The sequence below is a fragment of the Megalobrama amblycephala genome, linkage group LG22, assembly GCF_018812025.1.
Source record: "Megalobrama amblycephala isolate DHTTF-2021 linkage group LG22, ASM1881202v1, whole genome shotgun sequence".
NCBI lineage: Eukaryota > Metazoa > Chordata > Actinopteri > Cypriniformes > Xenocyprididae > Megalobrama > Megalobrama amblycephala.
Window position 1 is genome coordinate 2,252,609 of NC_063065.1, and position 71,752 is coordinate 2,324,360.

At 41.5% G+C, this 71,752-nt stretch overlaps 3 protein-coding genes and 1 long non-coding RNA gene across 12 annotated transcripts in view; 1 reads left to right on the plus strand and 3 right to left on the minus strand.

The window, feature by feature from the left end:
* Positions 1–7,939: 7,939 nt before the first annotated feature.
* LOC125258071 (paramyosin-like) lies at positions 7,940–52,812 on the plus strand. 2 transcript variants are annotated; one of them, XM_048174893.1, is made up of 7 exons: positions 7,940–8,296; positions 13,813–13,866; positions 50,866–51,080; positions 51,186–51,340; positions 51,460–51,917; positions 52,000–52,196; positions 52,289–52,812. In XM_048174893.1, exons 2-7 carry the CDS (start codon positions 13,851–13,853, stop codon positions 52,484–52,486), a joined length of 1,239 nt encoding a protein of 412 aa, XP_048030850.1. In that variant the 5' UTR covers positions 7,940–8,296; positions 13,813–13,850; the 3' UTR covers positions 52,487–52,812. The 2 variants fall into 2 exon arrangements, with proteins under 2 accessions (XP_048030850.1, XP_048030851.1); XM_048174894.1 differs by having other exon boundaries at positions 8,081–8,296; positions 50,887–51,080.
* LOC125258088 lies at positions 15,675–16,841 on the minus strand. The gene is made up of 2 exons (XR_007182529.1): positions 16,220–16,841; positions 15,675–16,092 (listed from the first exon to the last, which is right to left on the minus strand). It is a non-coding gene; the product is annotated as an uncharacterized LOC125258088 (long non-coding RNA).
* Positions 28,082–43,177, minus strand: LOC125258063. Of its 8 annotated transcripts, none has more exons than XM_048174879.1 (8): positions 43,058–43,171; positions 31,640–31,716; positions 31,425–31,484; positions 30,278–31,225; positions 29,628–29,879; positions 29,168–29,373; positions 28,563–29,016; positions 28,082–28,227 (listed from the first exon to the last, which is right to left on the minus strand). In XM_048174879.1, the coding sequence occupies exons 4-8, from the start codon at positions 31,109–31,111 to the stop codon at positions 28,114–28,116; spliced, it is 1,860 nt and encodes a 619-aa protein (XP_048030836.1). In that variant the 5' UTR covers positions 31,112–31,225; positions 31,425–31,484; positions 31,640–31,716; positions 43,058–43,171; the 3' UTR covers positions 28,082–28,113. The 8 variants fall into 8 exon arrangements, 5 of the variants coding, with proteins under 5 accessions (XP_048030836.1, XP_048030837.1, XP_048030838.1 ...); XM_048174880.1 differs by lacking the exon at positions 43,058–43,171 and adding an exon at positions 37,232–37,365; XM_048174881.1 differs by lacking the exon at positions 43,058–43,171 and adding an exon at positions 31,806–31,975.
* Positions 52,813–69,079: 16,267 nt separating the features above from the next.
* The window catches only part of LOC125258068, an 8,718-nt gene continuing 6,045 nt past the window's right edge, over positions 69,080–71,752 (minus strand). The window contains exon 7 of the mRNA XM_048174889.1: positions 69,080–69,417. Coding sequence (XP_048030846.1) covers positions 69,220–69,417 — 198 coding nt within the window. The 3' untranslated portion in view covers positions 69,080–69,219. The remainder of the gene's footprint in view (positions 69,418–71,752) is intronic.

The window sequence follows — 71,752 nt, forward strand, 5'->3', positions numbered from 1 at the left end:
TCAAAATAGACAATTCTTGATTTTTTTTATGCTTATCATAATTAATATTATATTATATTATACCATGCATATCATTATTTTATTTTTATTTTTTAAATGTGCCCTTGTAATTTTTAATCAAACCAACTTAAAAATAACGTTTTAGTCTTATAATTGACTTAATATGTCATAATTATGACCAGTGTTGGGGAGTAGTTAACTACATGTAGCGGCGCTACTAGTTTAACTACATTTTTCAGTAGCTTGTATGTAGTTCAGCTACTTTTAAAACAGTGTAGCTTTTCCAGTAGTTCACTACATCTTCCAGCAAGTAGCGGTGTAGCACAACCAAAAGCTACAAGCTACATTCCCTTTTCCCTCCTGACGAGCCTGCGATGCATTGAAGCAGCACAGCGTCTTCAGATAATGAACTAAAATCGTGCATTACTGCCATCTATTGTTATATCACGCATCTTGCGGCTTTATCAGTTCATCAGCAGTTCATCGAGAAGAGATCGTCTGGTGATTATGTAAAGGACAGGAGTGGGTTCACACCGCACGAATTGATTAGTAAAGGTTATGCTTAATTTATAAACAAATGATTAAAAGGCTGTCTGTCTGTGTCGAAGACGTCATGCACATACAGGTGGATAATAGCCTTTTTAAGTTGATTGTCCTGCTTTATTGCAGTCTATATCAAATGCATGCGAACAATTTTTTTACAGTGGTGACCCGCCATAGTCTGCCCTGCCAGTTTTATAATGAACATTATGTTCATTATAAAACTGGCAGGACATATTAGACTATGGTGGGTCACCACTGTAATAAAATAGTTAGCATGCAATATATATAAATGTATACGCAGACTGTATGTAAATAAACATGAACAGATGTACTAATGTTTAAGGCTACATGTTAACTTCTGTTGTCATACATGTGTAAGTTGATCTTTATGATTTCAGAAACACGTTCTTCTGTCTTTTGCGTCTTCACAGTGATTGTTTGGGGTCATATAACACCCCTGCAGTACAGCGAGTCAGTGAATCAGATATGATCAAGTTTTCAGATGCATTTTCAGCTTCATAATTCTCATGTGCATCAACTGGTTCTGAAGCACATTTCATGGAGCTTCAGGGCTGTTCTTGTGTTGTTGTCTGTGTTTAAGTCTGCTCCAGCACGTCCTGCTGGCAGCCTGCCGAGTTCAGGAAATCTCTCTCTACAGGAGAGAAAACACACACACACACAGTGAGCGCAAGAAACGAGGCGGTATCCACATGGACAGGACATGAGGTGGGGAAGAAAAATAAACATGCATAAAAGCACTAAATAAATAAGGGAAAAATAAAATAAAATGAAAAAATGACTAATGAAATCTAATTTAATGCTTTTTAATGCCTTATAATATTTTCTACAACTAGCACCATCATTGCAAATATAGCAACACTTGATCCCATCATGGGCGTGTCTGCGTCATCGTTTCTTCCTTTGAGCTGGTGAAGCTACTAATCAATGTTTACATCTCAGCATTTTTCTCGGAGTCTTCTATCTATGAGTACAATTTACAAAACTGTGAGAACAGGTGATGTGTAATATTCAGTTCCTGTAAGAAAAGTGGCTGGTGTATTCTGGAATTGAATATTACACAACACCTGTGTATACTTCATCACCTGGAACAGTTATTCACAAGAACTGAATATTAGACCTATATCTGAATATTAATCCGGACCACTTTCATGATCCGTTGTTGTGTAATATTCAGTTCCTGCTAAAAAAACCTCTACCTACTGAAATGGTTCTCATTCAGTCGGTCACGTTCGACGTACATCGGACAGACCGACGAATAGGAATCTCGCTAGGGAGGCCAATCTACCTCGAGTGTAACTAAAATGAGACAATGCACATTGGCATGCAATCACATGCATCAGCTGCTCGCCTCGCAGCGCGGGTATTTAATGAGCAGCAGGTGCGTTGCATCTTCAGTTTTTCGCTTCGGAGCCGAACGGTGTTTTTTCCTGTTCTCTGCAAGCAAATGTCTGCTAGAAGACGAGTCAAGCTTTTTGGTTGAACTTCTCTTTTTTTCAAAGTGCGGGCAAACAGCACAGCAGCGGGGTCGAAGTCCTCTCTTTATTTTCTGTTTTTTGTTTTGAAAAGCCGTTTTTACGGCTGGTAAGAATCTTCAAAGAGAGAGAGAGCACACGACAGGCTGGACACAATCCCTGTCTGTGTTGCGGCGGCCGTTCTCCTGCGTGCTTCTGCACATTTTAAAGAGTAAAGTCCCAAAAAGAGCTTTCACAAGTAGAGCTTGCGTCTTTTTAAAGATGACATTCTACTTGTGTGTTTCTGGATGCGGTCATTTCCTGTCCTCACTGACGGCCACTGTTTCACATGTCTGGGCGCTTGCTGAAACAATGCTCGTGGGTGGTTCATGTTTTCATATAAGAACATGATCACGTTGACACGCTGGTCGTGACTCTTCTTTCTCCGGGAAGCTTGAGTCCCCTCTGTTGTTGGCCAGCTGCCGCTTGTGTGTAAAAGCACAGCGAACCTCTCGCTCCTCTGCGTGTCGTGTGCCATCGAGCTGTTGGGCTGCAGCGCGGGTTGTCACGGCAACCCAGCGCTCGCTCGGCGCTCTAGATGCACGGTCTCCTTGCCTAATCTCCATTGTAGTGCCCTCTCTGGTGCACCAGAAGAGGTCTACTTTGCTGATATGGCTTGGGTGACCTGAGGTTGAGGGGTTCCTTCAGGGAACCAACCCCCTAGGGCCCCTCCCTCTCTAGCGCATTGCAAGCTGTGCAGTTTCTGGATTGGATTGCTGGTTCTTCTCATAGGGGAACCTAGCATTTCATTCAGAGCTCCAGTTGAGGGTCAGACGCCGATTGCAGTATCGGAGAGAGTGCTGTTATGCTCTGGAAATGAGGGTGACACTGCCCACTGTAATGGTGTGTGCTTATGCTGACTCAGATTCAGAGTTTACAGCCATGCTTTCCCAGGTGTTCTGGATGTGCATGGAAAACTTCACAGTATGGAGCTATTTTGGTGGCATAAATATGGAACGCCAAAATTGTCAAAATCTGCATAAAAGTTTTTCCTCTCTCACTACCCTCTTGGATGGGGTGGCTGTACACAGACCACACCCACCCTGCATGTGAGGCCAAGGCACTCTTTATGCATGAGGGTAGTTCTGAGCCGGGGTTGAGCTCTGCTTGTTGACTAACCGTGATCAAAGTCACAGCGCAGGCCCTCGGCCAGACGATGTCCACCTCAGTGGTCCAGAAGCACCCCCTGGCTTACCTTGTGAGGTGCGAGAGGTTGTCAAGCTAAATGCTTTCTCAACGCTCCCATCTCACGAGGTGGTCTTTTCGGTGACACTGTCGAGGACTGAGCCCAGCGGTTCTCCTCAGTTAGTAGCAGACCGGGGAGCTTCCAATGACAAACCATTGAGTTCCTCTTTGGCCGCCCCTCAGTCTGCTTATCACCAAAGGTGTCGTCCCCTGCAAAAAAACTCTGGCCCAGCCTGCTCTACTGTGTCCGCTGCGGGGAGATGACACCTCCCATCTCTGCTGCTGTGTAAGTGGTTGGTGAGAAAATCACCCATGAGACGGGCGACCCAGAGGAGGGCCAGGTGGTAAGTCCTTTTGTCAGGTTTGTTTCTGTTCCGCCCAAATTATAAAAAAAAAAGAAAAAAAAAAAAGAGCAGTTCCTCCATCTCCAGGTCTGAAGAGGGCTTGGAGAGCAGTGGGAGGAGGAAAACCTCCCCACTTTCATCCCCCTCTTCCTTCGCCAGAGGGCAGCAGCGTGCAGTTTGAGAAGGCAGCCAAAGCCTCTCCTGTGCCCTGTAAGTGTTGCACAGCACACTCAGACCCCGCCAAGGGCCACCTCGCTAAGAGAGCCTCCCGAGCTGCGTCCCTGTGTTCCACCTCGCTGCCTTACTGCGGGTATGCCTACGGTCCCTTTGAACCCGCTTGAACGGTCTCTGCGAGCCTGGTTAGCGCTCCCCAGTCTGTCTTGCTGGCTCATTCAGACCATCAGGCTCGGCTATGCGATTCAGTTCGCCCGGCGTCCCCCCAAGTTCAGGGGCGTCCACTTCACTGCAGTGAAAGCTGTCGATGCCCATGTCTTGCATGCGGAGATCGCGGTCCTACTGGCGAAGGACGCAATAGAGCCGGTCCCTCCAGCCGATATGAGGTCAGGGTTCTACAGTCCCTACTTCATTGTACCCAAGAAACGCGGCACGTTCCAGGTGCCAATCACTCAGGAGTGCCGCCAAACCTTCAGCCCGTGGTTGGACCCTTTGTTTCTTCGGCCAGGAGTGCCCCTTGAGCAAGTGTCCCAGCATGCTGTGGTATTCAGTACGCCTTGCCCTGAGCCGCCTCAAAGGCCGCTACGAGACAAGCATGTACTGGTCCGTACGGACAACACTGCAACCGTTGCGTACATAAACCCTCAAGGTGGTCTACGCTCCTGTCGCATGTCGCAACTCGCCCGCCATCTCCTCCTTTGGAGTCAGAAGCATCTGAGGTCGCTTCATGCCATTCATGTCCCCGGTGTGCTCAACCGTGTGGCCGACGAACTATCACAAGCTGTGCTGCCAGGAAAATGGCGACTCCACCACCAGGTGGTCCAGCTGATCTGGAGAGAGTTCGGGGAGGCTCAGGTAGACCTATTTGCCTCACCAGAAACCTCCCACTGCCAGTTGTTTTACTCCCTGTCCAAGGGAACAATCGGGACAGATGCACTGGCACGAAGCTGGCCCCGGGGCCTTCGCAAATATGCGTTTCCCCCAGTGAGCCTACTTGCACAGACCCTGTGCAAAGTCAGGGAGAATGAGGAGCAGATCCTTTTAGTTGCGCCCTATTGGCCCAACAGGACCTGGTTCCCAGAACTCTCACTCCTCGCGACAGCCCCTCCCTGGCCCATTCCTCTCGCCGAGAAGACCCCCGAAGATGCTTGATCAGAGTCGTGCTTTCCTTCTTGCTTATCTATCTATCTATCTATCAAGACGGTTAAATCCTCCTCGATCCCCCTCCATATCCTCTTGGGACCTTGCTCTGGTGCTAAGAGCACTCCAGATTGCTCCCTTTGAGCCCTTGCAATCAGCAGACTTAAAGATTCTGTCTATGAAGACTTTGCTGCTGGTTGCATTGGCCTTCATCAAGAGGGTAGGGGACCTGCAGTCATTTTCGGTCGATGAATCGTGCCTGGAGTTCAGGCCGGGTGACAGCCACGTGGTACTGACTATGTACCCAAGGTTCCTACCACTCCCTTCAGGGACCAGGTAGTGAGCCTGCAAGCGCTGCCCTCGGAGGAGGCAGACCCAGCCCTGGCTTTGCTCTGTCCAGTTCGCGCTTTGCGACTGTACATAGACAGAACTCAAAGCTTCAGGACCTCAGACCAGCTCTTTGTCTGTTACGGAGGCCAGCAGAAGGGAAAGGCTGTCTCCAAGCAGAGGATGGCCCACTGGATAGTGGATGCCATTACCCCGGCTTACCAAGCTCAGGGCGTGCACTGCCCGCTCAGGTTGCATGCGCACTCCACGAGAGGTGTCGCATCCTCATGGGCGCTGGCTCATGGCGCCTCGCTGACAGACATTTGTAGAGCTGCGGGCTGGGCGACACCTAACACGTTCGCTAGACACTATAGCCTTCGTGTCGAGCCGGTCTCCTCCCATGTCGAGCCTCAGGTCAGAGGCACGGAGAGGCCCCGGCTTAGTGTTGGCTTGCTGCGCTACATGCGTTTTTTTTCTCCAGAGAGTCCCTACAAGGCAGACCCTGTTGAGTCCTCCGATCTCCCTCCGGCAGCCAACGTGGCGGAGCGTTTGGCGCCAGGCCTATACTCCATTGCATCCTTGAGAACTGGGTTTAGGCTAGGTTCCATATGTGTGACCCTACGGGGATCCCATATGGTTGGTTTCACGGTTGCTCCTAAACGAAGCCCGTGTCTTTCCCTCTGGGAGAACCTGTCTCTCATCGGGTTGGAGTCACCCCAGTTATTCCATATGTAGTACAGCCCTACAAGGTTAGTCCATATGTACTTCTCCACATAACTCCTTCAGGGAAGGATGTGGCTTCCGCAGCGTTCCTTTCCCAGCGAAAGGGTACGCTTTCCCAGGTTTATCCAATAGTCTCACTGAATGGGTTTTGGGGAACAGCAGTGATCGACACTCTCTGTGTTAGCCCTGTCCCACCGTCCTTAGGCAAGGGGGTTCAGGTGGCTTACAACAGAGCGCTGGAAGGGGGCAGCTCCTGTGGCGCTTTGGTAGGGATTCCTATTCGTTGGTCTGCCCGACGTACGTCGAACGTCTCGGTTACAAAGGTAACCCTAGTTCCCTGAAGGAGGGAATGGAGACGTATGTCCCGTCGCCACAGTCGCTGTACCCTGCTGATGCTGCCGCCTAACCTGTTCGGCTCCTCAGTGAAAACCTGAAGATGCAACGCACCCTCTATCAGGGAACGAGGGTTACCTTTGTAACCGAGACGTTTTTCACAATTATTTACAAGAACTGAATATTAGTTCACAAAAACAGATTGTGAAAGCGTGCACGGATTATGAATTTGTGGGTGTGGTTTACAAATCTGGGCGTATCTGACCTTTTCCCTTGTATTTGCATAGGCTATTTAATTCCGCTCCAGTTATCAGCTCCATCAAGGTCATGCTGCAATGTCAGTTGTATTTCCAGGAACAAGCGATGCACTTTCTGCTTTTTAATGTTTTATTAAATAAGTAACACAACTCACATTTTCTCACGTGTACCTGCTGTTGGTATTTATCATGGATTGGTGTGTATGACTGTAACATGATTCTTCTCTGCCAGTGTCAACTTATTAAACATATTATTTTGACCTGAATCACAATTACAATAGCCAATGTACGCATGTATTTAAAAATGTCAAAAATGGTCTTTAACACATTAGTCATTCATTTAAATATATGAAATATATTTTATATACACTTCCATAATGTTCTTAAAGTGCTCTATTTTCACGCAATAATTTTGGTACTTAATATACACTAAAAATTCTGTGAGAAGTGTACTACAAATGGTAACTAAATGTATGTTACAAGCTCATTTTAGTTCATATCATAGCACAGTTGAGTACACTTAGATGTTCTTAAGATTATCTTAAGAAGTACTGTAACACAGTTCGTAAATACGGGAAGAAGGAGGCGGGAACCGGCGAACATTCAACAAAACTTTAATTCAAAATAAATAAACAAACAAAACGAAAGTAATGCCAGCAGACCCTCGCGGACGTCTGCCGGCCACACAAACATTATAAAAAAGGGTCCTCTCTCGTCCTTCACGGTCGTCGCTCCTCCTTTTATGCTCCCGGAGCTCCTCCGTGAGAGACTCAAGGCCGGTGCGCCTCACAGGTGAAGATCATTAACACTTGCGTCACCGGCCTCGCGCCGTTCCCTCACGGCTCTCGCCCGCCCTGGTCGCCACAAGTACTAAAGAAGAATAGTTAGTATATTAAGTACAAAATTAGTGTGTGAAAATAGAGCACTTTAAGTACATTATGGAAGTGTATTTTTTCACCTAGGAATGTTCAAATAAGAACACTAAAAATTACACAAGTTTCAATTTACGTATATATATTTTTACAATTTAAAAAACAATTTTAAAGTGTGTTTAAAGTCATATTGTGAAAATAGGTAAAAGCATAATGCTAATATACTTTTTATTTATTTAAAGATGGTAAAAAAAATTGTTTGTATATTTGCGATGTACTACTGAAAAGGAAATGTATTTGAAATATAATAAAGAATTTTCATTCAGAAAACCCATCAACAGTGTAAACAAATGTCTATTTATGCTTGAATATATGTGTTTAATAGCATAAACAAGGCCTCTTAAACAAGGCTCTCGGCTCTGTTACTGTTTGAAGGCCCCAAAACCTCTTATGAAACTATTGTCCCATCCTGTTTTATTTATTTGAACCACTTTTTGTGCTTCAGTCTTTGTGTGACAAGTATTGGAAAAATAACACAATGTTAAAGACCTCTTTTGTTACGAAGTTGGAAAATATTTTCATCTTGTTATGAATCTATATTAAGAGATTTGAGAAAGGTTTGAATATACATCATCATCATTTTTTTATTTTTTCATCATCATTTTTTTCTCTATTACTGTGAATGCGCAGTTACGGGAAAGAATGTGCAGGGGAGGGGCCCTTACAGGTAATTGGCCCCAGGACCTTGGCAAGTCATAATTCATCCTTGATTCCCCATCATCACGTGATATCTGATTTGAGGCATAAATACTGCTGTCTGTAAGCGTAAGACAGCTGAAGTTTTTCAGGAGAACACAGAATATACCGTAAGTGTATTAAACTTTCTATTCACAATTTACTTAAATTATACTTTGTAGTGGCTATCCTAAGTAGGTTAAACCAACTAGCATTACGAAAATTAACTATGGTTTTATTATAGCAAAAAATGTAGTAACTTTTTTTTTTTTTTTTTTTTTTTTGCAGATTTGTAAAATCACAGTTTACTACAAATACCATGGTTACACTTAAAAAAAAATACTTATTTTAAACTAAAAATAAAGTGTACTCTCAGTCTACTTTTTATGTACTTCTCAGATATATGCTTAAAATTACACTTAAGTATACTTGACTTAAAACTCTATACTCAATCTAAGTCTATACTCAATCTATATACTAAAAGTATACTTGGCTTGTAGTTGTGTTTACTCTTTTGATTGAGTAAAGAAAACAGATACTGTATGTTTCTAAAAGTTTCATTCCTTGTTTTATAGGCAACCTCTCTCATGCTAATTCAGATTTGCACATTTGGTTTTAAATTAATCTGGTTTATTTAAAATCAGTACTCCATAGTCCAGGTTTTAGTAATCTGTACTTAATCTGTGTTTCAGAAAGCCATTTTTTAAACCACAATTAACTATGCTGGATTAAGGCCTATCCTGGCTTAATTTAAACCCTGTCCGGGAAACCGCCCCTATATCTTATAAAAACTTTCCTGTAACGTCAAGAAAATGCTTTTTCAGTGTGTTTAGCAGCAACTGCGTGATGTGCCTGTGCCCCACCTGTACCTATACCCAAAAAAATCTTCTTTGTAATCAGGTGATTTATAATGTGAGAGACTCTCAGAAAACACCCACTAAACAGAAGTCTTATTCTGAGATGACGTTCTTTCACCAAGTTATTCATCACATTGCGCTGGTCTCTGTCAGGTAAAAGTTCGTAGTCCGGCAGTTAAGGATATCTGATTTGAGCATCTCTGTGATCACTGCTCACTGTACCCCGTCGAAGATTGCATTCAGGAAAACACAGAATATACTGTAAATGTGTTAATCCTTCTATTTAATTTACTTTAAAATGACTATCCAATGTACACTTGCTAAACCAAGACACATGGGGACTTTGCATAGACAATGATTTGTGTAAACTGTAGCCTGTATTATAAACACTAAACCCATCACAGAAAACTTTCTAAATTTTGTATTTTTTCAAAAAATATAATTAAGTCTGATTTATATGCTGTTTTTCAAAAAAATGTCCCTGCAAGATCAAACGCATCTGTTAATATTATCCTTGTGGGGACATTTCTCTCTCTCTCTCTCTCTATCTCGCAATTCTGACATTTTATTCTCGCAATTGAGAGTTTATATTTCACAATGTTTACTTCATATCATGCAATAAAAAAACAAATCTGAATCATGAGATGAAAATTCGCAATTATCTTTCTTTTTTTTATGCAGTGGCAGAAACATGCTTCTATAGCTTTGCCTAACCTTGTATTGTCGTATTGCTTGTATAAACTTGTATAAACCTAGAAGGCGATGTTCTCAGAAACTTGCGCAACATTCCCTAAAGGTGACGAAGATTCCGAACATTTACAGAACATTAGGAACATTCCTAAAACGTCCTCTTTTGGAAAGGCAAGGCAAGTTTATTTATATAGCACATTTCATATGGTAATTCAAAGTGCTTTACATGAAAAGGAAACACACAGTTAAAAATGAAAAATATAATAGAAACAAGAAAAATTATTTAAAGAATACATATAAAATAAAGTGCTTTACATGAAGAGAAAACAGATACATAAGAATAAAAATGAATGAGCAGGAAACAAATATATCAGCCCTAATTGCCTGAATCACTAGGTTTGGGGTTCCTCTATCTGATGTTGAAGAGACAGAGTCCGGTTCACGGTGTGACCTTGATCTGAGCTTATCCAGTGCTAAGATCGGATAGGTTGATCACCCCCTGGCTCTGTTGTAAAGTCTCACTTTTACTCTCGGAAAGGTCTTGACCGTGCCCTTACATGATTGCAATTTCTCCCCAGGGTACTCTTGATCAGTCTGCGTTTGCCTACCCACAGTTTCAATTTCTGAGCAGAAATATTTTAACTGCGTTGTATCCACCCACTTGATCTCAGTCTGCCCAGAAACTTCTTAATCGCGCCCACAGAGTCAGCCAGACTTACGTCTGAATGAAGCTCTCTATTTCTTCCACTCAGACAGCTCTAACAAAATAAAACAACTTAATAAAAATGGAATGCAAAGAAAGTAATAAAAGAGTATGCATAAAAGATGGATATAAAATCCATTAAAAGCAGTTAAAAATGAAAAAGAATTAAAAGAGTAGGCCTACATATGAAATAAAGTGCATTCAGTTTGGACGTAGCACAGTGCTCATTCAGTAAATGCATAGCTAAAAAGACATGTTTTGGGTCTGGATTTGAATGTGACTACTGAGCACATCTGATCTCTTCAGGAAGCTGGTTCCAGCAGCTGGCACTATAGCTAAAAGCAGACTTCCCTTGTTTAGAGCGAACCCTTGGTATTTCTAAGTGATATGATCCAAGCTAGAAATTTTACGTTCCCAGAACATTCTCAGAATGTCCTCACTAGGTGTTCAGTACGTTGCCTTGTAATGTTCCCAGTACGCTCAGAGACGGTCACGATGTGGAGTTCTTTTAAGGTTTGGTGGATGTTATTTGGTGGACCTTCAGGGAACATTCAGGACGTTCTCTGAACGTTTACGGAACCACATTTTATTTGGAAATGTTCTCAGAACGTCCCTGCTGCCCTTGTCAAAAAATTTAATTGGAAATTAACAAAAGTGGCTGTTCAAACAAAAACTATTTTTTCTTAAATGTCTTACAAAAAAAAACAAGCTCTTCACAGGTAATTCCTGGATTATTATTAAACCTTTTCTTTTAAAAGCAAATCTCTTGCAGCAAGTTATTAGCTGACATCAGCACATGAACTAATGTAATTGCTGTATCTACACAGTTACTGTCTTTAAATAAAGCAACAAGCAGCAGAACATCAGTGTTTCTGGATCAACATGACTGAAGCACAGGCTCTACTCTCCAGCACAATGATAGTAACAGAAACACAACATTAAACACTAACAGATCTCTCTCACTTATCACAAACCACTCTGACTTTATTTCTTTCATACAAAACATCTTAATAAGAATTTTCACTGGAAAATATAATCTAAAGAAGTAAGTAACATTTCTGCCACTTTTGTTCTGACCAACTGAGGAAAAAAGCATTAGGCCTACAATAAATCACGCTGGCAATGGTGATTAAATCTAATGATCGCTTAGCTCGGTTCACGCCAAACCGTGCAAATTATTATTATTGTTATATTTTGTTCTCAAATTGTTAATGTTAACAACATCAGCATTGTGTGACTATGTGTATTTAGTGTGTATTAGCGTTACCTGTAGATTTCAATTACTGTAGCCACTCCACAGTCCAAAGTCTTTTGCTTTTTAACTACGGGTGAATCTCCAGTTTTCGTGATGATTGTCATTTGGACCTTTCTGGATTTCAATCCGCCATCTAAACTAGTTTAATTATTTCAGCTGCTGTGAGAAGAACACAGAACAAGCAGCATCCTCAGAGCCTGTGCTTCAGTCATGAAGATCCAGAAACACTGATGTTTTACTGCATATTGCTTTATATGAAGACAGTAACTGTAGTTGTTGATACAGAGATACAGCAGTTACATTAGCTGTGCATGTGCTGCTGTCAGCTAATGATTTACTGCAAGAGATTTGCAGATTTAAGATTTCATAATAATAATCCAAGAAATACCTGTGAAGAGGATTTTTTTCATTAGACATTTAAAGAAAAAAATAGTTTTTGTTTGATTAGTTTGATTTTTTTTTTTTTTGACAAGGGCAGCAGGGACATTCTGGGAACATCACAAATAAAATATGGTTCCCTAAATGTTCAGAGAACGTCCTGAATGTTCTGTGAAGGTTCGAAAAATAACAAGCCCCAAACCTTAAAAGAACTCCACGTCGTGACCGTCTGTGAACGTACTGGGAACGTTACTAGGCAACGCCCTTAACACCAGTGGGGACGTTCTGAGAATGTTCTGAGAATGTACAAACCCGATTCCAAAAAAGTTGGGACACTGTACAAATTGTGAATAAAAAAGGAATGCAATAATTTACAAATCTCATAAACTTATATTTTATTCACAATAGAATATAGATAACATATCAAATGTTGAAAGTGAGACATTTTGAAATATTGGCTCATTTCATGAGAGCTACACATTCCAAAAAAGTTGGGACAGGTAGCAATAAGAGGCCAGAAAAGTTAAATGTACATATAAGGAACAGCTGGAGGACCAGTTTGCAACTTATTATGTCAATTGGCAACATGATTGGGTATAAAAAGAGCCTCTCAGAGTGGCAGTGTCTCTCAGAAGTCAAGATGGGCAGAGGATCACCAATTCCCCCAATGCTGCGGCCAAAAATAGTGGAGCAATATCAGAAAGGAGTTTCTCAGAGAAAAATTGCAAAGAGTTTGAAGTTATCATCATCTACAGTGCATAATATCATCCAAAGATTCAGAGAATCAGCCATATCTAAACATGATCCAGAAGCGCAGGTGTTTTCTCTGGGCCAAGGCTCATTTAAAATGGACTGTGGCAAAGTGGAAAACTGTTCTGTGGTCAGACGAATCAAAATTTGAAGTTCTTTTTGGAAAACTGGGACGCCATGTCATCCGGACTAAAGAGGACAAGGACAACCCAAGTTGTTATCAGAAGCCTGCATCTCTGATGGTATGGGGTTGCATGAGTGCGTGTGGCATGGGCAGCTTACACATCTGGAAAGGCACCATCAATGCTGAAAGGTATATCCAAGTTCTAGAACAACATATGCTCCCATCCAGACGTCGTCTCTTTCAGGGAAGACCTTGCATTATCCAACATGACAATGCCAGACCACATACTGCATCAATTACAACATCATGGCTGCGTAGAAGAAGGATCCGGGTACTGAAATGGCCAGCCTGCAGTCCAGATCTTTCACCCATAGAAAACATTTGGCGCATCATAAAGAGGAAGATGTGACAAAGAAGACCTAAGAGAGTTGAGCAACTAGAAGCCTGTATTAGACAAGAATGGGACAACATTCCTATTCCTAAACTTGAGCAACTTGTCTCCTCAGTCCCCAGACATTTGCAGACTGTTAAAAAAAAGAAGAGGGGATGCCACACAGTGGTAAACATGGCCTTGTCCCAACTTTTTTGAGATGTGTTGATGCCATGGAATTTAAAATCAACTTATTTTTCCTTTAAAATGATTAAAATTTGAAACTTCCACATCATTGCATTCTGTTTTTATTCACAATTTGTACAGTGTCGGGTTTGTAAATGTATAGCAGGGTAGGCCATTCAATGACTCTCAGTCTTCGTGCCATGCCTTCGATGGATGCAGCCTCTGAATTGGGACGCAGTTTTGGTCTCCACTGGACCTCTAAGACCACTGCATGTGCTGTAACACATCTTGTGATCATCATAAGCAATATGTTGTCTATCTTTTGTTCTTCTAGAAACTCTTGGAGGCTTCACCAGTGTACACAGTAAAAACATGGCTGATGGCAAAGGTGAGAGTTTAAATTTCTAACTCCTTATAAAATGTATTAATAACAGATTTTGCTTGAAATAACAATTCTTGCAAGCAGCGATGGGGGGCCCAAGCCGGTGGCACTGCCAACCCGGTGGCTTCAGGGCAACTGTGCACAGTGGGCAATAGGCATTTAAAAGGGGTAAACATAAAAGGACTATGTCAAAGTTATTTGAATACACCACATTTACTGCAGCAGCTGGTGCCCATTTGATCACAAACCACAACAACCACATCCATAAGATTTTGATGAATTTAGATGAATTTCATGTCATAGAATGTCATAGGTCAATTCCAAATAAGTGCAGAATATCATCCTAATCTCCCATCTCTGTTTTTCTCAGACAACCCCTATAAAAATTCCAGAGCAAATTATGTACTGTTATTTGCTCAAACTCCACAGTGGTCTGAGAAATCTAATCCAGTGAATGTATGTGAATGTCTGTGATTCCTCCCTGAACTATCATTTGTGCACCAGTCTTATGCACCAAAAGCATGCTTTCATTAAATTTAAATAAATGAGAGTGGTATAAAAAAATAAAATGATAAAATTAATAAATAGAGCCAAATCACAGAACCTGCAAAGACAATTTTAACATCAGTCCCATGTAATAATAAGGTACATGTCTACATTTTTCTGCTCACTTATGCAAGTTTATTTTAAACACACTTTCACAAGTTCGTTTCCTCATAAAATCTTTGAGCTAATGAGGTTAAGCGTATTTGGCTTGCTGTCTGCTGTGGAGGGGCTCGAGGAAGCAGCTTCAACTCGAGCTTGTATATACCCCCCAGGGACTACTAGTGCCTGGAAGAGGAGTATGATAGATGAGATGCCTAATTTATGTGGTGGAGTTGGGGAGGTGGAGGGATATCGAAACAACTGATGCCAGAGCAGGGTGAGTAGCTGCTTATATGCTCTGGATGTAATTGAAAGATTAGGGTTCCCTCCTCTTGAGATTATGTTTGAGTTTCACTAATTGAAAAATTAGATGGGTTCACTCCTCCCGAAATTATGTTGTGAACTTCACTTTATAAAATCAAGTGAACTTTACTTAAATGGTGATTTTTAATAAATTTGAATTATATCAATAAATAATTAATTTAAAGACATGCGTTGTACATGATGTTTGCAAACACAGCAAATGACTTTCTATAACACCCATGTCTAGAAAACACACACTCTCTTCTGTAAAAACAAAAACAAAACAAAGATTTAAGTCTTATATGAATCAGACCATGACATCACAGGTGTTGGTAATAATAATTGTAACTCAAATGAAATTTGAAAAGTAGTCCTGTCCAAATAGTGATATAATGTCATGGTTCAATTTCAAATGAATGTGAAGTTATCATGAGTTATCTGTGAACATCGCGTTCATCTGTGCCACATATTGACGGAAACGAACCATGACGTATGTGGAGCTCGCGGAGGCGCTAATAGCTCTAATTAGCATATGAATGGCAGTGCCCGCGCCTTGCCAGAGAATGACTTGAATTTCCTCACTCAGTATTGGTTGAAACTACTACATTTAAATAAGAAAAATCACTCGTGATTGGTTGGCAGATCTGTTACTATTGGTCACCCTGGGTCATTATAAATTTAAACCCCAAAATTATAATAATAATTATATATATATATAAAATGATTTACATATAATTATTTAATTTTATATATTCATATGCTATTATGTTGTATATTCATGTCATTGTTATCCTATGGACTACACTATTATTACCATCAAGGACATGAATTTATTGAGGAAAGGAAAATTTGCCAGGGACGTGCTGTTTATTCAAAGAAAGAGCTTTATTAGCACAAACACAAACACACAACCATGTACAAAACGTAGGAGATCTGCCCACACAACAAATGGGAAGCTCACGAGAAGCCCAAAATCCTACTGCACCATGAAATGTCTGTTTTCCGCTTCGGAGCTGTAGTAACTAGCGGCATTCTGTCTGAATTCAGTCCATTTTGCAGACGTCTGTGGTGCGTTGCCCTGTACTTTGGAATCGCCTCTAATCTCAACTGCAGCGTGGCACAGAGCTCGGTGGGCTCCTGGCTGCGAAAGAATGGAGGTCGCACAATCCATCCAGACACCCCATCAACAATGCCGTGTTCCTCATCAGACATCAGGTCTATGGTAGCGCACTACCAAAGGCCCGCCTCATCCTCAGCTAGCACACTCTGTCTTGCTTCTAGCAGCTGTAAAAACAACCAATAAAGACAATCAGTATTTCGCGATGCACTGCGTATGGACTCAACACATCTATTAATGTGGCTGAAAAATAGTCACATTGACCAAAAACGGATCTAATCTAATAAATCTTACCCTCTTTCTTCTCGCTCGACTCCGAGCTGAACGCTTCACAGCTTCCGCCTGCGATGCAAGATCTGGATGTTTGTACCTGAAGCTCCTGTGTACTGTCTCATAATATGTCTTACAGGCAGCTGGAAAACAATTAAATGAGAGTGATATGAATAAAAAACAACGTGTAAAAGAGCTTAAACAATAAAAACAATAAAGGAGAAAATAGTAAAAGTGGTAACACTTTAGAATACTGTATCGTACTTACTGCATAACTAATAAGGAATTACTGCAGAATTAATCTGTAGTTCTTCATTAACACTCAAGTAACTACTATTAACTACTAAGGAATATGTGTTAACTAATCAGTATGTCATAGCGTTTTTTAATTGTGTTAAGTAACTATTAGTTAATCAGTAACTAATCAATTCAGTCATGCCTCCTGAAGAACTACGATTTAGTAACTACTAATTCAGCTTCAGGAGGAATAACTATTAAGTAACTATTAATGAACTGTGAAACTCAGTATCAGGTTATGGCCCTTTCTTCTTTACTACTAATGTTAGTTGATTTACTTAGATTTATGCCTACTGTACTGATATATATATATATATATATATATATGCTCTGCAAATATTGTTAAACATTCGTTCATTTGCGCCACTGTATGTTTCTGTCGGTGGGTGCTATAATGTTGCACGTCTTGCATCGCATGCAGGTCAAAGTTTGAGCGCACACATGTAATATCTGTGAGTTTTGTAATATCTCCTGTTTTGCAAGAGAAAAGGGACTGGGATTCCAACTGTCAGCGGAGAGGTACATCGCTCTCGCATTATAACAATGCGCTGGCGACACTTAAACTAAACACTGTAGATACCACATTAATGAACTGTAGAATTAGAAGAAAGTTGTTTATTCATTTATGTTTTTTAAACGAATGGTGAATTCTTCGTGTTTTTCCTCGTGCTCGACCATTTCCGTGGATGGCGCTTGAGAGTGTTAATTTTTTTATTCAAGTGTTGTCTGCAACCAGAAAATCAGGATGGATCCGTGACCTGCCAATACCTCAGGTATGTTTATGGCCTTATATATATTTTGTGTCTGTTTTTACTCAAGATATTTCACATTACTATTATAAAGTGATGCCAAATGAGTTCTGTATTTAAGGCAATGATCATTACCACATCATGCTCAAAGAATTACTTCAAACCCACTGATAATTAATAAAGAATTACCACATCATTCTCAAGGAATTACTAAGAACCTGGAACAGTATTCTAAAGTGAAAACAATGGGAACCCATTGATAATTAATGAAGAATTACCACATCATTCTCAAGGAATTACTAAGAACCTGGAACAGTATTCTAAAGTGAAAACAATGGGAACCCATTGATAATTAATGAAGAATTACCACATCATTCTCAAGGAATTACTAAGAACCTGGAACAGTATTCTAAAGTGAAAACAATGGGAACCCATTGATAAGTAATAAATAATTACCACATCATTCTCAAGGAATTACTAAGAACCTGGAACAGTATTCTAAAGTGAAAATATCCTTGTGCATAAGTAATAAAGCCTAAAGTAGTACTAACATAAAAAATGTAATTTTACTTTAAAAGATGACACATTTTAAGAACATTTACATTTATTGCAGTGTTAATAACATTAAAAAACAAACAAACATCTATTTCCATACAACAAAACAATGAAAAAAGTGAACACTAAAACAAGAAAACAATACCAAAATTTTACATCAGATTACTAGGAACTTACCAAATATAACAACAGAAGACAGCAAATATGTGTATGCCTAAACTTCAGCTTTCAGCCAATGGTTTTCTAATACATCTAATTCATGTTATTTTTTTCTGGCAAAGGTCAATAAGCATGCCATTCTTCTTTTTTTCCTCGATGATGCTTCGAAGTGGCTCCCTTGTGCACATTTCTTTGCAATGTTTGGCAAACTCTGACACTTTCTGGCCTCTGTGGAACTTTTCACGCAATGTCTTGTAGGCTTCAGCATCACAATACTCCAGCTCTGCTATCGCTGCCGTATCCACAACCGTTTTTCGAGCCACCCCACACTTGTGGTATGACACATTGATGTCCTAAGACACGAAACGATCAGTTTTTGTGAGAAACCGAACGGTATTTATATCATTTTTTAACTCTAATACACCACTATGTCCAACTGCCTTCATCCTCCATGTTAATAAGGTCAAATTGCATTCTGGACGGAAGTGATGTCGCGCGCGTAGACTTCAACGTGTGCTAGAGATCACTTCCGTCATGGAAGGATGAAGGCAGTTGGACATAGTGGTGTATTAGAGTTAAAAAATGATATAAATACCGTTCGGTTTCTCACAAAAACCGATCGTTTCGTGTCTTAGGACATCAATGTGTCATACCACAAGTGTGGGGTGGATCGAAAAATGGTTGTGGATACGGCAGCGATAGCAGAGCTGGAGTATTGTGATGCTGAAGCCTACAAGACATTGCGTGAAAAGTTCCAGAAACTGTCAGAGTTTGCCAAACAGTGCAAAGAAATGTGCACAAGGGAGCCACTTCGAAGCATCATCGAGGAAAAAAAGAAGAATGGCATGCTTATTGACCTTTGCCAGAAAAAAATAACATGAATTAGATGTATTAGAGAACCATTGGCTGAAAGCTGAAGTTTAGGCATACACATATTTGCTGTCTTCTGTTGTTATATTTGGTAAGTTCCTAGTAATCTGATGTAAAATTTTGGTATTGTTTTCTTGTTTTAGTGTTCACTTTTTTCATTGTTTTGCTTATGTTAGTACTACTTTAGGCTTTATTACTTATGCACAAGGATATTTTCACTTTAGAATACTGTTCCAGGTTCTTAGTAGTTCCTTGAGAATGTTGTGGTAATTATGTATTAATTATCAATGGGTTCCCATTGTTTTCACTTTAGAATACTGTTCCAGGTTCTTAGTAATTCCTTGAGAATGATGTGGTAATTCTTCATTAATTATCAATGGGTTCCCATTGTTTTCACTTTAGAATACTGTTCCAGGTTCTTAGTAATTCCTTGAGAATGATGTGGTAATTCTTCATTAATTATCAATGGGTTCCCATTGTTTTCACTTTAGAATACTGTTCCAGGTTCTTAGTAATTCCTTGAGAATGATGTGGTAATTCTTTATTAATTATCAGTGGGTTTGAAGTAATTCTTTGAGCATGATGTGGTAATGATCATTGCCTTAAATACAGAACTCATTTGGCATCACTTTATAATAGTAATGTGAAATATCTTGAGTAAAAACAGACACAAAATATATATAAGGCCATAAACATACCTGAGGTATTGGCAGGTCACGGATCCATCCTGATTTTCTGGTTGCAGACAACACTTGAATAAAAAAATTAACACTCTCAAGCGCCATCCACGGAAATGGTCGAGCACGAGGAAAAACACGAAGAATTCACCATTCGTTTAAAAAACATAAATGAATAAACAACTTTCTTCTAATTCTACAGTTCATTAATGTGGTATCTACAGTGTTTAGTTTAAGTGTCGCCAGCGCATTGTTATAATGCGAGAGCGATGTACCTCTCCGCTGACAGTTGGAATCCCAGTCCCTTTTCTCTTGCAAAACAGGAGATATTACAAAACTCACAGATATTACATGTGTGCGCTCAAACTTTGACCTGCATGCGATGCAAGACGTGCAACATTATAGCACCCACCGACAGAAACATACAGTGGCGCAAATGAACGAATGTTTAACAATATTTGCAGAGCATATATATATATATATATATATATATATCAGTACAGTAGGCATAAATCTAAGTAAATCAACTAACATTAGTAGTAAAGAAGAAAGGGCCATAACCTGATACTGAGTTTCACAGTTCATTAATAGTTACTTAATAGTTATTCCTCCTGAAGCTGAATTAGTAGTTACTAAATCGTAGTTCTTCAGGAGGCATGACTGAATTGATTAGTTACTGATTAGCTAATAGTTACTTAACACAATTAAAAAACGCTATGACATACTGATTAGTTAACACATATTCCTTAGTAGTTAATAGTAGTTACTTGAGTGTTAATGAAGAACTACCGATTAATTCTGCAGTAATTCCTTATTAGTTATGCAGTAAGTACGATACAGTATTCTAAAGTGTTACCGTAAAAGTTACTTACACTTGTGCTACTTAAAAAAGCTTTGCTTTTAGGCTACTTTTAGCTTAGATAGCAGTCTTACCGCAATCTTAGGATTGTGCACCCGTCTTCTCTTCTTAGAGTTAGTATCTTCCACACAGTTTTTCAACTCCAAAGCAGCCAACCTATCTTCTATGGACAGCAACCTGGAGTTTACTAAAGTGAACTGCTCATTTACATCGGCAGTAAGCTGACGAGAGAGCCCACTGATAGCATTCAGCAGTTTCTTCTCGCCAGTGTTACGGATCAACTGGGGATCATGTTAACTGGGGGCGCGCGCGAGTACGCAGATAGTTTTACCTGGATTTCCAGCAGATGTTAGACTGCGACAGATTCGTCACATGCGATATTCCACGGATTATAGATTTAAAAACGTATGTTTCACCAGTTGTATGCATTGTGATGCGTAATAAAGCGCCTCGATTTCGCAGTGTTCGTTCCTGCGTTTTTGGAGCAGTTTTAAGGAAGTTTATCATGCTCTCACGACACGCTCACAAACCACCCCCACGTTAACATGGGACACTAGTTTCAATGAATGTCAATCTTGTCAACGAAATTAAGTAAAGTATAAAGATTTATTTTCAACAATAGTGTATCATATTTTGTCTGTAGTGTGCTGCCATGTTTTCTAAACACAAATTACAACAGACAGATTAAGCTAAAATTAGCAGTAGGCTACTAAAAGCAAACATGAATTGCAAAGTCCTTAATGTTTTTATTAACAAGTCTTGTTAATTGATATGTTGCTTACTATTGTTCATAATCAAATTATTTATTTTATGAGCGATTACATATATTAAGGGGAAAAAACAGACACTTTGGCTTGTGTTTGTTCTAGGTGATTTTACTGATTTTGTTGATTTTATTTTTCTGAGATCTCTTGCTTAGGTTTCAAGTACACTCTGTATCCTAAAACAACCATGTTTCATTCTGGATTCATGACTGATTTAAACTTACTTAGGAATTAAAAAAAACTTCACTTTGTGCAGGCTTGTATCATACTCTGCTCCAGAGTCATATCCATCAATAGACTGGAAGTAGCAGATGGATACCTGCAGACATTTCTCTCAAAATTAGTCGATTTTGAGAGAATTTGCATCTGTATAGCTCACAGCGTTTTCATTTACATGTTAAAGCCTCCCCTGGAATTAGAGGAAGGGGGGTCATGGGGGGACAACTGCCAAGCAAGGTCCACGTCAATTTCTGACAATTCACGGCAGTTTTCGGTGTTGCCTGCAAATTGCCATGTGCAGTCGTAAACCTTAACTTCCACGACAATCTACAGTGCCGCTTACTGACGAAAATCCCACTTTTCATGCAGTGACACACACAGGTTTGTATTTCTGTCTTAGTGAGGATATTGCATAGACTTCCATTGATTTTAAATTGGGTCAATGATATTTTCTATTACCTAAGCCAACCCCTACTCCTAAACCTACCCATCACAGAAACATGTAACCATCACTAGATTAAAATAAAAACATATTTTGGCTGATTTATAAGCCTTTTAAAATAGTGAGGACCAGTCAAATGTCCTCACTAGTGGGTTGTGAAAGTATTCCACAAAATAAGTGAGGACATTTGTTCCTCACAAGTATAGTCAAAACAAGTACAGAGAGAGACACAGACACACACACACACACACACACAGAAAGAATCAGACTGAGGGAGTGAGGAGGCAGTGAGGGGGGAGGTGGGGGTACCAAGGCAAGGCAAGGCAATTTTATTTGTATAGCACATTTCATACACAATGGTAATTCAAAGTGCTTTACATAAAGAAGAAGAATAAAAATAGAACATAAGGAATAGAAATAACAGTAAAAACAGAGAATTTTGCTATCTGGATGGATGAGCTAGGAAGTCTTAGGGAGGTTTTTTTTTGTTATTGTTGTTCTTGTTGTTGTTGTCCGTCAGAGCAGATCTAAATGGATCTTCCTCACATGACAGGACTGCTACCTGTTAAGGCACTTCAAACTGATAAACAAAGTTTCAATCTCCCCTTTTGCCAATACACTTCAAACTGCGCCACACAGCCCTAATCCCCCTTCCGGAGATATCTTATCTGTGCAACGCAGTTCAAATTTCCCCTTTGGAAAGTGTCCTGACTGTAATCCAGAGATATCTTAACCATGCACCACAGCTCAAATTTCCCCATGGTTTGTCCCCCAAATTTTAACCTAATCACTTTCTTCCTAATTCTCCCAGCTCTTTCAACCAGACAGCAATATTTAAAATGCATTAAAAGTCAGAAATAACAAGATGATACATAAAAGATATAAAATACATTAAAAATGAAATAAAAACAGGAAAAGGAATTAAAAGAATAAAAAGAATATGTATAAAATAAAATGCAAACAGTTCGGACATAGCACAGTGCTCAATCAGTAAATGCATAGATAAAGAGATGTGTTTTGAGTCTGGATTTGAATGTGGCTACTGTTGGAGCACACCTGATCTCTTCTGGAAGCTGGTTCCAGCTGCGGCTGGCGTAACAGCTAAAAGCAGACTCTCCTTGCTTTGAGTGAACCCTTGGTATTTCTAACTGATGTGCAGAGGTGTAAAGTACTTGAGTAATTTTACTTGATTACTGTACTTAAGTATTATTTTTGGGGATTTTTACTTTACTTGAGTACATTTAAAAATCAATACTTTTACTTTTACTTGATTACATTTTTTGAGAAAAAAGAGTACTTTTTACTCCTTACAATTTTATTTACAGTCAAAAAGTACTTATTTTTTGGAGATCACTTCATTCTATTTTCTTTTGCTATTACCAAACCAATTGAATTGCGCTGATGACCAGTTTAATTTAAAGGTTATTTATTCAATGAGATTCATTTTCACATTCCATGGAATTGGTCAGACATGTTCATTGGTACTTTGGAAGTGACGTCATGTTGCATCAATTACCACAATGCACAGCACCTTGACCTCAAAGAATATACACTAACAAGAAGCGACACTCAACAGAATGTTCCATTGCAACACCTGCGCCAGCAGCGGCCTTGCATTTCCGCCATTTTGGGGTGAAGGCGACTTGGCAGTCCACTAGTTTCTATGGCAATATCAGCTGCTTTGTTTAAAAAAAAAAAAAACTTTTTTGCTCTCAGTCAGTTTGGGTTAAAACTCTTTAAAAGATCTAGTATTAGTATTAGACTTATAAACACTGAATTAATACCAACATATGAAATTGAAATTATGACATGCATCAGAAAAATTGGGAATGTTGGACAATAAATATATGAATATAACAGCTTGATTTTGCAGTGTTGTCTAATGTCCATTGAAGCAAAAGTGTCCAAAAGTGGGAATTATGCGATAATGGACACAGCAGATCATAAGATCATTATGTTTGTAGCGTGATCCATTAAAACGTACAATATAGCTTATTTCAGTTCAGATCTAGATATTATTATTATTACTCCACTAGGTCTGAAATATATTGTTCGCTGCAAACATGATGATCTTAAATTAATTAATTATTAATTTACTATTAATAAATGTGTAAAGTTTCATAAAATGAAAATGCTCAATAAAGTAGGCTAACTGCGTTACCTCAGATGGATGAATGGTTGGATTCCACAACTGGTAAAATAAAACATATATAAGACAATACAACATTTACTGTAGGAGCCATACAATTTACTGGTGACTTAATTTAAAAAACTGTTCTACTGTGCTTCTGATTTGGCAGTGAAATTCACCGATTTTGGGTGTGAAGGATTCAATGGTCCAGTTAGTATTTTCACCCCATAATGGTGGCCGCGCTACCGGAGCGCCATCTAGTGACTGTTGCCTAAAAAGTATCAGAGTGTCACCTCTTGGGTTCTAAGCTCTTTGTTGACCAGGAAATTACAGTGGGTACGGAAAGTATTCAGACCCCCTTAAATTTTTCACTCTTTGTTATATTGCAGCCATTTGCTAAAATCATTTAAGTTCATTTTTTTCCTCATTAATGTACACACAGCACCCCATGTTGACAGAAAAACACAGAATTGTTGACATTTTTGCAGATTTATTAAAAAAGAAAAACTGAAATATCACATGGTCTTTCAGTATTCAGACCCTTTGCTGTGATACTCTTATATTTAACTCAGGTGCTGTCCATTTCTTCTGATCATCCTTGAGATGGTTCTACACCTTCATTTGAGTCCAGCTGTGTTTGATTATACTGATTGGACTTGATTAGGAAAGCCACACACCTGTCTATGTAAGACCTTACAGCTCACAGTGCATGTCAGAGCAAATGAGAATCATGAGGTCAAAGGAACTGCCTGAAGAGCTCAGAGACAGAATTGTGGCAAGGCACAGATCTGGCCAAGGTTACAAAAAAAATTCTGCTGCACTTAAGGTTCCTAAGAGCACAGTGGCCTCCATAATCCTTAAATGGAAGATGTTTGGGACGACCAGAACCCTTCCTAGAGCTGGCCGTCCGGCCAAACTGAGCTATCGGGGGAGAAGAGCCTTGGTGAGAGAGGTAAAGAAGAACCCAAAGATCAATGTGGCTGAGCTCCAGAGATGCAGTCGGGAGATGGGAGAAAGTTGTAGAAAGTCAACCATCACTGCAGCCCTCCACCAGTCGGGGCTTTATGGCAGAGTGGCCCAACGGAAGCCTCTCCTCAGTGCAAGACACATGAAAGCCTGCATGGAGTTTGCACCTGAAAAAAACACCTGAAGGACTCAAAGATGGTGAGAAATAAGATTCTCTGGTCTGATGAGACCAAGATAGAACTTTTTGGCCTTAATTCTAAGCGGTATGTGTGGAGAAAACCAGGCACTGCTCATCACCTGTCCAATACAGTCCCAACAGTGAAGCATGGTGGTGGCAGCATCATGCTGTGGGGGTGTTTTTCAGCTGCAGGGACAGGATGACTGGTTGCAATCGAGGGAAAGATGAATGCGGCCAAGTACAGGGATATCCTGGATGAAAACCTTCTCCAGAGTGCTCAGGACCTCAGACTGGGCCGAAGGTTTACCTTCCAACAAGACAATGACCCTAAGCACACAGCTAAAATAACGAAGGAGTGGCTTCACAACAACTCCGTGACTGTTCTTGAATGGCCCAGCCAGAGTCCTGACTTAAACCCAATTGAGCATCTCTGGAGAGACCTAAAAATGGCTGTCCACCAACGTTTACCATCCAACCTGACAGAACTGGAGAGGATCTGCAAGAAGGAATGGCAGAGGATCCCCAAATCCAGGTGTGAAAAACTTGTTGCATCTTTCCCAAAAAGACTCATGGCTGTATTAGATCAAAAGGGTGCTTCTACTAAATACTGAGCAAAGGGTCTGAATACTTAGGACCATGTGATATTTCAGTTTTTCTTTTTTAATAAATCAAAATTTTTGCAAAAATGTCAACAATTCTGTGTTTTTCTGTCAATATGGGGTGCTGTGTGTATATTAATGAGGAAAAAAATTAACTTAAATAATTTTAGTAAATGGCTGCAATATAACAAAGAGTGAAAAATTTAAGGGGGTCTGAATACTTTCCCTACCCACTGTATAACAGTCAGTGGAAGAAAATGGAGGAAGTCAAAAATCAGCCACAGAATCAAGAGCACCCATGGCCAACAGTTCATCTGATGATGAAGATTTTTTCGCTTCTTTGAAACAGACAACACATGAAGCCAGCAAAGAGTTGGATGGATATCTGGCCTGTGTTTCAGACAGCAGTGTTTCAGGCACTGCAGGATTGATTTTTAGCCCCAAAAGAGCTAGGCTTGACACTCACAATTTTGACAATCAGCTTCTGCTTAAGTTAAATACGAGGTTTTGCAACTTTCAGTAGCATGTTGCATACTGGCATTAGGTAGTAGTCTTATAGTTTGATAATTGAATACAATTAAACACAAACAGTTCTAAAGGAGGATAAAACTTTGTATGTGGTTCATTGACTTCATGTTTTTAGAGATTAAAAGCTTAAACAAGAATCTCTAGTTTTCATTCTTGCTGTTACTTTTACTTTTTTAATACTCAAGTACAATTTTAATGTAGTACTTTTTTACTTTTACTCGAGTATGATCCTGGACAGATACTTTTACTTTTAATTGAGTAAAATTTTCACTCAGTACTTGTACTTTCACTTGAGTAACATTTTTGAGTACTTTTTACACCTCTGCTGATGTGATGCTATTGATCTGAGTGATCTGTTAGGTTTATATTCTATGAGCATATCTGCAATGTATTGAGGTCCTAGGCCATTGAGTGATTTATAAACAAGTAACAGTACTTTAAAATCAATTCTAAATGCAACTGGAAGCCAGTGCAAGGACCTGAGGACTGGTGTGATGTGTTTTCTGGTTCTGCTCAGAATCCTGGCAGAAGCATTCTGTACAAGCTGCAGCTGTCTTATGGTCTTTTTGGGAAGACCAGTGAGGAGCCCATTACAATAATCCACCCTGCTGGTGATGAAAGCATGAACAAGTTTCTCTAAGTCTTGACTGGAGACAAAGCATCTAATTCTTGCAATATTTTTGAGATGATAATATGCTGATTTAGTTACTGTCTTTACATGGCTACTGAAACTCAGGTCTGACTCCAAAATCACACCAAGATTTCTGACTTGATTTTTAGTTGTTTGACCTCTAGAGTGAAGGTACATGTTCACTTTGAGAACTTCATCTTTGTTTCCAAACGCAATGACTTCAGTTTTGTCTTTGTTTAACTGAAGGAAGTTTAGGCACATCCAGTTTTTAATTTCATCAATGCATTGGCACAGGGAGTCAATGGGGCTGTAGTCGTTAGGTGATAGGGCTAGGTAAATCTGGGTGTCATCTGCATAGCTGTGATATGCAATTTGGTTCTTTCTCATTATTTGGCTCAGTGGCAGCATATATAGGTTGAACAGGAGGGGTGCGAGTATTGAACCTTGAGGGACTCCGCATGTCATGGATGTCCACTTATGGGGCCCTATTTTAACGATCTAAACGCAAAGTGTAAAGCGCACGGCGCAGGTGCACTCAGGGCGTGTCCAAATCCACTTTTGCTATTTTAACTTTGGAAAAACGGTCCGTGCGCCGGGGCGCATTTTTGAAATGGGTTGTCCCTATTCTCTTAATGAGTAATGGGCATTACGTTCAATAAACCAATCAGAGTGTCATCTCCCATTCCCTTTAAGAGCGAGATGCGCTCGCGCCATGGCGGATTGCTATTTACATGGCGGAATTTGTTGTCGGAAAAGCTGAACGCTTTTCAAGCGAAGAAACCGATCTGCTCGTGCGCGAAGTTAAAGCATTTGGCTGAACAATACGAAAATACGTAACATTATAAAAGGTAACACTTTAGATTACAGCCCGGAAAGTACTGCGTAATTACAACAAATTTACAGCGTAACTTTCAATAATTATAGTGTAACTATACAGTAAGTATGTGTAAGTATAGGGGAACAATATGTGAAGTATTGGGAATAAAGGGGTAACAACCAGGAAAAATAACAAATTATTTATACTTTAAATATTTTATAACCAAGGGGTACGTATGACATAACTAAGGGGTAAATATGACATTACGGGCCGTAAATTAAAGTGTAGTTTGTTACCCTCTTATTTCATGTAGTTACAGGGTAAGTATGACATTACGGGCCGTAAATTAAAGTGGAGCTTGTTACACTCTTGTTTCATGTAGTTACAGGGTAAGTAATTAATAAAAATAAATAAATAAACAAATAAATAAAAACGCAAACAGTCATATCACTTGGAAAACTTTATTTGAAAAACAACTTATTTCAAAACAGATTTAAAGTTAAAACACTTCTTATTCGTTTCTCTTGCTTGGCTTCCTCCTCCTCTTGAATCCTCTTTTTCTTTCTTTCCACTGATCAGGCATGTGATTGGCTAAGGACAAAAAAGCAGGAAAATATACTGAGACCAAATACCACTGGTGGCGGATCAATATGGACAGTAAAGCAGGACCCATAACAACTTATTTGAACAAAAAAATACATTTTATTTTATAGCTAGATGTGCAACGTGCAACTTTTTTTGTACAGTATGAAAAATAACAAATTATTTGGTGGATGCATTTTTACCCAACTTTAACAGCTAAATGTGCAACATGCACATTTTCATGTCAAAAGAAGGCCTCAATTTTTGTACGACTCTTTAGCCTTTGTAGCAAGCTGTTTTAGAGCCTCTACACGTTTCTTTTGGAATTTGCGCCTGGCACTCACAGCTGCTGCCACGATGGCATTTTTTGCCATTTTCTTGCCGGCCGTGGGCTTCTCAGAGTGATAAGGCCTTTTGTTCAGTTCTTCTTTATCTCTGAGCAGAGCTCTGTACCTTTGGCTCGATCGTTTTACATTTCTGCACAGCTGTACATTAACAGGACTCTCCTTTGTCTTCCGGGAGTAGTGCTGAATGGCCGACACCTGCATGGCCTTCAGGTTGTATTTGACCACTTGATAGGACTCATATGTCTCAACACTTAGGTTTGCAGCTTTGGCTTGCAGGATGTTGGACATTACACTGAATGCTGATTCCACCTGTGGACCATGAAATGGGCATAGTGCAGACAGTGCAAGCTTGCAGAGCGCTGGGTACCTCTGAGTCTTTCTCACAACATTCCACCATAAATCAACTCTTGCCTCCTCTGTCATCTGAGGTAGTGTCATGTCACTTGCATATCTAGGATGGGAAACAACAGTTTAAGCTCATTATTTGACAATAAAATAATTCCTTACAAACAACAGGCTACATTATACAATTACTAGCAAAATAATCATACATTTGACTTATTAAGAATCTGTGTAAATGGCATTCCAACAATTATATACACCTGTGTATTTCATGTTGAAATCCAGCTCTCTCCAGTTCATTAAGCTTCACATCTGGAAACATGTTCGGCAACTTCTGGAGATGAGGAAGAATGTGATGGCTTCCCCGTGCATCTGGGTCCAAGCATGACAGAGTCCTTAGGGTTGGACTGTCAAGAGGTAGCTTTGTTTGAAGGTCACCTGCACAGCTGGTGTTGGCTTGGATTACCTTTTATAAATAGAGTACAGTTTAAGAAACAAGTAAAGACATACTGTATATGTGGAGCCTGCTCCAAGATAAATTGCTTAGGAAGTGTTTTTCTTTTAAATGAATTAAATGTGTATAGTTATGGTGTGATGTCATTATGTCGTGTCTAATATTGAGGACCATGTTGGAAATAAGTGTTTAATTCGCTTTCACAGGCTATTCTCATCTTACGATGACATGTTTCAATGTTTTACCTAAATAAAGCCATACCATACCTTAGTTTTGAAAGCCTTCACCACAGGGTGTTCCCTCCCTAGTTGGTCAAGGAGGGATGAGGCCTCAGAGCCAACAAAAGGTGCTGCGAGATGGGCCTCTGTCGATGTCAGGTCAAGCAACTTCATCTTTGGCCCAGACAGATTCCTTCCTTTGCTGTTAATTAATTTTTCTGGCTTGATGAAGCAAGATAAAAACTCCCTGACAAGTTTCTCCTGCTCATCATGGAGTTTATGAACCTTTGGGCCCTTGGACTGAAAAAGCAGGACGTAATGTTTCAGCATGGGAAGGACTGCTGAATAGAAGTGGAGCTCAAGGAGGGTTTTCTTGTCCTCAAATCAGCTGAATGTAATGTAAACATTAATCTGACGCTTTTATCAAAATTTACTTATAAGTTAGAGGTTGCACGCCTCTGGAGCAACTAGGGGTTAAGTGTCTTGCTCAGGGACATATTGGTGAACGTGTCGCAGTGGGAATCAAAGGCAAGTGTCATATCCACTGCTCCAACGCTACAATTCTCTATAATAATAATAATAATCTTATTAATAATAATGATAATAACCAATAAGTAAATGTAATGTTTGAATTTTTACATTTTGCCCACTCCCCCCACCAATATAGCTTCAGCTGATGTCTAGGGCGTTTTTCTCACCTTCTTGCAAATCCTGACCTTCCTCATCTTCCCGTCGTTTGTGAAGTTCTTGGACCTGTTCCCCAACTCCTTCCACAACTCCTTGATCCGGGCCCTGCCTGTTCCCTGTACTTCACGCTTCTGTAGAATAGCACTGACAATGTCCTTGTATGTACACTTATCTTCATTGCTCAGGAAGGCATAGTAAAACATGACCAGTGCATCCCACATTCGCAGTGTTTCCAGACTGACATCCAAGACTGAGAGCCACCGGTGTGGAATATAGCACTCTGGCCGCGAGAAATGGATTCCAAATATGCTGCAAATTTCTCTGAGGCCATCTTTCATGTCAGCTGACCATTTGTGGTCTGTGTGCAGGTCTGACAGCAAAGACTCAACCCAACGCTCAAAAGGACAGCACAATTTCTTGCTGGCATTATGAAGGTGGTGACATGAGTCACCATCGATGTCAAGGAGATGAGGGGCACGGCGGTCTCTGATCTTCTTTTCCAAGCCATTTTTAGAGCCCCTCATAACAGCACAGGAGTCCATGAGAATTGACACCAGATTATCCCATGGGAGATTCATCCTTTCAAAAAGCCCATCCAGTGCACTGAAGAGAGATTCTGCCGTTACAGATATGAGCTCCAAAGCTGCAAGGTGTTGGACAACCATCCTCTCATGTTTCTCGGACCAGTAGCTGACAAGCACACCTAATACTCTTTTGTTTGTCTTGCTTGTGGCCTCATCTATGTTGAGGGAGAAGGGGACATTTCTGATTTCCTCAAGTACTTCATCCAGGATAGTCTTCTTCACACCATGGGTGAGCTTGTATGAGGCAGATTTCCTGTCCATTGACAGTTCAGCAAGTGCTTTTGGATCTTTGGCCAACTCTTGAGCCAATTTAATAATCCCAGACGTGACTGACAGGGGAAGAGAATTTTCAGCAATGAATCCAAGAATGAGTGCCTGCAAAACAGAATTTGATTAAACACCATACATCCTAAATAAAATCATTTTTAATAATTAAATGAACAGGTTTATAATATCATCTTCAGGGGCGGATTTAGACATTTTGGGGCCCAAGGCAAACACAGACATGGGGCCCTCTACATCTCTTGTTTCCCTCCTTTTGTCAATCCTTATTTAAAAAAAAAAAAAGCCCTACTTGTTACTTCTCTTCAGCAGTCTTCACACAGCAATGATGTATAGACATCTGGAGTTGTATCTGTAAGAAAAAAAGAAGAAAAATAAAAAACACAGAACAACATTCTGTTTAACAGATGTATCCTCTGTAAAATTGTATTTACATAAAATTTTCTCTGTACAATAATATGTATTGTCTATTTACACAGGGAAGAGCTGTCATTGGTTGTCATTTACCTTGGTTGTTCTGATAGTATCTTCTATATGGATCTGCTTGCTGCTACATGTTGTTTTTGGACTTCTGTCTTGTGTTACTAAAGTGAGAAGAAACACACAAGACAATAAGTGATCAATTATGGAGACATCATTTTAGTAAAAATAACTTACCTTTTAAAATGTTTACATTTTTTCTTTCACTGACTTTCTCCTGCTCTCCCTTTTTTTCTGACCATTTCTTTATTTCCCTTGTCTCTGTTTTTGCATCTTTCTCGTCTTCTCTCTTTGGTCTTTGCCTATCTTTTTCTTCTTCTCTCTTTGGTCTTTGCCTGTCTTTTTCTTCTTCTCTCTTTGGTCTTTGCCTATCTTTTTCTTCTTCTCTCTTTGGTCTTTGCCTGTCTTTTTCTTCTTCTCTCTTTGGTCTTTGCCTGTCTTTTTCTTCTTCTCTCTTTGGTCTTTGCCTGTCTTTTTCTTCTTCTCTCTTTGGTCTGTGTGTGAGTGAGTGTGTCTGTGTGTGTGAGTGTCTCTGAGTGAGTGTGTCTGTGTGTGTGAGTGAGTGTGTCTGTGTGTGTGTGTGAGTGAGTGTCTGTGTGAGTGAGTGTGTCTGTGTGTGTGAGTGTGTCTGTGTGTGTGAGTGTGTCTGTGTGTGTGAGTGTGTCTGTGTGTGTGAGTGTCTGTGTGTGTGAGTGAGTGTGTCTGTGTGTGTGAGTGTGTCTGTGTGTGTGAGTGTGTCTGTGTGTGTGAGTGAGTGTCTGTGTGAGTGAGTGTGTCTGTGTGTGTGAGTGTGTCTGTGTGTGTGAGTGAGTGTGTCTGTGTGAGTGAGTGAGTGTGTCTGTGTGAGTGAGTGAGTGTGTCTGTGTGTGTGAGTGAGTGTGTCTGTGTGAGTGAGTGTGTCTGTGTGTGTGAGTGAGTGTGTCTGTGTGTGAGTGAGTGTGTCTGTGTGTGAGTGTGTCTGTGTGAGTGTGTCTGTGTGTGTGAGTGAGTGTGTCTGTGAGTGTGAGTGAGTGTGTCTGTGAGTGAGTGAGTGTGTCTGTGTGAGTGTGAGTGAGTGAGTGTGTCTGTGTGAGTGAGTGAGTGTGTCTGTGAGTGAGTGAGTGTGTCTGTGAGTGTGAGTGAGTGTGTCTGTGAGTGTGAGTGAGTGTGTCTGTGAGTGAGTGAGTGTGTCTGTGAGTGAGTGTGTCTGTGAGTGTGAGTGAGTGTGTCTGTGAGTGTGAGTGAGTGTGTCTGTGTGAGTGAGTGTGTCTGTGAGTGAGTGAGTGTGTCTGTGAGTGAGTGTGTCTGTGAGTGTGAGTGTGTCTGTGAGTGTGAGTGAGTGTGTCTGTGTGAGTGAGTGAGTGTGTCTGTGAGTGAGTGAGTGAGTGAGTGTGTCTGTGTGAGTGAGTGAGTGTGTCTGTGAGTGAGTGAGTGAGTGTGTCTGTGAGTGTGAGTGTGTCTGTGAGTGTGAGTGAGTGTGTCTGTGTGAGTGAGTGAGTGAGTGTGTCTGTGTGAGTGAGTGAGTGTGTCTGTGAGTGAGTGAGTGTGTCTGTGAGTGTGAGTGAGTGTGTCTGTGAGTGTGAGTGAGTGTGTCTGTGAGTGAGTGAGTGTGTCTGTGAGTGAGTGTGTCTGTGAGTGTGAGTGAGTGTGTCTGTGAGTGTGAGTGAGTGTGTCTGTGTGAGTGAGTGTGTCTGTGAGTGAGTGAGTGTGTCTGTGAGTGAGTGTGTCTGTGAGTGTGAGTGTGTCTGTGAGTGTGAGTGAGTGTGTCTGTGTGAGTGAGTGAGTGTGTCTGTGAGTGAGTGAGTGAGTGAGTGTGTCTGTGTGAGTGAGTGAGTGTGTCTGTGAGTGAGTGAGTGAGTGTGTCTGTGAGTGTGAGTGTGTCTGTGAGTGTGAGTGAGTGTGTCTGTGTGAGTGAGTGAGTGAGTGAGTGTGTCTGTGAGTGAGTGAGTGAGTGAGTGAGTGAGTGTGTCTGTGTGAGTGAGTGAGTGTGTCTGTGAGTGAGTGAGTGAGTGAGTGTGTCTGTGTGAGTGAGTGAGTGTGTCTGTGAGTGAGTGAGTGAGTGAGTGAGTGAGTGAGTGAGTGTGTCTGTGTGAGTGAGTGAGTGTGTCTGTGAGTGAGTGAGTGAGTGAGTGTGTCTGTGTGAGTGAGTGAGTGTGTCTGTGAGTGAGTGAGTGAGTGTGTCTGTGAGTGTGAGTGTGTCTGTGAGTGTGAGTGAGTGTGTCTGTGTGAGTGAGTGAGTGTGTCTGTGAGTGAGTGAGTGAGTGAGTGAGTGAGTGAGTGTGTCTGTGTGAGTGAGTGAGTGTGTCTGTGAGTGAGTGAGTGAGTGAGTGAGTGTGTCTGTGTGAGTGAGTGAGTGAGTGTGTCTGTGAGTGAGTGAGTGTCTGTATTGTCATGTCTAAATCACTATAATCTGACCTTGCGAGCTTTGGCCTCAGCAAATCTTGCTATCACTGATTCCATATCCAGTGACTTCCTGACTTCCTGCTCGATGGAGAGAACAGCTAGAGCAGACAGCCTGTCCTGTGACATAGTTGATCTGAGGTACGTTTTGATTAGTTTCAGTGATGAGAAACTTCTCTCACCCGAAGCTACTGTAACAGGGAGAGTGAGGAGGAGTCTGAAAGCTATACTCAAATTTGGATATATGTCAAGTAAATTCTCTTTATATATATAGTCAAGCATCTCAAATGGTGATGAGACATGTGGCGGGAATGACCTAACTGCACCCTTAACCTCAAGCTTCAGATCTTCTGCATCAATGTCATCCATCCTTTGCTCTAATCTGTGGCAGCATTCATCCAGCTTCCCTTCCTTCTCAGTGCTTCTCATTGTGTCGAGTGAGTAGAGAAATCCATAAAGCTCATAGAAGATTTCCATGTTGGAAAATCTGTTCTCTACTGTGACAAGAGCTGTATCTATTAGACGTAGAAAAAACTCTCTTTTGAAGAGCTCTTCTGCAGTTGACTGAGTCTTCTCTGTTCCCTCATACTCAAACTGTTTGGTTTTTCTTCTCTGACGCACCTCAGGCCAGCTCATCTCCACCTCAAGCTTCTCTGCTATCTCCCTGGCATCTGTTTTCGCAGAATGAAATCCATGACTGCGAAATTCCTGAAGATATTCTTTCACTGCCCTGATTTCTTCTCTCACTGTCTCAACTGAAACTTTGGGGCTCTGAAGGATCTTGCTCACTTTGTTTATCTGGAACAACACATTGTACCACACAATGGTACTTACCACAAAAGGCCATTTCTGCAGCTCCTTGCAGATGCTTTCAGCTGTTGAGACAACATCTGCATCTCTTTTCTCTGTGGCGTACTCCTTTAAAGCAGTTAATGCCTTCACGATTTCAGGCAGCTGGTAGCGAACAGCTTTCACAGCTTCAACTCTACACTCCCACCTGGTTGTTGACAATGCTTTAAGTGTCAAATTCTTGACGTGTTCTTTGAGAATACTCCAACGTTGAACTGAAGAGCTGAAAAGATTGTAAAGTCGCTGTATCAGCCCAAAGAAGCTGATGGACGTCACGGAGGACTTGGCTGCATCACCAACAACAAGGTTCAGTGTGTGACTTCCACAAGGAACATATAACGCTTTGTTGTTTATTTCCAGCACTCTCTTTTGGACTCCCTGCTTTTTACCCTGCATGTTGCTCCCGTTATCGTAAGACTGGCCTCGACAATTGCAAAGATCCAATCCTAGTGTTTCTAGTTGGCCTAAAAATGTCTCACATAAGCCTTTTCCTGTTGTGTCAAGTGCCTGAAGAAATCCAACAAAGTGCTCATGGATGGAGACACCCTTTGATAATTCACAATTAACAATTCGTAGCACCACTGAGAGCTGCTCATTGTGACTGAGGTCTGGAGTGCAGTCCATAATTACTGCATAGTATTTGGCTGTTTTCACTCTCTCTACAATTGCATCAGTTGTACATTTTGCCACAAGGGAAATAAGTTCATTTTGGATATTCTTGCTTAAATAGGTGTCACTTAGCTGTTTTGCCTGAATTCTCCTCAGATGCTCTCGCATCACTGGGTCAAACTGAGCCATTAATTGCACTTGTCCAAGAAAATTTCCATTACCAGCCTCAAACAATTTGTCTGAGTGGCCACGAAATGCAAGATTGTGCTCTGCCAGATAGTTTACAATTGCAATAAGTCGTCTTAAAATCTCTTTCCAGCGGTTTACTTCAAGAGCAATTAGATCTTGGTTTACCTGATCTATAGCTGTGTTGGTTTGTAGTTTCTGTGAAAGATTGCGCCAAGCATCCATGTTTGTGATGTGTTCTGCTGACCTCTCATGCTGTCTCAAGTGTGCAGAAAGATTTTTCCAGTAATTAAACCCATCTGCACTTAGCTGAGTGGCCTTTTCTCGGTTACCAAACAAGCGGCAACAAAAGCACAAAACACAGTCATTTTTTTCACTGTACACGAGCCAGGACCTCTTTATTTTTTCTCCATTCTTCATTTGCAGGTAATAATTGCTGTTTGTAAATCTTCTGCCCTCTTGATTTTTAGGATAAATTCTATCCTTGCTCTGAACTGGGCCTCTCTGCACTATTGAGCAGCGCTCTTTGTCAGTGAGATGTTTTGGCCAGAGTGCTGGGTCATCTTCAAGTTCAAGTGTAACACATTGGTCAGAATGACTGCTAGTACTCATTAGTTGTTCATTGGAAATGGAATTGTCGTCTTTTTCGTCATAGACGTAGTCATCATTATTATCACTGTCACTGAAAGTGAACGCGGAAGTTTTGTTCCCTGCAGCTGCAGTTGAAGGATCCTCCTCATCCTGTAAAATTGCCGTGCATGTAACGTTAGCAGCAATATCGCTTGAGCAGCCTGGGCTAGCACTGTCGGCGCCGGCGGCAACGGGTAGCTCCTCCACGCTAGCAGCAATGCTAACAGTCGTGATGGTGTTAGCGTTGTTGTCATTGTCAGCGGGGCCGGGCATCACAAAAAAGTTTGTTAACTTCGGCAATTTTGCTAAAAACTTTTTGCTTTCCTCCTGTTTCTTCCTTTTTTCAGCACCGCTTGGGTAGCTTTGCTTCATTTTTACTGTCAATACTCTCTCTCTGTACACTCTGTCTATCACTGTCAATCACTTCTTCTTCGTCAGTTTTTTGGCGCATTACAGCCTTGTCACTTTCGCAGATGCGCAGTAAGTGAAATAATGGAATAGTCCAATGTAGTGAGGTGGGGGGGGGGGGCATCCTGTCTGCGACACTAATGATTTGATGCCATTTTTCGCAAATGGAGTTTTAGAAATATATATTTTGCACGAAGTAAAAAAAAAAAAAAAAATCTTTAAGCAAGTTAATGGGGCATTTTGGGGGCCCCTAGGTAGCTCGGGGCCCAAGGCAATTGCCGACCTTTGCCTAATGGTAAAGTCCGCCCCTGATCATCTTCACTGATTATAATGTAGTCAAAACAATTATTTTAAAGGAGTAGTAGGAGTATTTGTTTTTGAGTATTCTCCCCATTGGAAGCAATCTTATTTGCTGCTTTTGATAGCAAATTGGTAGATTTGTTTAAATTCAGTCCACCTCTAGTTATGTCTAAGTTAATAAACACCTGTTTCAAACATAGTAAAAAAGAAGAGAAGAGTTGACTGAAAAGAGTTACTACAAAATCAGAAAACACTTACTTGATCCTGAGCAATACGGTTGCATAGAGGAGGAATTGATCTGGGTTGCGCCGAGTTGTTGTGCGGAGCCGCAACAATGATGTTATCAGCTCGTGCGATCTCAATGTGCATGTTCTGCTGTTGGATCTTCCACAGTTTCACATGTTTTGGATGCATCATATGTTTCCGGAGTGCAATCTTCCCACTTGTGCCATAGTTAATAGGGTGGTTGCAAATGTTGCAAATAGCTTTGCCTGGTTCTCTAATTTTGCTAAAGCAATTGAGTGAGAAAGTGTTTCCCTCAACTTGGACAGTCTCCAGCAACCAGCTCCATTTGAACCGATTCTTGACCCCCTGTTTGATAGACTTTAATTCAGGGCTGTTCAGTGCTAGCTTGGCCATGAGTCTGTGTATGCTGGAAATCAAGAATAATGGAAAATTTTCATTAGAATGTAAGAATCCATATCAGAAAATATATTCATTTTTACATGTTTGACTATGTACTGTATGTCTATCCGCTCTTCAGAAAGGTTGAAAACTAGAGCAGAGGTGCGCGAGCGCAGAATGGAATAACACTTGCTATAGCTTAGAAAGTTAATACTTTCCATGTCTGCTCTGCCATTAAACATATTGGATCCACGGGGTCACTGGGCTCCTCATGTGAACAGACAGGCACAGAAGTGCTGCGCGATTAAACTAAAACACCACTCTGTGGGTAGTAACCACATACATCATACAACGATTCATACAGCAAAGTTTTAAGGGTGGCTAGTAGTAGCTAACTTAGCTATCTTATTATGGGATGCAAACACACAGTGGCGTAGCAAGTCAGACCCGGGTCCATATGCAAAAAAAATTGTATGGGCCCCCCTAACCCCGCCCTCCATTGAAGGGACATTTATAGACGTTCAATGTAGCGTATAAAAAATACCATACCAAACAATACCATAAAAAAAAAAAAAAAACTACTGCATGCAAAAAATACAAACAATCTTGGCACGGCGGCCCAAAATGTAAAAACACAGCACTACTCACTCATTTTAATTGCATTCTCCGGGCCTTTCTTTCAGCAAATTCATTCACGATGTCCCTGGTGTTTAATTCACGGCTTCGTTCATTCTTGATGGAAAGAATAGCCAGTCCTGATAGTCTGTTCTGCGACATGGTGCTCCGCAAATAATTTTTGATGAGCTTCAGTTTTGAAAAAGAGCGCTCCGCTGCAGCAACAGTAACAGGGATAGTAAGAAAGAGAACTAAAACGGTGCACATGTCACTGAAGCTAGATGTGATAGAGTTGTTCTCAACAATCAAAAAACTGGCCAGATCTTGAACTGTAGTCATCCCAGAGATTTGTCTTTTAAAGGCTGCACGGAATGCGATCAGTTGTTGTGGAAGGGCTGGAGACAAGTCTTGGTTGTATCTCTCCACTAACCTCTGTGCCCCCTCGTATATAGCGTTCTTCTCCTCAGTTGCAAGTATGTGCGGCTGGACCACTCTGAACAAATCGGCAACTGATCGCAAAGCTGAAAATCGCCGACTCAGCTGGGAAATGATGATGTCTAGGCAAGCGTTAAATACATTTACCTTAAAGTAACTTTCAGCATCAGCCAGACGCTCGTCCTGACAGAATTCATCTTAATGGCGCTTTGCCCTTCTAATTCTTTCATTTTCAAAGGTTTGTTTCACTCCCCACTTCTCAGCCATGAATTCTGCGGTTACTTTTGCCTCCTCGAAATTTTCTCTGAACCTTGTCAACTCCGCGATGGCAGTGTCAAGTAACTCTGTAGCTTTATGAAGGTCAGCATCCTTTGCCTGAAGCATTTTTGAAATTACATTGATCTGTTCCAGGACTTCACTTTGAAAGACTATAATAAAAACGAAGTCAAATCTTTCCATCAGCCTTATCAAAGCCATGGCCTCGTTGCGCTCATCTGCCTTTTTACTGGTAAGTGAAATGTTGGTCAGGGCCTTCAACACCTCAACATATCTGTATCTGGCTGCAGACACAGCATCATTGCGCGATGCCCACCTAGTAGCGCACAGTTTTTTCAGCGTGACACCCGAAGTGAGTTTTTCAGTCATCTCAACCAATACATTCCACCTCATACTGTGCGCAAAAAACACAATTTTTCCATGGTGTTGTAAAACTTTGTCAGCTCTGTTATTGACTTGACTGAATCATTGAGGACCAGATTTAAATTATGGGCAGTGCAGTGTACATATGTTGCATTTGGCTGTCTCTTCTGTATCCTTGCCTGAACTCCCGTATAGATGCCGCTCATATTCGTGGCACCATCAAATCCTTGGCCACGGCATTTCGAAATATCGAGACCTTTTTCCTCAACCGAACATATAATTTCGTTGGCTATTGTGCCTGCGGACGAGTCAGGTATTTGCAAGAATCCCAAAAAAGACTCGTTGATTTTCACAGCCATTGCAGCACTCTGGCTATCTCTCTCTATGGTTACATACCGAAAGATTTGACTCATCTGATCCACTTTAGATACATCTTGAGTCGTATCCATGATCACTGAGAAAAACGGCGCAGCCTTAATTTCACTGATAATTTCTTTCTGGACAGTCTCAGAGAGTATACCTATAAGTTCATTTTGGATTTGTGGGCTGAGATACTTAACGGAACCATCAGGGCGACTGAGCAGCTCCTTCAAATATGGATCATACTTGGCCAGTAGGTCGATGATGGAGAGAAAATGACCTTTGTTGACACTTTCATTGTTTTCGAAGTGTCCCCGAAATGCAAGGTTGTTTGATGCCAGAGTTAAAGTGACATTAATGATCCGTTCAAGAACCTGCCTCCAAAAGTTAACTTGTTCACGGATTTGCTGTTCTGACGCCTCATCAATAGTACCATGCAGACGCCACTGATCATAAACACTGCAAGCTGCTACATGGCACTCTGCGCTTTCATGCCTGGAATTTTTATTTGACAGGGTCTGCCATGTTCTAATCCCTTGCGTCCATGCCACGTGGTAGCTTTTGTGACTGCGGTCAGCAAATAGCCAGCATGGTTCACAATATGCAGCGTCAAGCTTAGGCGAGTAACACAACCAAGATCGCGGTAGCTGAATACCAGCTTTTGTTGTGGTGGAGTAAAAACTAGTCGAAAAACACCGGTCTCCTTGCAATGGATCTCGAGGAAATGGACCGGGGGGTTTGCATGAACCTTGTGACACAATAAAATGCTTTACTTGCCCATCTGTTAGTGTGTCTGGATACTGTCCTTTATCTGTTGTGGAACTCGCTGACATATTTCCCGCCGAATATCCAGCTTTTGGCTCGTCTGCGGCTGCTTCTTCACTTCCCGACACTTGGAACCTCATCAAGCTGTCAGCTGCATTGTTGTTCTCATCCAAAGACGTGCAACTGCTAATATTAGCTGACGAAACTTCCCTCTCACATTCGACATCAGTGTCATTCGCACTAGGTCGGCACAAAAAACTGTCTATTTTGGGTAGTTTTTGTGTCACGAATAACTTGTCCACCCTCTCTTTCCTCTTTAAGGCCCCACTTTTATGTTTGTATTTGTCCATCGTTTAAAGCTGTTAGCTAGCCACTAATCTCTCATCACACAGGGCCCTATTTTAACGATCTGAAACGCAAGTGTCAAAGCGCAAAGCGCAAGCAACTTTGTGGGCGGGTCTCGGCGCTGTTGCTATTTTCCCGGCGGGATAAATGGCTCTTGCGCCCGGCGCAAATCTAAAATGGGTTGGTCTGAAGTAGCTTCATTATTCATAGGTGTGGTTTGGGCGTAATGTGAAATAAACCAATCAGAGTGTCATCCAACATTCCCTTTAAAAGCAGGTGCACAAGTTCCATTATGGATTGCTATTATTATGGCGTATTTACCAGGCGCACGCCAGGAGCGGTTCACAGCCGAGGAGACTGATGTCCTTATATACATATATGTCTTGCCACTATTGGGCAAACAGGTCTGATCCTTAATTACTACAATTAGCCTGAATAATTTGTAAGCTAGATTTATGCCTATTTTTTCACATCTTCGTGGCACACCACAATGATTTCCGTCATCTCATGTGTTAATATTTTTTTAATGTAACAATTTATGATTTGCAAAAATAACTGTTGCATCTGTGTAGATTACATGAGCAAAGTGTATGCGCGTTGTGCACGCTATACATTATGGTCAAGCATGCGCCCTTAAAATAGCATAATGAACAACGCGCAACGCGCCACTGACTTTAGACTAGGTTTTTTCTGGTCAGTGGCACAATTGTTTAATGGAACAGCAAAATAGCACCAGGGATTGTTTGCGCCGGAACACGCCTCCTTTTTTGCGCTGAACCACCCAGGGAGTGCAAGTTCATTCACTAGTTTAGCGACGTGCTTCTGTGGAGGGAAAAGCGAGCTTTGCGCGGGTGCAAAATAGGAATGACACATGCGTCGGTGTACAAAGTCAATTGCGCTGGGTGCAAGATAGGGCCCACAGTGTTGTTTTTTTTGTTTTATTTTTTTTTTATTTGGCGCTGCAATGCAGCGTTTGCACGTGATGAGCCGTCATTAAAAAAAAATGACGGCACGTAACGTTAGTTCTACCACAGCCGCAGGGTGCAAAAAATAACAAATGCACACAAAAAAACGACGGAGAAATGAGAAATTACGGAGCAACAACAAATTACTTCTCATGACATACATACAAAAAATATATTTATTGTGGCCACGAATTATTCATTCCCTCGTTCCCGTGGGCGGGCCCCCAATCAGCCCGGGCCCATTTGAGAGAGAGGTTTTCAAAGCCCTCGCCCCACGTCAAATATCCAGATACTTACATAATTGTGATAAATTTAATCCTTTGTAAATTATTATTTTGCAGTGTAAGATAAATTACAGTTAACAACTTTAAATATTACATAAATTTATTATGTATTTTTATTAAACTTAGTGAGTGTATAAATCAGCAGCAAAAAGTAATTCTTTAAAAAATCTGCACAGTAATTTTATAAAATCTAAACATGTTAATAAAAACAAATTACTATTAGTACTCTTATAAAATTGAATCAGGCAATCATACATTTCACAATTATATATTTATATATGAATGTCAAGAATTCAGAAGTGTTTATATTTATATAGCCTACACTACACTACACAGAAATAACATACAAGTGCGCATTTAAAAGTTCACGGCACAAAGCCAAGAAATGTCGAGCGCACAAATCCTAGTGTTATCTGTCCAACAGTTTATTGATCATTTGTTTCTTCAAAGTTTTAAATTCCAGTTATTGTGCGCGTTTGATGCCGATTCCTTGTGATGTGTGTGATCTAACAAGCACACGGTAGCGAGTCGTTTAAAAACAGCAACAAACTCCAACAATTTAAAATAAAGTAATTTTATGCAAATCCACAGCCTTTTATCCACAGATCAAGCATTATAATGTGAATATATCATATTGGAGAGAGTTTTAACGTGCATCCTGCTGTAACCACAAGAGGCGCGCGCGCTGTTTGAATAACGTTACTGAATGGAGACTATGATTGACAGCCGCAGAGGAGGGAAAACGAGTTTCTGTAAACTTTAATGATGTAAATAGACTTATGTCCCTCACATCAAGCTATGGAATGGCTCCAGATGACTTTGTCACCCAAACTGACATGAAAAAAGCGGGGGGCGCCGAAAAGCGCGCTGTTTGCATCCCTATAGCTAGTGCTAGCAAATACAAGTAACGTTAGCTGCTAAGTTAATGTTAAATGCAGCTTAAACATCCTGCCATAGTGGAAAATCAATCAAAATCGATCATCTAATCAATCGACAACAAAGTCAAATTAGTAACTTATAGGTTATATATAGACACAAGCAATAATACATACCCAGATCATCCGATCCGGCGATGTTCTTGTCACGATACAGTCCTTGTTGCGCATCCCGCGATTGTGGTTCCGTCCCGGGTTACCATGGTGACGGCTGTGAGATGACGGCCAAACCCCCCCCCCCCCCCCCTTTTTTTTTTTTTTTTTTTTTTTTTACAGATCTGCATGATTCACGTAGGTCACATTTTCAGGTCGGAAAATCCGGAATTCCGGATTAATCCGGAAAAATCACATCCCTGACTGATGAATCTTAAGAGGGAATCTCATTTGCTATTCTGTATTATAAGAAAACACAGTACACCCGGAAATGTGCTCACCATTTACTCATCTTTTACCCTCATGCCATCTGAGATGTATACGACTTTCCTTCTTAAGATGAACACAAAAAGGATTTTAGGAAAAAAATAAATCATCTGGGAACGCTTTATAATGCAAGCTCACGTGTTCCTAAAAGTCGAAGCATCAAACAGCACATACATCAATAACTACAGTAATCCGTACGACCCCAATGGATGAATCAATGTCTTTTGAAGTGAAACGATACGTATTTGTAAGAAAAATACCATATATTTTAATATTTTTAAAACTTTCGACCAGCTGTCTTCTGCGCGTGCATGCGAGGGTTGAGAGTTCATGCTTGACGTAACTTGAAGCGTGACGTAGGCGTGCCGAGAAACTCATGCAGATGTTGGATGCCGTCCGTTTTTTTTGTTTTTTTTTATTATTTTTTTTTTATTAATGCTCACAACAAAATACACAGAATAACAGATAATGAGAATGAGAAACAAACAAGACAGAATAACAGAGACGGCAGTTCTCGCGCGAGTTTCACACGAATCTCCCGCGAGAACGTCATGAAAGCTTCACGTTGCTCATTTCAATGTGCTTCATCGAACGCGAAGTCGACTCTCATGCAGGCGCTGATGACAGTTGGTCGGAAGCGAAAAGATTGTTAACCTTTCCTGTTTCTGTTTCCTAACCGTGGTTGGGAGACACAGGGGAGATCCGTCTTCTCCAGGGCCGGAAGTTCTCCTCCCGGGGTTAACTCCCTAAACTTCACGCTGCTTAGTGCGATGGTAGCATAAAAAAAACAAAGAGGCCGTCTTGCCGAAGAATTTAGGTGCTTTATTTTGCTGGCTGCACTGAAATACGCTGCACACAGCTAACTACCTGCACCGGTCACCGTCTCCCTCTCACACACACTCTTCCTCTGCTTCGCGGGGATCAGACAGGAGAGGAGGGGCGCGCCTCGGATACGCGCACTCACTCACTCACTCTCATTGACACAAACACACTGAGCTGTCCTAAACTAAACACGTTGAAGACACATCCCACAACAAGATGAATAGCCTAAACCATGAGAAAATTTCTGGGTGTACTGTATTTTCTCATAATACAGAACAGCAATGAGATTCCTTCTTAAGATTCATCAGCTGAGAAACGAGCAGGAGGAAGCCAAGTGAGAAACAACAACAACCAAAAAAATGGACAAAACTTGTTACTTTCTGTCAGGACTTTAGAGTTTGAAATGAAAAGTTGATTTAAAAAAATGAATAATAAGCGTTGTAGACCTGTTTTTAATAAAGTTGTTTTTCAAATAAAGGTTTCGGAGTCAGTGATATCAGATTGTTTGCATTTTATTAATTACCCTGTAACTACATGAAATAAGAGGGTAACATGCTCTACTTTAATTTACGGCCCGTAATGTCATATTTACCCCTTAGTTATATGTCATAAGTACCCCTTAGATATAAAATATTTACAGTATAAATAATTTGTTATTTTCCTGGTTGTTACCCCTTTATTCCCAATACTTTACATATTGTTCCCCTATACTTACACATACTTACTGTATAGTTACACTATAATTATTGAAAGTTATGCTGTAAATTCGTTGTAATTACGCAGTACTTTCCGGGCTGTAATCTAAAGCGTTACCTTATAAAAATACACTGACTTATTAAACACACCGATTCAACTGATGAGTTCAACGAGTGATGTTTTGCTGAAATTACCTGTTAAGTGGCCAGTCAATCTTTCAGTCGTCTGCGTTGGATGCAGGCTTTCAAATAGCTCCGCACGATGAGTCAGTTAATATATATGTGTGTATTGGCACGATTGTTCAATTAATTAGCCAGTTTCGTTCATCATTATAAGTAGTAATAGGCTGAATTGAAAATAGGTAGCCTAATTCTAATACACGTAATGACTATTCATCATTACATTATTATATTTATGTAGCCTACACAATAATATTCTTTTACACTGTAATCCTTTTGTTTTTAATATTTGGCATGTTTGTGTGATGCGCATCCCTGTGTGTAATAAGCAAAGTCAAGGCGCACTGTGGACGCGCCCAGAGGCGCAGTTTCTACCAACGCGCTCTAACAAAAAAATATTGCGCCATTGACTTTAGACTTTAGACCAGGTTTGAGTTGGTCTATGGCGCAGTCTATTTTCAGCTCCTTAAAATAGCAATGCGCCTGAACACACCTCTTTTTTAGACCAGAACGCCCATGGGCACACTAACTGACGCAAATGCATTTACTAATTTAAGGACGTGGCGCTGAACGGGAGAACGCGAATGGCGCCGGACGCAAACTAGCAAACACACTTGCGCTGCACCTTGCGTTGCATTGCGCCGGGTGTATTATAGAGCCCTTGGTCACCGATACTCACATAATAACCTCTCCCTTCTAAGTATGACCTGAACCATTTAAGAACCATCCCAGAAAGCCCAACCCAGTTTTCCAGCCTGTCAAGAAGAATGTTGTGATCGACAGTGTCAAACGCAGCACTGAGATCGAGAAGAACCAGCACTGATAATTTACCTGTATCTGTGTTTAGGCGAATATCATTTATTATCTTTATGAGTGCTGTCTCTGTGCTGTGATGCGGTCGGAAACCAGATTGAAAGTTGTCAAAATATCCATTCAAGCTTAAGAACTTGTTCAGCTGATTGAAAACAACTTTTTCAATGATCTTGCCTATGAAAGGAAGATTTGAGATTGGCCTGTAGTTGCTCAATATGGTGTTATCCAGATTGCTCTTTTTCAGGAGGGGCTTAACAACTGCAGTTTTCAGGGATTTTGGAAAAGTCCCAGAGAGAAGTGAGGCGTTTACCACTTCTAGGAGATCTGCTTCTAAACAGTTAAACACTCTTTTGAAAAAAGATGTGGGAAGTGTGTCAAGGGCACAGGTTGATGTTTTAAGGTGCTGTACTGTTTCTTCCAAAATTTTACCGTCAATTGTTTAAAAAAAAAGACATATTAGCTACTTTCTGAGGTTGTGATCTGATCTGTTTTACCCCAGTGCAGCTCAAGGATGTGCTGATCGCCTTCCCGATATTATTAATTTTCTCAGAGAAGAAGGAAGCAAACTCACAGCATTTGTTGTCTGAGAGCATTTCACTGAATCTGACTTGGGGGGTTTGTTAGTCTCTCTACAGTAGCAAAAAGAGTGCGGGTGTTGTTTAAGTTTCTGTTTATAATATTTGAGAAGAAGGTCTGTCTAGCTTTGCATAGTTCCACATTGAAAGCATGAAGGATATCTTTATAGATGTTATAGTGGATTTCAAGTTTTGTCTTTCGCCACATGCGCTCAGCTTTTCTGCATTGTCTTTTCATATTTTGCACTGCTGTTGAGTTTCTCCATGGTGATTTTTGCCTGCCACTTTTATTCCTGACTTTCACAGGAGCAATGTTATCAATAACATTCTGTACTTTTGAGTTAAAAGAATCAAGGAGAAAATCAACAGAATCTGCAGATATGCTTGGTGTTAAAGATATAGCCTTCATAAATAGTGCACTAGTATTCTCATTTAGGCATCGCTTTTTGACCGAGATAGATCTAACTTCAACAGTCGGAGAGATCAGTATATCAAAGAAAATACAGAAATGATCAGATAGCGCTACATCCTTAATGACAATGGATGAAATGTTTAGACCCTTACTGATAATTAAATCTAGAGTGTGTCCACGATTGTGTGTAGGTCCATGTACATGCCGAGTCAGATCAAAAGTATTCAAAACTGTTAGGATTTCTTTTGCCATATTGAATTCTGCATTTTCTATGTGGATGTTAAAATCCCCAGTAATAGCAAAACAGTCAAACTCAGAGGAAATTGCTGATAACAGTTCTGTAAAGTCCTCCACAAAGGCTGGAGAGTATTTTGGAGGCCTGTAGATAACTATAAGTAGAATGCGAGGAGCACCTTTTAACACAATACCCAAGTATTCGAAAGACAAGTAATCACCAAATGACACTTGCTTGCATTGATAGACATCTTTAAATAGAGCAGCAACACCTCCACCTCTCCTAACAGCTCTGCAGACACTCATAAAAGTAAAGTCAGGAGGGGCTGTTTCATTCAGGATTGTTGATCTGCAACTGTCTTCAAGCCATGTTTCATTTAGAAGTATAAAATCTAGGTTGTTTGTGGTTATTAAGTCATTGACTAGAAGTGATTTATTTTTAAGTGATCGGATGTTTAAAAGTGCTAACTTAACATTCTTACTTTCTGTCTCTACAGTTACCTTAGTTTGACGTGTAATAGGTAGCAGATTAAATGGGTTTGCCAAATGGTTTGAGAAGGCTTTAGGCTTTCTATCACGTAATAAAACAGAAATAGAGAAAGCAACAGGCACACTGGGTTCCCGCTTGTTCTGTAAACATTTGATAAAGTCACTGTTATCATTTGATAAAGTCACTGTTATCATAGCGGGGACCCGACACACATCACTGAGAGCTGTTACCACAGAGAGAGGGTGAAAAAATCCACATTCAAACCAAAATAGCTGACTTCCTGTTGGTCAGAGCTAATGACTGTAAATTAGAAAGTTGTCCAGCTTAATGAGAAAAATGTGTGTACCAAGTTTGGTGACTGTAGGTTAAACTAACCCCCCACTTTTTTCAAAAGGTGGCGCTATAGAGGCCCTCCTTCCTGCCCATTTCTGCTTGGATGACAATCCTGACATATGAGTCGAGTTTCATGCAATTTGAAGCATGCTAAGTGTCTTAAACCCATTCAAAACAAATATTGAAGTTTGATCTGTTGCTATGGCAACAGTGTTTGAAAAATATTAAAAATCTGTTTACAGGTCGTCATTCGTTATGTCTTGACATTATTCTAATGAAGTTTGTAGCAAATGATCTTAAAGCATTTTGAAAGTAATACACTTCCTGCTGCCAGTTGATGGCGCTATAACTTTGACTTACAATAGTCACATCCATGATTGGCTTCCTACAACGAGCACACCGCTGAAGTTTCATAAACATCAATCAATGTATGCAGAAGTTATAACACATTTCCTGTTTACCTTTTCTCACCATAAATCCATTGCCTCGCCACGGCCAATCCGTTCAAGATATCAAAAATCCGCTCACAATTTTACATGCTCAATGTCTTGACCTCATGCTGACCAAGTTTGGTGGTGATCGGATTAATTGCCTAGGAGGAGTATATCAAAGTCCAGAGCGTGCGTTTTTCAAACATCCCATAATAGCTGACTTCCTGTTGAGCTGGCGTATAACTTAGAGAAGGGGTGGGCAAACTAGGTCCTGGAGGGCCACTGTCCTGCAGACTTTAGCTGCAACCCTGATAAAACTCACCTGTGTGTAATCCTGAAGACCTTGATTAGCTGGTTCAGGTGTGTTTGATTAGGGTTGGAGCAAAAATCTGCAGGGACAGCGGCCCTCCAGGACCGAGTTTGCCCAGCCCTGACTTAGAGCATGAGGTCTATATGATCACGCCCTGACGAAACTTACCAATTCGCTAAATTAACAGAATGTATAGCTGATATAAAAAACTGGATGACCAGTAATTTCCTACTACTAAATTCAGAAAAAACAGAGATTCTAATTTTTGGACCGAAAACTACTTCACGTAATAACCTAGAATACTGTCTAACACTTGATGGCTGCTCTGTTAAGTCTTCGTCGTCAGTTAGGAACCTGGGTGTGCTCTTTGATACCAATCTTTCATTTGAAGGCCATGTTACTAGCATCTGTAAAACCGCATTCTTCCATCTTAAAGTTAGTTCATGTGTTCATGACCTCAAGGCTAGATTACTGTAACGCTCTACTGGGTGGTTGTTCCTCCCGCTTGATAAATAAACTACAGCTCGTACAAAATGCAGCAGCTAGAGTTCTTACTAGAACTAGGAAGTATGACCATATTAGCCCAGTTCTGTCATCACTGCATTGGCTTCCTGTTAAATATCATATAGATTTTAAAATCTTGCTAATTACTTACAAAGCACTAAATGGTTTAGCTCTCCAGTACCTAAGTGAGCTCTTAAATCATTATAATCCTTCACGTCTATTACGATCTCAGAATTCAGGCCAGCTGATAATACCTAGAATATTGAAATCAACTGCAGGCAGTAGATCCTTCTCCTATTTGGCACCTAAACTCTGGAACAATCTTCCTAGCATTGTTCAGGAAGCAGACAAACTCTGTCAGTTTAAATCTAGACTAAAAACGCATCTCTTTAACCTGGCATACACATAACACATTATCAATTTATATTTTCAAATCCGTTAAAGGATTATTAGGCTGCATAAATTAGGTCAGCCGGAACCGGGTACACTTCCTATAACACCAGATGTACTCGTTACATCTGAAGAAAAATGGCATCTACGCTATTATTAGTCTTTCTGTTTATCCCGAGGTTTACCGTAGTCAACCGGATCCGGGCCGTATCCAGCTGAGACCAAGGACCTGCGCCTTGACATGACCACAACGAAGCCCTGAAGTATCAGCAGAGATCGAGTCGACTAGATCATCCACTGTGAAGGCCTCATCAACACGACAGCCAGTGGCACAGTTCCTCAACAGACCGTCCATACCGGCGTGATGAATACGATCCTCAACTGGATGGAACTAGAATAAATACTTTGAATGTTGCGATCCTATCGGACTTATGATAGCAACCTGAATCATAATAAAGCACTGTTCGCCAGAGGAGAACTGGCCCCCCGACTAAGCCTGGTTTCTCCCAAGGTTTTTTTCTATTTGCCACTTGTTTGCCACCTGATGTCACCTGTTGGAGTTTGGGTTCCTTGCCACTGTCGCCTTTGGCTTGCTTAGTTGGGGACACTTGACATTTGATATTCAACAGTATTCTTGACATTTATTCATCAGTGCTTCTGATCTGCCTGCATTGACACTATTCTTTAAGAGCTGCTGTGCAGCAAAAATTATGTACCAGTTATCAATGTAAAGCTGCTTTGACACAATCTGCATTGTATAAAGCGCTATATAAATAAAGGTGACTTGACTTGACTTGACTTGACTACAGAGATTCATACAAATACAAGTCAGTGTGTTTAATATATGGACCACGTTTTCGGACACCATTTAAGGGGCCGCTGTCGAGCCCCCCTGCCACACCCGGGTCCCCCAAAAGGCTCCTGCGCCTGAGTGGCTTGGGCCCTAATGAAGTTTTAATTGCAAGTGTTGAACACGACAGAACAAAGTTCTAATAGTCGTGTAACCCTATTTTAGTAAATGCTACATGATGGATGCCTACATTTACATATCATTGGTCTGTGTCATACTAGCACTTATATTATGATATAATATGTTTTAATTGACAGCATTTCTGAAGCTATACATTAATGTGAATGTATAATATCAAATATGCATCACTGAATGCATTTCCAATTTGACAATAATTGTAACATTATTCTTATTAGTTGCTTGAAGTAAATACCCCCCCCCCCCCCACCAAAAAAACCCCAACACACTTTTACTTGTTTAGTGTTGCTAACCTAAAAAAAAAATATATAATAACCAAAGGACTCAGTCTGTTTGGTTTCTATCTCAGAGCTTGTTTCCAGTGACTCCACAGGCAGTCCAGAGTTCATCCAACAGCTTCTCCCGTCTGCGGAGCGAACGGCTCTCCTCTATCATCTCTCTTACCTGTGTTTGGGAGGCTTCCCAAATCTGGAGCGTCTGATCAGAAAGAGAGCAGTTGAAACACAACTGCTGTTCGGATCTTCTGAGGCTCTTCTGATGAAGGTATTCATCCATGATCATTTTCCAACAACTTTATTAAATCCAGACTTTTGTTCATGATACTAACAGTGAAATGACCCTCCTTCTCTCTTATTTCTGTATTTACAGTGTGCAGGAACCAGTAACAATCTTGTCAAATCGCTGCTGCCCAGTCTGAAGTTGGCTGCAGAGAAAAACAAACCACAATTTGCACGGAAATTCCTAGAAAGAGCCAAAGAATGGATCGATTCCATCGTAATGGATGTTAAAGAAATTGTGAAGAAGTAAGAATATGAAATGGAAAACATTATCAAATTAAATACTTGCATAATGTATAAAAATCAGCTGATGATTAAAATAAATAATAAATAAATATATTTTGAAATATCTGATGCACATCCAGGTATGATGAACATAACAGTGATGTAGCCGCAACAACCAGTGACTTCAACACTGAAAAGGAGGAGGCCAAGAAGAAGCAGCAGCAGCAAACCAGTGAGATGAAGGAACTTCAGAAGATTATTGATGATCTGGAAGCACAACATGCTAACATCAGTAAAGAGATTCAAGATTCTGAGAAGAAGATTGAGGAGAAAAACTCAGAGATACATGAATTAATTAATGAGACGCAGACAAATACAGATGTTGCTATATTTTCTATGATTGTGCCATTTTTGGAAAGTATTATTAGTTTCATTTACAAAATGAAGTACACTTCAATGAAAGATGAGCTCAGAGCTCTTCATGATGATTTAACCAAGACCACTGAAGCACAGAAAAGACTGAAAGAAGAAGAGTGTGACATCCAGAACAAGCTGATGGACAATCAGCTGAATCTGGCCAAATTAAAAATTGAAAATGGTGAGACACTTCAGTGTTGTCTGTTTCACTCGTGTGGATTTTAGGTTTGCTCATCTGTTTACTTCTGTATCTGACATCACAGATCAGGTGCTCAGCATCATACACCTTGATGAGGTCCAGAAGTGCCTGTCCCGAATCCAGCAAATTCTGATTCAGCTTCAGAAGTTCTGGGAGAAAGTGGGTTCTTTGCTGGACACACTGAAGGAAAAGACCTCCGCTAGGGATGTTTGGATTGATATGAAGGAAGAGTTCCTGCAGTCCATAGATGCTGCTAAAGAGGTAAACGATGAAGATGTTTCTAAAGTTCTGCTGTTGTGAGACTCTTAAATCATTTGACCTCTGACCTCTGATGTTAAATTTAATTTGAACAGGAATGGACAAAGTTTGGCATCAACTGCATGAATGCCAACAAAATCTTCAGCATTCAGGCGAATGATGCCTACAGGTTTCTGGAGGTCAGTCCTTCATCTCTGTCTGAAGAAGAGCGGATGAAAGAGTATCAGAGCGTGAAAGAGAAACTAGAGAAAATCAGACCAAACACTGTCAATCCGGCAGCCATTACGCTGTGAGATCTACAAAGATGATTTACCAGGAAATATTAGTGCAGCAATGCTTCTGCTTTCTTTCATATCAGCTCTGACCTGTCATGTTGATTAGAGCTTTCTGTAACTATAGGGCTTTTCACAATTAAAATAGATCTAAGCCCTGGGTAAAGAGAATCCTGGGTAATCTTGCTTCACCAGGGTAAACAATTTCACAAGATGCCTTAAGTCCTTTTGTATCTAATAGCAAAGGGTGATAAAAGTAGGCCTAGGCTGTTCATCTGGTCATGTGATCTCAATGTTGTCTACAGTGACCTGCTTCATTTGAAATAAAAGCTTTCATGATTAGACCACTGATATGAGTCTTTATAATGTGACGTGAACATTACTTCAAACAGATTTGTAGTGTTATTCATTTCTTTATGTGTAAAATTTCTGGATGAAGAAAGAAATGACTGAGTAAAGCCCTATTCGGACGGGATTAGTTTTACATGGGGAGGTGGGGGTAAAGTAATTATTACCAGAGCTTCTCTGTGATTTAAGTCCTGTCCGAATGTGCCATCTCGGTAATCATTACGGACAATTTCAGAAGGTCCGGGAAAATTACCTCAGGTAATACTAATCCCGTCCGAATAGGCCCACTGTAAATATGTACGGTAAAATTCCGTCTTTTCCTGTTTAAAAGTAGTTTTCTGCCCATTTTTCAAGCATGGAAGCATCATAATCCAATCAGAATTTAATTAATAAATCGGACCTAACTGTTATTTATAGTTTATATATTTAGATTATATGTGTTTTCGCACATTGTATCAGGAAGCAACGTATACGCACATGACGACAGGGAGGTGACGGCAGTGCGTAAATCGAGTTACCCCTCCCACTTCTGCTAGTTCCCTTTCGTGGGAACTATCGACGCTACGTCGGATGACGTGATGGGAACCCTCTGTATTTTGTGTTCGTGAAGCACCTCTGTATCCAACCAATGAAAAGACGTGACGTCAGAGGCGGGTGACGTCACGGATCAGGAAGCTATAAAGCACACCTGAACACAAAGCACGCCAGCTTCTGTTGTCTTCAGCAAGCGCTCTCTGTATCTTGTCTGTCTTATTTATTGTTGTCTGTCTGATATATATATTCACACAGTGATCTCTTCGTCCGAGGACAAGAGTTTCAAAGCACAAAAATAAGACAAAAAGCATTATGGCGGAAAAGCAGCAGCAGTTCAAAAAGTGTACTCCTCCTTGTCCACGCTACATAGTGACAGGAGATACACACGACATGTGTGTGAAATGCCTGGGGGTTGAGCATGCACAGGCGGCTCTCGAGGGAGCCGTCTGTGTACACTGCGAACGGCTCACCCTCAGAGTGCTGCGATCTCGCCGGGCGCTCTTCGAGGAGAGCGCCGAGGCGAGTGTTCCCCGCGGGTCTGGTCCCCCTGCTGCCGAGGCACAGCGAAGGCTGCACTCGTGGGGTTCACAAATGGATCTAGTGGAGGGGGAAGAGACGGGCGCTGCCCTATCGCTTCCCTTACCCGCTAGACCCAGTGTCTCTCCTTAGGTGGCGGAAGCACGCGTAGCGGTTTCTTCCCCCCGAAGAGAGGCACCGACGCTCAACATATCTTCCTCCGAGGAGGTTGATGTGGAGAGTGTCGAGGAGGAACCGCCATCCTCATCCCCTGCATACGAGGAGCTATTAGAGGTAGTGACCAGGGCAGTAGAAAAGCTGAATATTGACTGGCCCGCAGAAAAAGCTGAAAATAAAGGCAAAAGTAAGCTAGATGAGAGGTTTCTCCCGGTTCGGTCACTACCTCAGCGTCGGGGTCTACCGTTTTTTCCCGACCTCCACACCGAGGTGTCGAGGTCATGGAAGAGACCAGTCCAGTATAGACTGTACAGCCCGCAAACATCGCTGTACAGCAATATAGTTGGACTGAAACGTCATGGCTATGGGGCGATGCCTCGGGTCGAGGAGACGCTTGCGAGCCATCTCTCGCCCGAATCTGCATCGTCCCACAAGACCCCAACGCTGCCCACCAAGCCTCTAAAGACAACTTCTAGCTTGGTGGGCAAGGCTTATTCGGCGGCAGGTCAGGCGGCTGCATGCCTTCATACAATGTCGATCTTGCAGGCATATCAAGCCGACCTGCTAGGGGAGATTGATGAGAGCGGGGAAGCGTCCTTTGAAGCGTTGCATGAGATCAGAAAAGCAACAGATCTAGCTCTCCGGGCCACCAAGGAGACGGCCAAATCCATCGGCCGCTCTATGGCAGCCCTGGTGGCCACGAAGAGACACCTTTGGCTCAATCTTTCAGACATTAAAGAAAGAGACAAAAAGCTGCTTATGGACGCGCCGCTGTCTCCTGATGGCCTGTTCGGCGATGCAATGTCATCTGTCGTCGACAGGTTTCAGGAGACACGGAAACAGACAGCGGCATTCTCCAAGATCATTCCCCGGCGCTCTCATCCCCCGAGGCTGCTGGGCGGGAGCAGCCTCGGCCGACAGCCAGCTCCTCAGCCCACAGGGCGCAACAGAAGGCCAGTATCGCCTCCCGCACTCCCCCACGTAGATCCTGGGGACCGGGTCGGGCGGCACAGGCGAAGCCTTCCGGGGGTAGGACGGATCTGAGGACCGTCATTATCTCCCGGAAGGCTTCAAAGAAGAGATCCTGACATCTATAGCGCAGGATCTCTCGAGGGCAGCCCCCTCCGGGAGGATTCGGATATCGGGTCCTTCCCGGTGCCCTCAGGGGACCGTGCTGTCAACCCTGCCAACCAGTGTGCGTCAGGACACAGCGGTCTCCGCCGATCCTCCGAGGAGGGTCGGTCAGCGCGTGGTTCGTTTTTCTGCCGGTGCGCCGCGTCAGATAGACGAGCCAAGTGCTCAAAAAACACCAGAGACCAGTCTCGAGAGGCTGGTTCCCTTAGTAGAATATTTGGAAGAATGGAAAAGTCTCCCAAACATTTCGAAGTGGGTGCTGCTCATGATAGAACAGGGTTACAGAATTCAGTTCGGTTCTCGTCCGCCCAAGTTCAAGGGGGTGCTTTCCACAGTGGTACCCCCAGAGCAGTCTCTGGTGATGGAACAAGAGGTTACGACGCTTTTGCAAAAAGGGGCTATAGAAAGGGTTCCCCCTCCCAGCAAAATGTCGGGCTTTTACAGCCGCTACTTCATTGTTCCAAAGAAGGATGGAGGGTTGTGTCCGATCATAGATTTACGTGTATTAAATCGATCTGTAAGAAAGCTGAATTTCAAAATGCTTACACTCAGACAGATCATCCCTCAGATCAGGTCCGAGGACTGGTTTGTAGCGATAGATCTGAAAGACGCATACTTCCATGTATCCATCCATCCTTCTCACAGGAAGTTCCTCAGGTTTGCTTTCGGGGGCGAAGCTTACCAATACAAGGTTCTTCCCTTCGGCCTCTCTCTCTCACCCCGCACGTTCACGAAGTGCATGGATGCAGCACTGGCTCCGCTGAGACTCCAGGGCATCCGCGTGCTGAACTATATCGACGATTGGTTGATATTAGCTCAAACAGAACAAATGGCAGTTCAACATCGAGATGTTGTTCTGTCGCACATGAAGAGGCTTGGGCTGAGGCTCAACGCCAAAAAGAGTGTGCTGGTCCCGAGTCAGGTTGCAAACTACCTAGGTGTAATCTGGGATTCCACCACGATGCAGGCGCAGTTGTCCCCTGCTCGTGTGAGTTCCATTCTCGGGGCCGTGAAGGGGGTGAAATTAGGCCAGTCACTCACTGTAAAACAGTTTCAGAGACTGTTGGGTCTGATGGCAGCTGCGTCCAACGTCATTACTTTTGGCCTCCTGCACATGAGACCCTTACAGTGGTGGCTCAGGACCAAGGGGTATTCCCCGAGGGGAAATCCTTTTCGCATGATCAAAGTCACGCGGCGATGCCTTCGTGCTCTGGTCATGTGGAAGAAGCCTTGGTTCCTAACCCAAGGACCCGTGTTGGGGACTTCTGGTCGTCGTGTAATGCTTACGACAGATGCTTCCCTCACGGGCTGGGGAGCGATCATGAGTGGTCGATCGGCTCAGGGCCTCTGGGAGGACCATCAGCGCTCCTGGCACATAAATCGGCTGGAGATGATGGCGGTGTTTCTTGCATTAAAACACTTCCTCCCAGACCTGAGAGATCATCATGTGTTGGTCCGTACGGACAACACTGCGGTGGTCTCGTACATCAACCATCAGGGGGGTTTGCGGTCTCGCCTATTATCCAAGCTGGCCAGTCGCATCCTCCTCTGGTCCCAGGGAAAGCTCCTCTCGCTGAGAGCAGCTTACATCCCTGGGCGGTTGAATGTGGGAGCGGACGCCCTGTCGAGGCAGGGCGCGAGACCGGGGGAATGGAAACTCCACACCGAGGTGGTGGAGTTGATATGGAAAACTTTCAGTCGAGCTCAAGTCGATCTATTTGCCACAGAGGAGTCAGCCCAGTGCCCTCTGTGGTACTCACTTCAGCACCCAGCACCTCTTGGGCTGGATGCCATGCTACAGACGTGGCCGAGGCTACGTCTGTATGCGTTCCCCCCAGTCTCAATGCTCCCGGGAGTTCTGGAGAAGGTTCGCCAGGAGGAGGTCGACCTAATATTGGTGGCCCCTTACTGCCCGACCAGAATATGGTTCTCAGACATAATGTCATTACTTCACAGCTCTCCTTTGGAGCTTCCCCTCAGGCAGGATCTCCTGTCTCAAGCGGGCGGCATTATTCTCCATCCCCGCCCAGAAATGTGGAAACTGTGGGCCTGGCCCCTGAGGGGGCAAGGCTCATAGGAACTGGTCTCCCAACCGACACTCAAAACCATCTTTCTTCTGGCTGTCTCTTCCCTGAAGAGAATTGGTGAGTTACAAGCGCTGTCAGTCGCTCCATCTTGTCTTGAGTTTGCGCCAGGTATGGTGAAAGCCTTTCTGCATACCAGGCCAGGCTATGTTCCAAAGGTTCTAACGAGGGTCCCAGGTCCCATTGTACTGGAGGCTTTCTGCCCGCCTCCTTTTGCGAGTTTGGATCAGGAAAGGAAGAATCTGCTTTGCCCTGTAAGAGCATTAGATGCTTATGTCCAAAGAGCTGCCCTGTGGAGGAAAACAGAACAATTGTTCGTATGTTATGGGTCCCCTAAGAGGGGGGGCCCGGCATCTAAACAGCGGATGAGCAAGTGGGTGGTCGAGGCCATCTCACTTGCGTATGAGACGGTGGGGCGCCCGTGTCCTTTGACAGTGCGGGCTCACTCCACGAGAGGTATGGCCGCGTCCAGAGCTCTCCTATCTGGTGTCTCTATGGACGACATTTGTGGTGCGGCTGGATGGTCATCCCAGCACACCTTTATCAGATTTTATAATCTTCACCTTAACATCACTCCGGGGGCCAGGGTGCTACAAGATAGCAGCCAGGCACTCGGAGAGACGGCGTAGTTGGGATTGCGTTCCCATCACGTCATCCGACGTAGCGTCGATAGTTCCCACGAAAGGGAACGTCTCGGGTTACGAGTGTAACCCTTGTTCCCTGAGTAAGGGAACGAGACGCTACGTCACGTGGCCGTATCTCCTGCATACCTGGTGCGCTTGCTTCAGACATTATACAGAAGCTGGCGTGCTTTGTGTTCAGGTGTGCTTTATAGCTTCCTGATCCGTGACGTCACCCGCCTCTGACGTCACGTCTTTTCATTGGTTGGATACAGAGGTGCTTCACGAACACAAAATACAGAGGGTTCCCATCACGTCATCCGACGTAGCGTCTCGTTCCCTTACTCAGGGAACAAGGGTTACACTCGTAACCCGAGACGTTTTACTGAGATGTCTTGTCCCGTGTACTTTACTCCACATCCCCACGTAAAACTAATCCCGTCCGAATAGGCCTTATGACCTAAAGAAGTGAATTATCTGAGTTTCAGTCTTCTGGATGTATTTTTTTTTTTTTACAGTTTTGTTACTGTGGGTTTTGCTGCCATCTTCAGGACGCCAGTTGTAAGTGCAGAATGCTGTACTGAGAGCTGTTCAAAAGCAAGAACATTTCTAATCAAACATTAAAATTTCACATTTAAATAGCTTATTTTATTATAAGCTTATTTTCATTTCATAAGTGAATTTTAATAGATTTTTCACTTTGAATAGGTGCTTATTTTTGTCATGAATGATAATTCATTTACAGGTCAAATTTAATTTCCATCCTGTAAGTGTTTTGTAAAATCCTTGAAGCCATAATGACATCATACAGGAAGTTGCATCATTTTTGGTCATGTAACATAACTGACACTCAATTACTAACTTCAGCTCTTTTGAATATTAATTTTAAGGTCATAAAAGGACAAGAAGCTGTTTGATGTTTAAAGCCCTATTCGGATGGGATTAGTTTTACGTGGGGATGTGGAGTAAAGTAATTTTACCTCAGGACGTCTGTAATATTAATTGGCCAATTCGCACAGGACAAGACATCTCAGTAAAACTAGCAGAAGTGGGAGGGGTAACTCGATTTACGCACTGCCGTCACCTCCCTGTCGTCATGTGGGTAGGCTATACGTTGCTTCCTGATACCATGTGCGCAAACACATATAAATATATAAACTATAAATAACAGTTAGGTCAGATTTATTAATTACATTTTGATTTGATTATGATGGTAATAGGCACTTAGCTAAAGATAAAATTAGTTTTGTGCCTCTGACAAGTGCTTTCGATCTTCTTTTTGCTCTGAATGATATGTAGAAAATACTTGAGGTTTGCCACAGACTTGTCCCACCACCTACAACACAAATTAATGTTTCTTCAAGTGCTTTCATGCTTGAAAAATGTGCAGAAAACTACATTTAAACAGGAAATGACGGAATTTTACCGTACATATTTACAGCGGGTCTATTCGAACGGGATTAGTATTACCTGAGGTAATTTTTCCGGACCTTTTTACAGAAGGTAAAAGTCGCCGTAATCTTTCCTGACATTGTCCGTTATGATTACTGAGATGGCACATTCGGACGGGACTAAAATCACTGAGAAGCTCTAGTAATAATTACTTTACCCCACCTCCCCATGTAAAACTAATCCCGTTTTAATTTAATTAAATTTTTTTTGATATAGCTTCAGCTTCATATTTTTCCCAGTGTTTGAGGACACTGCTATGTGTGGAGCACAAATCACAGGTCAGGTGTGATGATCACGCAAGTTATTTATCATGTTTCAATTGTACACGGTCTACCCTAAACTTTAACTTAAAATCAGCATTTCATCTCCGACTTGATATTTTTCTCCACACTATTTTCACAATTTCATGATCTCTGTTTGGTTAGTAACTGAGAGCAGTCTAAATCAATCAATCAACGAATCAATTAATCAATCTTTCTTTCTTTCTTTCTTTCTTTCTCAATCTACTGTCTTTTTTAGATTCATACATAGTCAAACAGGACTCAGAACAGAAAAAAGTAAGGCGACAGAAAATGTGGTGAAATGATATTAAAAAAAGAGAGATAAATATAGCTGCAAGCAGCAGTTAAGGGGTCAAACACCACAGAGGCAGAATGAAGAGCTAAACATCAAGACACCGAACATCAGACCAACTGCAATAATGGACATTTGGAGATGGTTTTAAGCAAAATGTTTTAAGCCCATAAATACAATCACTTCTAATGTGACGTAATTGCTTCTTACTTTTGACCAATAGGTGGCACTGATATCAAATTGATCTGGTGTGGTCAGTGTTGGGTGACAATTTTTGTTAGTTTTTTTGCGTGAGATTTTTGGTCGAACTGTTCAGAAGTTATAAGCAACAAAAAACAAATATATCCAGACCACTAGGTAGCACTGTACCGAAACTGTATGGGTACCCTGAGTTCAAGTTTGGTCAGAATACGCTGAAGCGATGCAGAGATAAAGCCTCACATACTTTTTGTCGTGTTTGTAAAAAAAAATTCTCACATTAAACAAGAATGGTTTGATTAATTGACTAGAATTCCATGTTTTTTGTCAGCAAGGTCTGAGTATGATCTGATTCAATTTTCATGACAATTGGAGCAACAGTCTGAGGAGTTCGAAAAAGTAGATTTTTAAAGAAAATCGAAATGGTGAACAAGAAGTTAAGCTGACTATGTCAAAAATGGTATCTATGTTCTCAGCATGACCCAAGAAATGACCAAAATAATGTTGAATCAATGTTAATGTGTCAACATTAACTGCATTGAATCAATATGACTTTTGCACCCTCAATTAATGTTGAATCAATGTTGAAATTTCAACAAAACTAAATGACAAACACACAGACATCACGAATCAGAATATGAATATCAACAATGGTGACATCCTTCATGCCACAATGTATGCTGGGAGCCACCACCCAGCCAGCAGAGCCATGTGGGGCCCAAATGGGTTTGACCTGGGCTATCTAACTGGGACCCAGCCAGTTTTGCACCCAGTTTCCATGTAGGCCCCACATGGATTTGCCCAGATGAAATGAACACTGCTTAGTGTGCACACTACAGGCTGTTTAATGTAACACTTAATCAGTGTTGGAGGTAATGAGATAATTAAGTGATTGAATAATGATTTTGTATTAGTGAAGAACACCTGCTGTTAACAAGCATAATCACTGAAGGAAAGAGAAACACAAGAACTACTTCCAGCCACAGCCTTGGATGAAATCAACTGAAGATAAAATACATTACATCTCTCAAGATCTGATTAAACAACTCCACAAACAACATTAGCTTCACTTATTACTAACCAGACTGACTTTATTTCTGTCAGACATCTACAGAAGTTCGTATTAAGAATTAAGAAGAGGCTTAGATGTTGATTACTTATTTGAAAGTAATAGTTTGATTTGATGTTACCATTGTGGCGATCAGTGTGTGCTTTAGTCAGGCTCTTGACTTTTTAACATTAGTTTTTCTCTTGACAGCTGTGTCTGTTTGTTATGGCGAGAACAGCAAGAGAAAATATAATCAGATGCTGTAAGCTGATTGATGATAAGAATATAATCATCATATATTGGCTTAACTCATTGATATTATGTGGGAGGTTTATACGGGTAGTATGTTATTCGTTTTGTTTTATTGTTATGATTCTACAGCAAGAGAATAATAGAATTTAATCAGAACATCAAACGATTTATATCACACCATTTACATATTTTGGGCTCCTGTGAGTTTTACTCGCACACAGACATCAAGAATCAGCGTATGAATCTCAACAATGGTGACAGGCTTCATGGTGCAATGCATTCTGGGTGCCTCATACAAAACTCATCCATGGCTCCCAGAATGCATTGCACCATGAAGCATGTCACCATTGTTGAGAATCATACGCTGATTCTTGATGTCTGTGTAAGTGAATCTTGCAGGAGGTTTGAAGTGTTTAGTGAGCAATGTGTTTTTCAAATTTTCTGATTAAAACATTTTTAGTGTTGTAATTCTAGAGGAGATCCAGCACAAATTTAAACACATTTCGCTCATAAAAAGCTCAGTCATTATATCAATGAATTAAGCCACTAAATGATGACTATATTGTTATAATTTAACAGCCGACCACATTGTCTCTTGTTTTTCTTGCCATAACAAACAGCCAGAGAAAAAATTAAAAGTTATAGTCAAGAGGCAAACTGCCCAACTGAAGTAAGCGCTGACCTCGATCACGGTGACATCAAACCAAACGTATTTTCAACAAATCATCAACATCTAAACCTCTGGTAATTCTCAATAACAACTTTTGTAGATGAATGTCAGAAATAAAGTCAGTCTGGTTAGTAATAAGTGAAGCTGGTAATGCTGTTTGTGGAGATGTTTAATCAGATCTTCAGTGATTTAATGTCTTTTATCTTCAGTTGATTTCATCGAAGGCTGTGGCTGAAGTCGTAGTTCTTGTTGTTTCTCTGTCCTTCAGTGATTCTGCTCGTTATCACCTAATTATCTCATTAACTCCAGCATGTTTCTGTGTTTCATTTAACAGCCTGTAGTGTGCACACTGAGCAGTGTTCAGTTCATCTGGGCTAACCCATGTGGGGCCTCCATGGAAACTGGGTGCAAAACTGGCTGGGTCCCAGTTAGATAGCCCAGGTCAAACCCATTTGGGCCCCACATGGCTCTGCTGGCTGGGCATCTGGTTCAATTTTCTTGAAATCGGAGAACTGATCTAGGAGGAGTTCAAAAAAGTACGTTTTTCATAAAATTCAAAATGACCAAAAGAAAAATCATGAAAATTATGTGACAGAGAATCATCTTGAAAAATTTTGTTTAGTCCTTACGGTCAGAGGTGGGTAGTCCAGGGATCAGAAATTTAAAGTCCTGCCATATTTTTATTCCACCCACTGAAGCATTAATGAGATAAATAAGTGATTAATTGAGTGATGATTGAGCATTATTGAAGACACCTGATGATAACAAGCAGAATCACCAAAGGAGAAAATCACAATTTTTAAGTTACCATCATCGAGGTCAGGGTTTGTTTTAATTGAGCTCTTGACCCTTGACTTTTTAATATTAGGTTTAGTTTGGGCAGTTTTAACTGCATTAAAACCAACCAGACAAGCAAAGTTAAAAGATGATCAGGTGGTGTTGGTTATGTTTTCACATAATCGTTATTTGATCTGAATCACTGAACTCATTCAGAGCCCAATCTCTGAGTTAGATTTACATTATTGATTACAGCAGCACTGTGATTCTGCAGCACAAGATCAACTTTATCAATACAATTTTTTTTTTTAAAGTTATCCTTGTCACAAAAAAAAGTTTATTTTAGGCACACACAGACATCAAGAATCAGCGTATGAATCGCAACAACGGTGACAAGCAACATGTTCTGATAAACTGATCAACTCTGAACATTAGCTACTAAAAACAAGCTAACAAGCTACTATAAAGTCACAGAAAAACAGCATAATTTAAATAGTGAGAATAAAGGAAATTACTAAGACAATTCAGCTCATAATTTATTCATTCAGCAATGCATGATGGGAGGCATCTATGGATTTTGATTGGTGGCTCCCAGAATGCACTGCAACATGCTTTATTATTCTCACCATTGTTGAGATTCACAGGCTGATTGATAAAGCCTATCTTCTGCTGTAGAACCACAGTGCTGCTATAATCAATAATGGAACTCTATCTTAGAGATTGGGTTCTAAATGAGTTCAGTGATTCAGATCAAATAATGAACTCGCTCCCTTCTCCACTCCTGTGTGGATTGCCTGACTATCTTTGTCAGACCCTATGCTTTACTGGGAGGAAGAAACGACTTAGACGCCGTGGCAAACGTGGTTGTCTACTAGTGAGAGCTAGGACCTTGATGGCCTTGTTTCCAGGGGCTGATCCCCACTGGATTTTGTCCAAGCTTGGAGTGGATTGTTGCCGCTGTGTGCTCCGACGCTCCTAGGATCCCGCGTATGGGTGGCTGGTGCCGGTAACAGTTGCTGGCGTGGATGGGAAGCCTTCGGCCAACATTTATCAGCCTCCTTGTTTTAGAAGAGGTGGTGTGGACGTCTCTTTCCTCCGATCCTTTGATCGCACACCTCCGTTGCTGAAAGACTCAACCCCAGTGAGGTTTTCCTTGGTGAATGCTAGATCACTAGCCAACAAGTCTTTTATTTTGAACAATTCTTTTATTTTGAATGTGTTTTCAGAAGTCGTCTGAATTGTACTTATTTTAATTCTCCACGGCTTACTGGTCGAGGAGGTGGAGTAGCAGCTATTTTTAAAGAACACTTAAACTGTCGTCGTCTGTCAGCTTACTCCTAGTCCAGCTTCGAACTCAGTATTTTTGAACTAAGCTTGAGTTGTCCGGTGTTGTGCGCTGTTGTCTATCGCCCACCCAAATATAACAAAGACTTTATTGAGAAGTTTTCTGATTTTTTGGCTGAAATTATGCCAAAATATGATCGGGTCTTAATAGCTGGGGATTTTAACATCCATGTGTGTTGTCCTGTCAAACCCTTGGCTAAACCCTTCTTAATCTGTTGGAGTCTTTTAATTTAACTCAGCTTGTGGCTAGTCCCACACATGTTTGTTGTCATATCTTAGACTTGGTTTTATCATATGGCTTCCCAATTGGTAATATTGAAGTCTGTGATGCTGTTTTCTCTGATCATTTACCTGTTTTCTTTGAGATATGTATTACCTGTGATCCTAAAATGACTGCTCCAACCCGTCGCCGTAGAACGATTAATTCTTCAACCGTTCAATCATTCTCAGAGGCTTTTAATGCTATTGACGATGACTATTCAAGGTCGTCATACAGCCTTAACACTGATGATCTGACTTCATTGTTCTCTTCAACTTCAGTATCTTGGATACTGTGGCTCCTTTTAAGATAGTTCGAGTAAAACCTATGTAAATAACCATAAGTATATTTTTGTTAAAGAAAAGGTAACTGCGCGCGCCCTGGCTAGCGCAGTTTTGCTGTATATAGCTTGTTAGCCCAAATACGGCAGTAACTTTGACACGGAGCAGTGATGAACGTTAAATTCGTATTTGCAGCCCCTCCAAAGAGGCAAAAGGTATTTAAATAAGTTGAGATATGATCATTTCGTTTGATAATGTGTTCGTTTTTGCATCAATGTAAGACAGCAGTATGTGAACAATGTTAGCTAATCGGTCACATGTTTTGTATGCATTTCAGCTCTTACGTTGGTGATATGGTGTATAGTTTAAGGTTCAAAAGGAAGGATTAAACATCATAAAACCATCAGTAAAAGTCTCATCCTTGTACGGGGGGCCTGCTACAGTAAGAGCTTCTCCTCAGCGAGCTACATCGAGCGGGACATACTACAAAAAGGACAACGGCAATTGCACAGTCAGCAAGCTACAACGACGCGGAAAATGGACGGTATCGAAGAGCAAACACATAAGCTACAAACTGAAATCAATGAAAGGAGAGCTTTATTACATCAAGGAGATGCAGAGAGCATGTCAAGACAGGAATTGAAGGAAGATATTGAACGCAAAGAAAAACAATTAGCCGAACTTCATAAAATGAAGGCTGCGACCGAGTTATCGTTACCCAGACGTTCAGAGCGGCCTAGAGTTCTAACGGAGAAAAAGCTAGCCGACCAAAGAGACGAAATGATGAAAAAGGACAGAAAACTGATGAGTCTCTATGAACAATGGAAAGGGCTAATCAGAACATCCAGAGAAAGCTTAAAAACTGACTTATCAGAGCACGAGTTGTGTGTAATGGCCGATGATATTGAAAAGGGTTTGAACGACATGATGAAGGTGTACAGTGAAATAAGTGTTACGGCCAGCTCGTTTCAAGCCACAACACAAGGGATGACACACCACCGTGCAATCGATACAAATTAATTTATTGATTTAACAAACATAACAATAATCACAAATAACAAACATAAGTCTAGGGAAAAATAAAGTATCAAAGGAAATAACAATAATTAAATCTTAAAGCTACAAGATATAAGAAATGTATAACTAAAGAAAAAGAGAGAGATGTCAAGAGCAGCTCCTGGGAGAACCACCCCACCAAGAGAGCTGACCTCAATGAGCAACCCTGAGTCCTTATATAGTCTACACCCCTAATCGTTATTAATTAATTAGTTCATCAGAATTGACACAGAACTCCCAGAGTCTGCCGCCAACAGGTAGGGAGAACACTCAGGGTCGTCACACCTCCCACTCCAAAAAGAGGTTCCCTATAGAACCGACAAAAATAAAACAAAATGATTAATGCATAAATCACAAATAATAAAAAAATATGAAGGCCACTGATACTCATCTCTGCAATCCTGTTCCATTTCACTCTTGGATCTCCTGGGCCCTAGGACATCAAAGAGAGACAGAGAGAAGGAATAAAAGAGAAGGGCACAGCCAACACCAAGCAAAAAACACCTTTACACATGTGAGAGAGCATCGGCAATTAGATTATCCTTGCCGCGTATGTGCTTAATCTGTAGATGGAAAGGCTGTAAAATAAGACTCCACCTCATGATTCTTTGATTTTTACCCCACATTCGGTCCAAGAAAGTTAAAGGGTTGTGGTCGGTATACACTATGATGGGGCCACAAATGGAGCTCAAGTAGACCTCAAAATGTTGAACAGCCAACACCAGGGCCAAGGCCTCTTTTTTGATAGTAGAATAAGCCTGCTGATGGCAGTTAAATTTTTTTGAGAAATAGCTAACCGGATGTTAAATTCCATCAGCATCTTCCTGTAAGAGAACAGCACCAACACCATAAGCACTGGCATCTACTGCAAGAAGAAAAGACCTCTTAAAATCAGGTGTAACAAGTACAGGTGCATTGGCTAAAAGGGCTTTAGCATTATCAAAAGCACACTGGCAGTGTTCTGACCACTTAAATGGTTTCTTTGGACTCAGTAAGTTAGTCAAAGGGGTAACAACACTCGCAAAATTCTGACAAAACCCTCGATAGTAGCCTACCATTCCCAGGAATCTACGGAGTTCACGACGGGTAGCAGGTGTAGGAAATTTACCAATAGCATCAACCTTAGCATCAATTGGTTTCACAAAACCCCGACCAACCACCTTACCCAGATAAGTCACAGTGATGTAGTGATTTTTACTTTGTCCGTCCAAGGACGCAAAGTAAAATAGGGATTGGTACTCACGTCACCGCTGACGTTGTGACTTTTGGATCACACGTCTCTTAAGGTGTGGTCATGAGTACATCAGATGACCACTTCCCCCTTTTTCCCTAGTTCAGGGCACCAGTCAAGGTCTTTTACCTTGGCAGTATGAGAACACTCTCAACAGGGGCTTTTCATTCATTTAGAATTAATGTAAAGTGGTCAGCTGATTTATCTGAAAGATTGGTGATATTGCTAACTTGTAGAACCTTTTCTGTATTATCAGCACAAGGAAGACACAAGTGTAATAAAATAAATTTTATTAACAAAAAGATAAACAAGAATAACTAACACAACAACTAAATGAATACCATGAATGATAAAGGAATAAAGTGCATAAGATACATAGAATACAAGTGATTAAGTTGAGTGTGGCTATGGAAGAGTTACACTATCTTAGGGAAAGATAAACTGTTTCTCTGAAAATAATAAGGTGGAGAACCTTATTATGCAACAAACAAATAAATGAGAGATTATTTGTTATTAACATCAGCTATATTGAATCTAATAGGAATTAGGAAACTATATACTGATAATATACAACAATGCCAAGGTCTCTGGAAAGAGGTTTGGTTAAGTGGTATTTACGTTCCACTTGGTCGAGTCCGATGACGGTGACGTCTTCCACTGGTTGTGCTGGGTGACAATGTAGTGGGGAGAGGAGCCAGAATCTGTTTCAACAGTCTTGAACACGAAGCTCTGTGGGATGCTGACCTCCTGGAGCACCAAAAGGTCCTAAAATCTGGAACACGCAGATGAGGCCCTGCTGTAGGTGCAGAAGGTCCTTAACAATCTGGAACACGCAGATGAAGGTACCTTGGAGTGAAGGTTTGCTCTCCTAAGCTTAACCTTGTTGCAGATGTCGTCACTGTCTCGCTGGACGGAAACTCTGAACGTAGTGTTTGTTGATGTCTCTTTCCTCACAAGCTGGAGGCTTAGAACATGGTCGTCTCTGTTGCTGCCTCACAAGCTGTAGACTCAGATCATGGGATCTGTTGTTGTCTCTCTGGATGGACCAGAGGCTCAGAACGGTGTTGTATCTGTTAATATCTGTCCCCGTGCAGGACAGACTCAGAACGGTGTATCTGTTGTGTCTTAGCTTCGCAAGCTGGGACTCAGAACCATATCTGTTAATGTCTCACTCCATACAAAGTTGAGACCCAGAACTGTGCTGTGTGCTGTGATTGGCTGCTGGCATCAGAGGGGACACACAGAGTGTGACCCACCCTTCTCTCCCCTGTGGAACTCATTTGCATAAAGCACAAAGTTGGAAGTCTTTACAGTGTCTTTAAAGTTTACCAACGCATTTCTCACTTTTCAAACCACCACCAGAATACCTTTGGCAATATTCTAAACAAATAGAGACTAAACATGATGGAAAAAGATTGAACTGTCATTCAATTGTACATTAACAGCTGGATTTGTATCAGATGTTGCACTACAAATAGCTGTCACTGAGAATACTTATTTCTGTGAATAAGTATGAAATGGATGTGTAGTTTGCATCAGTTCTAAGGTTTTCAAACCTAGTTTTGAATGGATTTGGATGGATCTTTGTGATCTCTCTTTGTTTCACCCATTGCTGCTAAGGTCCCGATGAATTTTTATGGCAGTCTCTGGCCAACCTTAGGAAGTGGTGTCTAGATGGGTGAAGGGCAGAAACTGCCTGTGGACCAATGAGAAGTCCTGTCCTTCCCAGGCTTGGTACAAGAGGTCTTCTTCTTACCCTCTAAGAGAGGTCTGGATGTTGTCCTTACAACTTTATCTGATGGCGTTGGACAGTTTGTTTGTGTTAGGCCACCAAGATCCAATCAAAATGTAGCAAACCTTTGACCGCTGTTACAGACAGAGAGGGGCCCGGCCATAAACTGGGCCCTAGAATGTGCTGTTCACTACATCAGTCATGTGACCAGACAGATCACAAGATCTATGAATCATAATTAAATTTAAAGCAATTTTAACAGAGATAAACAGAGTCATAAACTGAGACATTGAAATGGGCAAATTCTCTAAAGTATATATGTATGTGGAACTGTAATTGAACATGTGCAAGAACAGTTGTAAAGATTACAAAGCGTTAAAAAAATGCCAATATAAGCTGTATGCATTAATATGTGTATGCCTTATAAAGAGTGTTTAAAGTGTGAAAGAAGCATCAGATCTCTGTCTGTCACTCAGTGATGGCGGCTCTGGTCGAACCCTCAGCATTGATCTGATTCAGCTTTTTCATGATAGACTCGTACTGCTCAATCCTTTCAGCATCTGAGAGTGAAGACGGGTTGACCTCCAGGAATTTATATGCAGTCCTAGACTGAATGCTGAAGATGCCCTGTGCTCTCTGACAGCATTCACCAAATCTCTGCCAGTACTGAAAGATTGAAGACAGTATTAATCACAACACATTCACTAAAAATTTCTTGGTGACTTTAAATGGTTAGTTCACCCAAAAATTAATTTTCTGTCATTAATTATTCACCCTCATGTCATTCTACACCTGTAAGACCTTTGTTCATCTTCAGAACACAAATTAAGATTTTTTGATGAAATCCAACAGCATTTTGGACCACTTTCAAGGTCTGCCTGCATTGACACTATTCTTTAAGCCAAAATTATGTACCAGTTATCAATGTAAAGCTGCTTTGACACAATCTGCATTGTAAAAAGCGCTACATAAATAAAGGTGACTTGACTTATTGTTACATTCACCGTCTTGTCCTGGTTGTTATTGACTGTCACGTGATCCTTTGTGTTCTGTTCCCGCCACTCATCACTCACCATGGACACTGATTACACTCACAGCTGTTCGTCCGGTATTGTTGTATGTTACATGTGTTTATGCTACCTGCCTATTCCTTGAGATTATATTACGTTATCTTCCTTGAACCTGCCTTCCTCGTCTTCCCTGGAGCTACAACCGTAACAGAATACCGGACCAATACTGAAAATGGAATATAGCGACATGTTCGTGCTCGTGGCTCAGGAGAGTCACGATTTTTGTTTGTTCACTAAGAGATTCATCAGTGTTGCACTCGCCTGCCCCTACGACGACGAAACCCTGAAGTCGTTGTTCTGGATCGGGGCCAACTACCGTCGTCCCGTGGGCCTCCCAGATACCTCCGGACTCAGCTGGATGGAATTTATCATCAGGTGTCTGGAGAGTGTTCGCCCCCGATCCAGAGCACAGCCAGACCCAGAGCCCGTATCTTCCCCACGGACCGCGGAGTACTCATGCGAGCCCCCCGCAGACGGAGAGTTACCACCGGCAGCTACCGGTCAGCCAGATCCCGAGACCCCGTGGACAGAGGTGACCCGCGCCCTGGATTTGGAACTCCACCTGACGTCTGACCAGGGGTGTGAGCCCACGACATCTGCTGACGAGGGAGAAATGACTAGACTGGCTGATTGACTTTAGCAAGGAGTCAAGTCCCACCCAAATCCACCCGTCATGTTCATCATCGTCATCTGACAAGGACATTATTATGGACTGTGTTTCCTTTACAGATCCTCTACCCATGCTGACAACAACACCATGCTCAGCCAGTCCTCCTGTACCATCACTGCTGGATGTCATCTGCCCTGCGCCGTCTCCGGGGAACCCCTGTGACGTCGAGCCGCAGGTCACACTCCCACCAGCAGCATTAAGGCCAGAGGTTCCGGTGGCTTCGCCTCCAGCTGCAGACCTGTCAGCTCCGTCCAGGCTCCACCCATCTTCGGTTCCACCGGAGACCCTCTGACTGACGGCTCCTCCGGTCTCCCTCGTCCCACCGGCTCCCCCTTGGTCAGTCGTCCCTCCTCTTCTGCTACGGACTTACGAGACATCGGTTACACTCTGTCCTCCACACCTTCCGCTACAGAGGGCTCCTCCTTCCCCTCGGAGTCGCCTCTGTCCTCGGTCGAACCGACGTTACCGCAGCCCTCGGGATCTCCACCTCCACCAGTCGTCGCCTATACATCGCCGTGGTCTCCCAGGCCAGCAACGTCGCAGGAGTTCGCCAGCTCTCCGTCTGCACCCCGGAATCCACCTGCCGAGTCTCCGTCGGTCGTCCCCCAGATGCCGTCAGTCCACTCAACATCATCTGGACTCCGCCCTCCATCAACTCGGTCGGATCTGGGGAGCTCTGGGTCTGTGCCAGCGGTCATCCACCATCAATGCCGCCAGGGGATCGTCATCCTCCCTTCATCAGTATGCTACAACTGTAACACTTATATGCAAAAACAAAACAAAAATAACGATTTTATTTTAACAATTTCTTCCAATTACTTGTTTCTTAGCAGACTGACAGGGAAGAAAAGAGATTGTTGAATAAAGTTGTTATTTTTGTTTTGTTTTTGCACACAGAAATTATTCTCATCTCTTCATAACATTAAGGTTGAACCAATGCAGTCACATGACTGTTTTAACAATGTCTTTAGTACCTTTCTGGACCTTGAAATTTGGAATGACATTGCTGAGTTTAATGAGAGCTCAGAAACCTCTGATTTTATCAAAAATATTTTAATTTATATTCTGAAGTCAATCGAAGTTTTTATGGGTGTGGAACGACATGAGAGAATTAATGACAGAAATTTAATTTTTGGGTGAACTAACCCTTTATTCTACATCCCTTAATCCTACTCAATACCTAAACTCAACTACCTTACTAACTATTAATAAGCAGTAATTAGGAGTTTGAATCAATATTTAACAGTGAGAATTGGACCCT

Coding starts and splice junctions, on each gene's coding strand:
- LOC125258071 (XM_048174893.1), top strand. Junction 51,081..51,185: donor CTGAGGCTCTTCTGATGAAG/GTATTCATCCAT, acceptor CTGTATTTACAG/TGTGCAGGAACCAGTAACAA. Junction 51,918..51,999: donor CAAATTAAAAATTGAAAATG/GTGAGACACTTC, acceptor CTGACATCACAG/ATCAGGTGCTCAGCATCATA.
- LOC125258063 (XM_048174879.1), bottom strand. CDS start 31,111: ATGGACAGGAAATCTGCCTCATACAAGCTCACCCATGGTGTGAAGAAG. Junction 29,374..29,627: donor TGAAGGCTTTCAAAACTAAG/GTATGGTATGGC, acceptor TATTTATAAAAG/GTAATCCAAGCCAACACCAG. Junction 28,228..28,562: donor ATGCCATCGTGGCAGCAGCT/GTGAGTGCCAGG, acceptor TTTTGTCCTTAG/CCAATCACATGCCTGATCAG.